Source organism: Anabrus simplex, chromosome X, assembly GCF_040414725.1.
Source record: "Anabrus simplex isolate iqAnaSimp1 chromosome X, ASM4041472v1, whole genome shotgun sequence".
In the NCBI taxonomy this organism is placed as follows: Eukaryota; Metazoa; Arthropoda; class Insecta; order Orthoptera; family Tettigoniidae; genus Anabrus; species Anabrus simplex.
This window is the reverse complement of record NC_090279.1, coordinates 90,783,384-90,855,472: the sequence shown is the minus strand read 5'-3', so window position 1 is coordinate 90,855,472 and position 72,089 is coordinate 90,783,384. Positions and strand designations below refer to the sequence as shown.

The 72,089-nt window shown below is 40.0% G+C and overlaps 1 protein-coding gene across 1 annotated transcript; it reads right to left on the bottom strand.

Moving 5' to 3' along the window:
* Positions 1-16,785: 16,785 nt before the first annotated feature.
* Positions 16,786-63,123, bottom strand: LOC137503312 (uncharacterized). The gene is made up of 5 exons (XM_068230863.1): positions 63,057-63,123; positions 57,288-57,417; positions 54,499-54,594; positions 18,778-18,860; positions 16,786-16,936 (listed from the first exon to the last, which is right to left on the bottom strand). The coding sequence occupies exons 2-5, from the start codon at positions 57,351-57,353 to the stop codon at positions 16,786-16,788; spliced, it is 396 nt and encodes a 131-aa protein (XP_068086964.1). The 5' UTR covers positions 57,354-57,417; positions 63,057-63,123.
* Positions 63,124-72,089: the final 8,966 nt, after the last annotated feature.

Below are 72,089 nucleotides of genomic sequence, written 5' to 3'. Positions count from 1 at the left end.
TAATGCAGAAAAGAGCGTAGCGTTTTTTTTGAGGAGTGGCTGCAAAAGGCATATGTTCCCCATGTCCGGAGCTGCGTTACTACCTTCTGTCATGAGCTCTAAAATGCTTCAAGACAAACCTGCCGAAAAATAATACCGTCACATCATTACAGAAATATCACTCATTGTATGGAAACAAGGTTAATGCAGCCTCTGGAAGGGACGCGCGTTGGCAGGGCCCAGTCAGCATGAAAAGTATGCAAGGGTTACAGTCGCACGGGCTGTGACGGCTAAGTGAGTATCCCCATTCTGTAACACATCGTTGAATTATGGGTGGATGAAGTAGTAAATAAGACACTGCACTTGAGAGAAGGCTTGTAGGCATCTGTGAGGTGCGGGAAAAAATATGGAGTGGAGAAAATTCATCGGAAAAGGGGTGTGGTTACTAAGTCATGTTCAAGAGAAGCCGAACAACAGCTCATGGTGTTGACATTGTCATACCAGCAAAATTTGACGGTTCAGTCTCCGAGGTGCAAAAGTTTTACAATCGCTTGATGTAACTCGTACGCATTGGGGAGAGAAGGAAATTCTAATTTTTCAGCGCAACGCTCCAAAAACTGACGTGCACACGGAAACCAAAGATGCGTTCTGGGCACTGCCTGACAAGAAGACCGCTGACTATCTTATCGCTGCCGAAGGAGCATCTGATGACTTTCGCATTACTGTTGGAGTCCAACGCCTTATCACCACTGCTGTTCATTTTTGTGATGGACAAAATTACCTCAAACCTGTACAGTCCACTACCATGGACACTTCTTTAAGCAAATGATATCATTTTGGCTGAAGAGAATAAGTTTGATCTGCAGCGTCAAATAGAAGACTGGAACAATCGACTACCGCAATAAGCCCCGCGCCTCAACAAGAACAAGACAGAATACATTGCATTACATCGTTGCATGTTGACGTTGAAGATATAGCACGAGTAGGGATATTTAAGTATATTGGCTCCACAATCTATGATGACGGCCGACTTACTGATGAAGTCAACTTAAGGATATACAAAGCCTGACTGAAGTGGAGAATAACAAAAGGCGCCCTTCCGAACTTTGGACAAAGGGCCATCTCTAAACTAAGTTCTACCGAACTGAAATCTGTCCTATCGATATCCATCCTGTCGTTTTCTACGACAACGAATGCTGGCCAGCTCTAGAGGTAGAACGCCAATTAAGCATCATAGATACGAAGTTGCTTAAGTGGAAGCCTGGCATAACTAGACTAGATCACATTTCAAATGATGTTATTAGAAAACGTTTTGGCATTGCCCCGATCCAGAAGGAAATTGGGGAAAGGCGTGTGCGCTGGTTTGGGCATGTGTTGCGTGCAGAGGACGATATATTGGGAAAGTCAGAGTATACAGAGGAAGTCGGTGAAAAAGAGGCGCTACTGACGAACCAGACAGCATAGACTGATAAAGTGCACAACGTCCTGAAAGTTGGAAGATATGGCCCAAGACTGAACTAACTGGAGTCAATGGATCACAACACCGGACCCTGCCACCAGGCAGGACTAACACTAAGGACGCAGAATAACAAGAAGCAGATTGATAAATATTCTGTAATAAAAATGGGATGCAATGGTTATTTTACACATCCTATCATTCAAATTACTTTATTTTATGTTCAAATTTTCTCCCCTAAAGCCTATGTCCGATATCTATAAAGACTCATTTTTCACAAAACAGTGTTTGAACGTTTGAACGCTTCTGGGTTTCGTGTTTAAGTGACTCCTATAAATGCACTGTAAAGAAAAACATATAACTCAACAAAATAAAAAATTTGCGTATATCTGTGTTAAATGGGAGGGACAGTTTGAATATCCGGTGAAATTCTATGAGTACCAACAAGAGGGGAGTCCGTCAGTGTATTCTAGCTAGAATAGAATTTTGCAATTCATATTTCTGCTTACATACGTCATAGACAGCAGACGATCATGTTAATCAGTTTGTTATTTTCACTCCGATCACGTCTATAAATATGAAGATCATGGAGGAGTGGCACAAAGTGGTCAGCTCAGGACCATGTGACACTCAACGCTCTAAGGCTGGAAGGAAGCCTCATAACTAAGTGGTTACTTCAGGACGATGTGTCTCTACACAAACGGAAGTAAGCCTCATCACTAATTATTTAGCTCAGGACGATGTGACTCTCCACAAATCAGCAATAAGGAAATTTTATGAATCTTAAAATCTTTTCTTATGTAATTCAGTACCAAACTGGCATGGCAAATATTTTAGACATAAGGAAGTCATTTAAGTTGCGGCATGATATTTGTAGACTGCTGAAATGAAAGTGAGGAAAAATTGCGCCTGAGGTGAGATATAAAACAAAGTGGGAAGTAGCAGATAAGATCCGGTAGACTGAATCCTTCAGAAGCATCTAAAATCTATGAAGTAAAATGGACAAAGCTACGTAGACAATGGACTGTCCTCTGCCATATATGCCAAAGAAAAAGAAGACACATAAAATGCATGTCGCTTTGCAGGTCCGAGAGTGCCTCTTCATAAAATAAGTTTAGAAAGTAGAAAGCTATTTTAGATTCCATCATACAATAGAAATATGCATTTTGTGTGTGTAAAGCATTCATAAGCAACATTTTTACTGGTGGTCATAATACAAGATTGTTCTCTAACGTAGCCTATTGTGTCCTGTTACTCATGAATTAAAAAGAAACAGCAGGATCTAAACCTTGAAGAATAGACGTATTTGGGCGATCTTCAGTTTTACTCTGAATAAAAAGAGAGTGTGAGGTAGTACTGGGTAGTTCTGAGGACCGACATGAATGTTTCTTGCCACTAGTTGTGAATGTAGAGTAGGAACAAGTCCATGCATCACATGAGAGTTGAGAAGACTCTAACCACACACAAAATCAAATAAACCATTCAGAATTCGTGGTTTCCATCACAAATCTGGTTTGAAGTCAAACCTTAGGCTATGACTAGCCATTGCATGACCTGCCGATACAAGGGCTTGGTTAAGAGCACCAATCTGAGACTATAAATCACTTCCCAGGGATTATCAAAGATAATTTCACACAGCAACCAGCAAAGGTGTGACAGAAAAAAGCGAATTAGCAATGGCACAACAACAGTTCAAAAACACTACTGCATATAATGTTTGAAAACAAGATATACACTTGTGGTACTTTGTGAGGTCAGTGACAATAATTACAATTTTGAAAGAATATTATATAACTACGTTATTTACCTATTATTATTATTATTATTATTATTATTATTATTATTATTATTATTATTAGCATAGGGCAACAAGTTAGATGCATATGTACAAGTATATAATATTTGCAAATATATACAGACAAGAAACATGTTTTATAGCAGTTTTGTCCAGTTGAGTGATCCTCTGTATGGCTTCCTCTGTTGGTTCCAAAAAGTCACTCGGGCTACCTGTGTAGGAACGTCGTGTACATTCACTTACAATATGGGGATCATCTGCCGAGATGCACCAGAGTCGCACTCTGGTGATGAGATATATTTCCACTTATGAAGGGCATCACTGCATCGTCCATGATTTGTTCTCACCCGATTCAGTGTGGTCCAAATCTTACGCGGTAGATGATTTTTACCAGGAAGATGTTCACCAGAAAAGATGTTGTGTAAGGAACTGTCTGTGGCAACTTTCCAGCGACTTCTCCATTTTTCTACAGGGTGAAAATTCCCATCAGCCAATGTGACAGCATCATGCAAAGATGGATGGCGTGACTTGAACCTCGTCATCTTGAGAACAGGAATATCATCCAAAACAGGCTGTTGAGGGTTCATTTCTATCTTCTTGAACTCTCAAATGGGAGCACTGATCTTTTTAAATCAGGCGGCAAAACACCTGTCAGAATTGGGAGACAATAAACGGGGTATGGACTGGATAGTGCCAGGTATTAACCGCATGCTAGCATTCTTGTTGAGTATCAACGTGTCTTTTATATGGGCTATTCAGCCAAACTGGTGCACAGTACTCAGCACACGAGAAAACACGTCCCAAAGCAGATCTTAAAGTCTTTCCTGATGAACCCCAACTTGAGAAAATATTTTTTCTGAAGGATAATATTACGTGTTTTAAGCTTTTTGGACAGATTCATAAGATGTTGTTTGTAAGATAGTGTGCGATCAAGTGTAATCTCCAAATATTTTATTTGGGATAGCTGCTGTGCCGAAGTTCATGATGAAAAAAACGTATTATGACCGTAACACGGTTCTCAGTTAACGTCCCTGATGTATGTGGAGTTATGTTACCCGCCGAATACGCTTCCCCTGCGAGCAGCGGGGAAGTGAGACGTTACAGCTGGAGAACTTGGTCAAGGTTGTATTACGTCAGACGACGGAATGTTCTATTCCTTTCCAGCATTAACGTCTTCTAAACAAATTAAGATATGAATAAATGAACGACATCATAGGGTAGCCTAAATTTTTATAATCACGATTCCCGTGTTTCAAACAAATCTGTTGAAAATTACGGAAGATATTAGCCTTTACAATTTATTGGGGATACCGAATAAATAGGCAGGCACTTCGCTTGTCAAGACAGTTCACCTTGTACCACAGCCTAGATCGGACGGCCGGCGTTTGGGTATTCTGTGGTCACGATGTAAGTCGTCAGTTCGACTCTCTGTGAAAGTTTAAGTCCGCGTATTACGACGCACTGCAAGACTTAGAATATTTTAATTGTCGCGTGTGTGGTGACAGAAAGTGCGTCTTAGATAAGATGTGAACAGTTGAGGAGTGTTATCATTTACGAGAAGAGTGTGATTGAAAGATTTTCTAACCAATACGATGTTACGCTAATATAATCTGATGTTCGTATTTGAATGAGAGTGATTAACTTTACATTGAATACCGAAAGTGTTGAAACGTGATCGTCAGTGAGACGTCAAACTGTCCATGATTTTCCAATAGATCTTGACAAATGATAAACTGTGCTAGTAGCGGAATTAAATCCAATATTTTCAGACTGTTCAGGTTATTGAATTTATGGTAGTGAAGCATCACAGTGCATATTTGTTATACCAGAAGTGTTAGAATATTTTTCAAACTGTACGCTTATGTTACGAACGACTGATATAACTAATCATGTTTAACAGTGATTCTTTTTTTTTTGCTAGGGGCTTTACGTCGCACCGACACAGATAGGTCTTATGGCGACGATGGGATAGGAAAGGTCTAGGAGTTGGAAGGAAGCGGCCGTGGCCTTAATTAAGGTACAGCCCCAGCATTTGCCTGGTGTGAAAATGGGAAACCACGGAAAACCATCTTCAGGGCTGCCGATAGTGGGATTCGAACCTACTATCTCCCGGATGCAAGCTCACAGCCGCGCGCCTCTACGCGCACGGCCAACTCGCCCGGTAACAGTGATTCTTAAGTAAGCATAAACTCAGTACTATATTTAAACGATCTGGTGCATTTAACATTCTTTAATTATCCCGAAAGACTTGTGTCGAACCAAGGACGGTTCCAGGAAGGACAGTGTTTCCTTTTTCCATTTTTGATAGTGAACGGGACTAAATTCACGGAACTTATTCCTTTCATTTGACGTTGTGTGAAGTATTAACGGGATACCTTGTTTTCTACATCGTTATTCGAACAATATTCTCACACTTAACTTTAATAAAGTGACTTTTGTTGTACGTGGTTAATACATCACAAGTTTAATATTGAGTTCAATTTTGACTGTATTCTTCTAACTATTTGGTGAAATTCCACTGTGAAGACAATTAAGAGCAGCTTGTTTGGAAACAAATCAACATGCTTTTTTTGGCAGCTGTCAACCGCCATCTTTAATCAACAGAGCAACGTGCTGCCCTCTTTAGCTACTTACCTTTGAAATGTGGTGGTGGTAAATTGTACGCGCTCTTGTTTGGAAACAAACCGGCTAATTTGTTAGCTGTCATCCGCCATCTTTAATGAACAGAACACCGTGCTGCCCTCTTTAGCTAGATACCTTTGAAATGTGGTGGTAGACAATTCCACGTGACAGCAGCCATCTTTGAGCACAGTGCTGCCCTCTTTGTGGTGGCGGTTAATTCCACGTACTCTACAAACTCACGTGCTCTTTTCTGACAGCTATCATCCGCCATCTTGCATCACAAACCTCAGTGCTGCACTCTTTAGCTAGATACCTTTGAAATGTGGCGGCGGCAATATGAAAAATTCTACATTCTCTTGTTTGGAAACAAACGTATGCGCTGTCATCCACCATCATTAAACCACAGAACACCGTGCTGCCCTCTTGCGTCAGCTGTCATCCGCCATCTTTAAACTACAGAGCGCCGTACCGCACTCTTGCGTCAGCTGTCATCCGCCCAGCAATTCTCTTTCTATATAATAATTTCGTGTGGCTATTTTTAGCTAAGTGCAGTATAAAAAATAAATACTAGTCTTGTTACATCAGGAAGGGTAACTGGCTAAATCCCGGTCTTTCAGCGTCAGGAAGGGCAACCGGCCATACCGTGAAACAATAGTGTATGATGTAAGAGGCTTGATACTGCTTTGAGCATCTAGCTGTAAAACCCCGATTCTCGTGTTAAAAAGAGCAACTAGTTGTAAAACAGATTCTTAATCCCAGTTCTATGACGTCAGGAAGGGCAACCGGTCGAAAACAATAGTGTATGATATAAGAGGCTAGATACTGCTATTTAAAATCCTAGAAGGGCATTCAGTTGTAAAACAGATTCTTGTGACTTAAAATCTCACGTCAGGAAGGGCAACCGACCGTAAAACAATAGTGTATGATGTAAGAGGCTAGATACTGCTATTTAAAATCCTAGAAGGGCATCCTGTTGTAAAACAGATTCTTGTGATTTAAAATCTCGCGTCAGGAAGGGCAACCGGCCGTAAAACAGATACTTGCGATTTAAAATCTCATATTATGGAAGGGGGGTACTCGGCTGTAAAACATATTTTTAATCCCGGTCCTGTTACGTTAGGAACTACATCTAGCTGTAAAACAGGAGCTCCAAACATTTACAGTGCTGAGCTTTAGTAGCATGCTATGGGTTACATTTTTGTTCTACCGCATAGAACACTATCTTTGAAGTTGTATCGGTGCAGTCATTCACAGCGAGGTGCAGAATGCATGTGTTGGCTGAAATTGTACACGCATCTTCCGGCTGCACTAACCTTGAACGGGGACACTGCGTGCTGATAAGTCACTTGTAACTCACAGAACGTCTTCTTAGCTGTGTGTAGCATTCAACTGGTGTAAGCTCCTAACAAAAAATATTATGGTTGTACGGAGAGGTTCAAACACAGTACCAGCATATAGCCTACCCCTATCGAATGAGCCTGCACGGTGCAGGCATATACGTTACTCCTGTTGAAGGAGCCTGTACAAGGTTTAACACCCGCCATCAACAGCCCTTACTTAATGCTGGCTTTTTTGCACGCCCTCGAAACTTCCTAAGAATGTAATATACTACCGTAGGAAGAGGGTAAAACCCAGTGCCGGCACATAGCCTACTCCTACCGAAGAAGCCTGCACACAGCTTAACGCCTCCATCCGACAGATGAATCACCCTCAACATCTTGTACTCACAATCAGTTTCGGGGAAGCCTGCACAAGGTTTAACACCCCCATCAACAGCCCTTACTTAATGCTGGCTTTCTGCACACCCCGCCTCTTAGTTCATACACCATAGTTTTACGACCGGTTACCTTTCCTGACTAGGAATTTAATTCGCAGTATACGCGATAAATTTGTTATAGCGGGTTTTATAACTAGATATAACAGTGCCGGCACATAGCCTACTCCTACCGAAGAAGCCTGCACGCAGCTTAACGCCTCCATCCGACAGATGAATCACCATCAACGTCTTGTACTCACAATCATAATTGAATGAGTCTGCACAAGGTTTAACGCCCCCTATCAACAGCCCATACTTAATGCTGGCTTTTTTGCACACCCCGCCTCTTAGATCATACACCATAGTCTTAGGACCGGTTACCCTTCCTGACTAGGATTTTAAATCGCAGTATACACGACAAATCAGTTGTAGCGGGTTTTATAACTAGATATCCCGATACCGGCACATAGCCTACTCCTACCGAAGAAGCCTACACAAGGCTTATTGCCTCCATCCGACAGATGAATCACCATCAACGTCTTGTACTCACAATCATTTTCGAAGGAGTCTGCACAAGGTTTAACGCCCCCTATCAACAGCCCTTACTTAATGCTGGCTTTTTTGCACACCCCGCCTCTTAGATTATACACCATAGTTTTACGACCGTTTACCCTTCCTGACTAGGATTTTAAATCGCAGTATACGCGACAAATCAGTTGTAGCGGGTTTTATAACTAGATGTCCCGGTACCAGCACATAGCCTACTCCTACCGAAGAAGCCTGCACAAGGCTTATCACCTCCATCCGACAAATGAATCACCCTCAACACTCTTGTAACCGCAATCATTCTCGCTACTTCGGAAGATAGCGGGTTCGAACTCCTACTGTTGGAAGCCGTAAAAAATAGCAAATGCTAGGCGAGGGGCCTGCGCGATCGTCATAACGTGTAATTACATGATCTAGCTAAATGTAGTTTTAGCTCAATACCTTTAAGTGCCTACAGGTAAGGAATACCGCGGATGTAGCTTATTACCCTCCCGTTTAAGTCCAGAGGTCGAGGATCGCGCGCTAACTTTCCAAGGCTCGATCCGCTGCAGAACTCTTAAATTCTGACACCTCGGCATCAACAGCAGTTTCGATTCCGGCTTAAATACGTCAGCCTGCAGAACTCAGCGTAAGACCCTCAGGAGAGCTCTTGTTGCATAAATATTTCGTTCCAACTGTACTGCAGTTGTCAGCGACTTTCACGTCCGCTTGGTAACAAGCAGCATATTTACTCGCCGCAGTCTGCGTGAAGCACTCACAGTTCTCCGTACGCGTTTATTACGTACACATCTCCCGCCTAAGTACTGTCAGCTGTGAATATTATTCTTCAGCCTTTATCTTAAGGTAAGCCAGAACTGTTAGTTACTGTTTGCAAAGCAACATCTACGCTAGGTAATAAACATCTACATTCATATATGGTTGTTCTTTTTAAGGTACCGTTCGAGTTACAGGCTTGAAAGTACGCATTTTATTCATCCGAATAACAGTCTGCAGCACGTGCATTTTTAAGGTATGTTTTCGAACTTTGAGTTGTAAAGATAGCTAGGTTAGCTGATGTACCCTACACTACATTCATATATGATTGTTCTTTTCTTTTTAGGTACGACCAGAATATTATCATTCGAGTTTCAGGCTTGAACGCACGCATTTTATTTATCCGAGTAACAGTCTGCAGCACATGCATTTTTAAGGTATGTGTTCGATCTTTGACTTGTAAAGATAGCTAGGTTAGCTGATGTACCCTACACTATATTCATATATGTTTGTTCTTTTCTTTTAGGTGCGACAAGAATATTATCATTCGAGTTTCAGGCTTGAACGCACGCATTTTATTCATCCGAGTAACAGTTTGCAGCGCGAAGATTTTAAGGTATGTCTGACCTCAACAGGCTGAAACTTGGTTTCTTCTAAAACATCGTAACTTTAGTCTATTGCTAAATAGTCGTTCTCTTCAATCCTCATGCTATAGACGAGGTTAATTTTATAATTTCTAACACATATAGCTATGTCTGACCTCAACAGGCTGAAACTTGGTTTCTTCTAAAACATCGTAACTTTAGTCTATTGATAACTAGTCGTACTCTTCAATCCTCATGCTATAGACGAGGTTAATTTTATAATTTCAAACACACACATAGCTATGTCTGACCTCAACAGGCTGAAACTTGGTTTCTTCTAAAACATCGTAACTTTAGTCTATTGATAAATAGTTATTTTCTTTAATCTGCATGTCACAGAAGAGGTTAATCTTATAATTTCAAACTCACAGCAATGTCCGACCTCTATACGTTGAAACTTGGTTTCTTCCGAAAATCTTAACTTTAAGCTAATCATAAATAGTTGTTCTCTTCAATCCTCATGCTATAGACGAGGTTAATCTTATAATTTCAAACTCACAGTAATGTCCGACCTCTATACATTGAAACTTGGTTTCTTCCGAACATCGTAACTTTAGCCTATTGATAAATAGTCGTTCTCTTCAATCCTCATGCTATAGACGAGGTTAATTTCAAACACACATAGCTATGTCTGACCTCAAAAGGCTGAGACTTGGTTTCTTCTAAAACATCGTAACGTTAGTCTATTCATAAATAGTCGTTATCTTCAATCATCATGCTATAGAACAGGTTAATCTTATAATTTCAAACTCACAGCCATGTCCGACCTCTATACGTTGAAACTTGGTTTCTTCCGAACATCATAACTTTCGCCTAATCTCTATTGGTTGTTCTCTTTTCAGATGTTCCCCTGTTGTGACGAATGTAATGTAACGTTTACAAGGCGAGATAACTTCATGGGCTATATGAAATCAAAACACCCTAGCATAACATCTGGTTTATGTAAAGTTTGTAGTGTGTATTTCGCTAACGTAGAGCGATACGAGGCTCACTTAGTAGAGGTACATCAAATATCTACTTGCCCTCAGGTAGTAGTAGGGAAAAAGCGTGCAGCTACTGATGTAACTGTAGAAAGTACTAGTAGTAAAAAACCTAGGAAAAATGAACTTCAAACTATTCACTGCGAGCACTGTAACACTGATGTACCATCTTCGCATTTTCAGGGACACTTACGGAGTAATGCACATAAAAATAATGCGTGTAGAAGTGGTAGTAACGCAAACATCGAGGAAATTAATACAGCATTTAAAAGTAGGATTGCTAGTTACAGAATTCGCACCAGTCAAAAGTTTCAGAGCACTTCAAACTTTTTAAATTGCGTTCAACCGGATGTACAATAGCTTCTTGCTAAATCTTTGTCCAATCATAATTTATTTACAGTTAATTTTGAACTTTTCGCCTTGTACATTAAAAGCACGGATGAATCCGAATAACGGACATTAAATCATTTAATATGAAGAATTTTGTCATAAGTGAGTCGACTAATTTTGGTGATGTACTTAGGGATGTCTCTAACATTATTTGAACTAAGAGCGAGGAATTTCAGGAAAAGGAATCAGGGTGGGCTTTAGTTGAAATAATGTATCTAGAAGTTAACATCAATAAGTACAATCCTATGCGTGGATCTTCGCACATCGAGCTGCCGACATGGATTCAGCAAAGAAAAGCTAATGTAAACATCCAAAACAATGACGAAGCATGTTTTGCATGGGCGATGATGTCGGCGTTAAATCCTGTGAAACGGAATGTAGCGAATAGAACATCATCGTATCTACACTATTCAACGCAACTAAATTTCGATAGTACATAATTTACTGTGCAGATAAAGGATATTAAGCGTTTTGAGGAACTAAATAACATTAGCATTAATGTGTATGGTGTAGAGAAAAAGTCTGTAGTAGGTCCTCTGTATTATACATGTCATAAGAAGAGTACTCATGTTAACTTACTCTATATTGAAAACAGTGAGAATAGCCACTTTTGCTGGATTAAAAATCTGAGTAGACTTGTTGGTAGTCAGTTGTCCAAACATGATGGTAAAAAGTGGCTATGTGATGGATGCTTGCAGTATTTTAGAACTGAAGATCAGTTAACGAAGCATTCCAAGAATGACTGCAATCATGTACGTACTACGGACAATAATGTTTTAAAATTTACAAATTTTAACTAGCAGATGTGGGTACCGTTCGTGATTTATGCAGACTTTGAAGCCATCCTCACGCCATGCAACACATGCTCACCTAATCCTGACAACTCTTTCACTAATACTACGCACATGCATGTCCCGTATAGCTTCGCGTATTACATCAAGTGTAGTTACGATAGTACGCTTAACAAGTTAGAGCTGTATCGAGGACATGATGCTGCTAAAGTATTTTTAGAAAGACTTGAAAGTGATGCAGTTCGTCTTGGGCGTATTCTAAATAGTAATATTCCTATGAAGCCACTCACCGAAATTCAGTTAAATGATCATGAACGTGCTACAAAGTGTAGCATTTCTGATGGGGAATTTTCCGAAAATGACCCTTAAGTTTTTGATCATGATTATTTAACTGGTTTCTACAGATGTGCCGCTCATTATAGCTGTAATCTTAAGTATAGAGTTCCTTAATTTTCCCTGTAATTTTTCATAACTTATCTGGTTACGACTGTGATTTCACAATTTGGAGCTTCAGATGAAAAAGTAGATATAATCCCTCAGAATAAAGAGCGGTACATTGCGTTTGCAAAGTCTGTAAATGTAGATGCTGAGCATTCTATAAAACTGAGATTCCTTGACTCGTTTCGCTTTATGGCGAGTAGCCTCGATAAACTTTCTAGTCATTTACAGCCTGAACAATTTACAGAAATTCGACGCGTTTTTCCTGAAGAAACGCAGTTTAATTTACTTCGGCGTAAGGGTGTTTTTTGTTATGAACATCTTGACAGCTTAGAACGCCTCGAAGAACGTGCCTTACCGTCGAAACAATCCTTTTACAGCTCGCTGAATTCAGCGGATATTAGTGATGATGACTATTTACATGCACAACATATCTGGGAGCAGTTCCACATTCAAACGCTAGGTGAATACTCCGATTTATATTTAAAGACGAATGTACTTTTGTTAGCTGATGTTTTTGAAAATTTTCGCTGTGTTTGTAAGAAAACCTACAGCCTGGACCCATGCCAGTATTTTACTGCGCCTGGGTTAAGTTGGGACGCGATGTTAAAATACACGCAGGTGAATTTGGAACTGCTAATCGATATTGATATGGTGCACTTTATAAAATCATCTATTCGAGGCGGTCTAATTCAGTGCAGCGGGCGGTATTCCAAGGCAAATAATAAGTACATGCCGAGTTTCGATTCTTTTTTTTTTGCTAGGGGCTTTGCGTCGCACCGACACAGATAGGTCTTATGGCGACGATGGGATAGGAAAGGACAAGGAGTTGGAAGGAAGCGGCCGTGGCCTTAATTAAGGTACAGCCCCAGCATTTGCCTGGTGTGAAAATGGGAAACCACGGAAAACCATTTTCAGGGCTGCCGATAGTGGGATTCGAACCTACTATCTCCCGGATGCAAGCTCACAGCCGCGCGTCTCTACGCGCACGGCCAAAGTTTCGATTCTAGTCAGGAATCTCAGTATATCGTTTATCTCGATGCTAATAATCAGTATGGGTGGGCGATGAGTCAGCATCTACCGGTGAGTGGTTTCCGCTGGCTAACGCAGTGAGAAATTGATGCTTTACAGCTGCACGCCCTAGGCGATGAAGCTGATAAAGGCTATTTCCTCGAAGTTGACTTACAGTATCCTAAAGAGTTACACACTTCTCATAATGACTTACCGTTCTGCCCTGAAAATATGAAGTCCCCGTACATCACATCAACGACGAAAATGCTCATTGCTAATTTGTGTGATAAATCTAAGTATATCATTCATTACCGAAATTTAAAACAGTGTTTGCAGCATGGTTTGAAGTTATCCAAAATTCATCGCGTACTAGAATTTAATCAGTCACCGTGGCTAAAGCCATATATCGATCTGAACAATAATTTAAGAACGAATGCGGTTAACGAGTTTGAAAAAGATTTCTACAAGCTCAAGAATAACAGTGTGTTTGGTAAGACAATGGAAAATGTTGACAAACGCGTTGATGTAAAAATGATTACAAACTGGGAGAATATTAAGAAAAGGTATGGTGCTAACTATTTAATAAGTAAACCAAATTCCACAGCTGCACCATCATACATGAGAATTTAGTTATTATACAGATGAATCGTGTTAAGGTTAAGTATGACAAACCTGCCTACGTCGGCTTTGCAGTACTTGAATTGGCTAAAACACTCATGTATGAATTCCATTACGATTATATGATGAAGAAGTACGCGCATAATGCGCAATTGCTCTACACAGATACCGATTCGTTTATTTATCAAATCAAAACTGATGACTATTACAATGATATAAAGCCAGACTTGGGTAGGTTTGATACAAGTAACTGTCCTGTAAATAATCAATATCATCTACCGCTATTGAACAAAAAGGTTCTAGGTAAAATGAAAGATAAATGTGCTGGGAATATTATCGATTCATTTGTAGGTACTAAATCCAAGTCATATTGCATAAAACTCTTAAATGAATTACAAATAAAGAGATTGAAGGGGGTTAAAAAGAATGTCGTTCAGAATCAGGTAAGTTTTGAAAACTGTAACAATTGCATTAAAAGTAATCCACCTGTTTTGCATAAGCAAATGTCTATCATTAGAAGCAAAAAGCACCAGCTGTACACTCATTTAATTAGTAAGGTAGCCCTTAATAGCGATGATTGCGAACGGTTTGTCATTCCAAATTCTACCAACACTCTAGCCTGGGGGCATAGTAGTATTGATAGGTACTACTTTACATAAAGCAGATGTGTGTGTGTAAACATTATGCTAGAGGTGTGTACTTACGTTACGCTGTCTTACATCACAATTCACTGTACATATTGTAGGGAGAGGTACGCTGAGAGTGTAGTACGGCAAGTTTAAACTTGTACATACAAGAATTCCGTCGAGAAGTACGCAAACATCACTAGGGTAAAATGATTCGAGATAAAACTTGTACATACAAGATGTAAATAAATAATGTAGAATTAGCATATTCTTTTATTTTAGGTTAGGTATTACCTTCCTCCCGCTCCTTATTTGCAAGATAGAGTTTTTGTTTATTACTCAAAGAAGAAAAGCAAGAAAGAAGGTGTTGAGCAGATTCGTAAGTATGTTATTGTCTAGCTCATGTTGAGAAGAGAATTCTTTTTCTTTTTCTAAACAGTGTTTGATTGCAATGCAGTGTTCAACAACATCGAACTATAAACGGTAGTATGTGTTCAAGTCTAAACTTGCAATACTCTTGCTTTTGCAATGCACGTTCGATACAGATGTAGCTTGATAGAGGAAGAAGAGCAGAGGGCAGCACGGTGTTCTGTGGATTAAAGATAGCGGATGACAGCTAACGAAATTGCCGGTTTGTTTCCAAATAAGAGCGCGTACAATTTACCACCACCACATTTCAAAGGTAAGTAGCTAAAGAGGGCAGCACGGTGCTCTGTTGATTAAAGATGGCGGTTGACAGCTGCCAATAAAGCATGTTGATTTGTTTCCAAACAAGAGCACGTGGAATTTGCCGCCACCACATTTCAACTAAAGATTGAGCACTGTTCTCTCTGGATTAAAGATGGCGGATGACAACTGTCAGAAAAGCATATAGGTTTGTAAAGCACGTGGAATTTACCGCCACCACATTTCAAAGGTAAGTAGCTAAAGAGGGCAGCACGGTGCTCAAAGATGGCTGCTGTCAAAAAGCATTTTTCAAATTATCCGCCACCACATTTCAAAGGTAAGTAGCTAAAGAGGGCAGCACTGTGCTCTATAGATTGAAGATGGTGGATGTCAGCTGCACGTGGATTTGTTTATCTCGCGGTAGTGAGGTTAAGTTGGTAGCACTAAGGTTTAGGTCCGCCAAGATGGCAGCACTGCCGATGACAGGTGACGAATTTGCAGCTACTGCGATAAAGAGGGCAGCACAGTGCTCTGTAGTTTAAAGATGGTGGATGACAGCTGTCAAGAAAGCACGTGGCTTTGTTTACTAAGCGCTAGTTAGGTTAAGTTGGTACTACTGAGGTTTAGGCCCGTCAAGATGGCAGTACTGAGGTTAGCGATGCGTTGTTGTCTGTCAAAAAGCACGTGGCTGTCAAAAAACACGTGGCTTTGTTTACCTCGCGCTAGTTAGGTTAAGTTGGTACTACTGAGGTTTAGGGCCGTCAAGATGGCAGTACTGAGGTTAGCGATGCGTTGTTGTCGATGACAGCTGTCAAAAAGCACGTGGCTTTGTTTACAAATTCAAATTTCCCGCGGGTGGTGGGGGAGACCTCTGGGAGGCCTCAGGCTGTGGTGGTGGTGGAGGAGGCATCTGGGAGGCATCTGGCTGTGGTGGTGGTGGAGGAGGCATCTGGGAGGCCTCTGGCTGTGGTGGTGGTGGAGGAGGCCTCTGGGAGCCTGTGGTGGTGGTGGTGGTGGTGGAGGAGGCCTCTGGGAGCCTGTGGTGGTGGTGGTGGTGGAGGAGGCCTCTGGGAGCCTGTGGTGGTGGAGGAGGCCTCTGGGAGCCGTGATGGTGGTGGTGGAGGCCTCTGGGAGCCGGTGGTGGTGGAGGAGGAGGAGGCCTCTGGGAGCCTGTGGTGGTAGTGGTGGAGGAGGCATCTGGGAGCCGGTGGTGGTGGTGGTGGTGGTGGAGGTGGCCTCTGGGAGCCGGAGGAGGTGGTGGCGCCAGAACTGTCCAATTATACTACTGTCGGCAAAAACCCTTGTCAGCCAACTTCTTGCATTCTTCCCTAAATGAATGCGAAATTCTGGATGAATGCCATCAAAACCTGGAGCTTTATTTGGTTTAACGTCTTTGAGAGCAGCATTGATGTCTTGTCCCGTAAGCGGTTGTGAATACCTTGATGTGCGTGGTGTTCTTGATTTCAGAGTTTGGAGCTGGCGCCGTATGTATTTGGTATGTTTCTTATCTGATGGAGTTTGGGAAGTTGTGACGATGTGAGATGCTACTTCATCCGGAATAACTCCAGGCTCTTGCTTCACCAAAGGTGTCCTTCCTCCAAGTTTTCTGAGGAGACTCTAAGCTCTTCTACTGGAACGAGTTAAGTTGATATTCTCCACTGTTTCAATTCACCGTTCTCTCCGGGTAGTGTCCATGCTGGAAAGAGTTCATCAGCTATGTCTTCATCACCAGTCTGCAGATATTCGTTATAGAGCGCATCAGTCCCAACATTCCAACCAGGGATGTATTCTTTTTATGGCCTCCAGGCAAACCCTTCACAGCCGCCATCATAACTGCACCTACGAAACGCTTGTAATTGTTGTGCCTGGGAGCAATCCATCGAACACAGTTATCCAGTTCAGTTGTGAATGGTGACAAATTTGCTTTTCTGAAATTCCACCGAGCATGTGGTATTGACCGTACAACGGGAATTTTGATGCCAATATCTACTACAATGGGGCGATGTTGACTGTGGGGAAAATGTCTTAACACTTTACGATTGGTATGTAAGGGCTGTCCTCCCTCATTGCAGCTAACAAAACACAGGTCAAGATTGGAATCCCTATTCCATGCAGCGGATTGGAAAGTACCAAGATCTTTTGGGTCAAAAATCAGATGGAGATTGTACATTTCTGTCCATTCTACGAGTTTCGTTCGTAACATCTGCCACTCGCACAGCAACACAATGGATGTCTTCGTCAGCGGTTTGAAAGAGCAGTGGGGTATCTTGGATATTATTAAGAACATAAGTAGCTATACCGTGTGCACTGTGATATGTTGCACCAAGAGCTGTGTAACCATTAAATGCGGCCACTTTTCCGAAACTCTTCTTCATTGGCTGTACGGGTTTCCTGTATAGCCACAAAATATATCTTATTATCCAGGATAACTTTGAATAGGTAGTCACATTTTGTTCTGCTGATGCTTTCTACGTTAAGCTGGAAGACACGGATGATAGGTCCAATGTTTCTTGTCTGGTAGCTCTGAGAAGAGCTATTTCCACGAAATATTTTTGTCATTGCTGGGAGATTTTTAAAAAGATAGGTCCAGCAGCCACAATTATTGCTTTCTTAGTAACACTGGGGGTCACGTGTAGGGCACTTTGAGGTTAAACCTACGGACGTGCAGCAATAATGTACCCCCTATTTATCTACTTTTACGAGATAATAAATTCACTTACTTAAAGAATTCTGAATTTTTTAGGCAACCTGCACACATTTAAAACTCCACTTGTAGCTGTCCATTTTATTAGTTTGTACTAACTGTGTATGTCTGCAATCAGCGCACTACACGCACCTGACTGACAATGAACACTAAAATGAATCAGCAAGTGTGACCACAACACTGGAACGAACACAAATTCAATACCACATTTTTTACGCTTTCAACAATGCAGACGTTTTATTTGAAAACTATGATATCGAAGATGTAACATTTCTGATCTGAAGGTTTCATTTCTACAACACATTATCTGCTTTGGCGTCCACAAATGGAGGAATCTGACATAACACACAAGAGGACAGAAATGATAATAAACAAGGAATCTAACCAAATAATTTAAAAATGACATTCTCTGAGTTATCACATTATTGAACTCAGCCATCATTATATTCATTAATTAAACTGATTATGTTAGAAATAATTTTATTGTTTACAAAAGCTTAAGAATTTTGAATTTGTAGATTTAATTTATAATCTAAAAACATCGCTTTCTCTGTGTGTCACTGTTGACATGAACGTATAAAATAACTTGTCAGAATATCTGGAGGCAATAGTTTCAGATGGCATTTCAGATGATAAGAATGTGAGGAACAAATTATGCAGAGACAGCGAAAGACAGAACAATTTTTCCATAGTTGCTTAAAGGTGTTGTAAACAAATATACTTCAAAATATATAGCTTTAACAGAGATTCTTTTTGTAGATATATATTGAATAAAACTACGAGTACATGATGGAACATTAAATATGATCTTAAAGTTCCTGAATATTTTAGATAATTTTAACAAATAGAATATTAAGATATTTTCGTTTAAATGTAATCTTGTAATGAGAGGATTAAACTGATGAAAATGGCCAGTTTTGGGAGATAAACCAACCACTACTGAAGACATATGTAAATAGGTAAAAGATATTCCATATTGTATAGAATTTGTAGTGTACATACTTTGTTTCTTCTTTGATGTATGGCAACAGCTGATCATCAGTTTGTTCCTCTATGAATATTTCCTCCTTAGTATCTTCGGAAGGCTACAAGTTAGAAATAAGAAACGTAGAATAAAGAAGTAAGGAAATAAAAATATATAGGGCTAAACAAGAAACAGCTAAAAATTTAAATTTCATAGTGGCACAATAAGAGTATAATTAATTTATATCCCATTTAAAAAATATGTAATGGAAAGGAACAATCAAATCAAAATCACTTGAAATGCAAGAGAGGTGTCTACCATGGTAGCAAATGGTACATAAAAATACATTAATATCAAGCACTCAATTTAAAAGAACAGAGAAGAAAACAATTTCCTAAAATACAGTATTATACAATTTAAGCTAAATTTTCTATTAAGCTCACAGCTCATCCTTAATAAATGTATATAATTTACAAAATTTTACTCATATCTTCTGTATTACAAACATAATCAACACATATACAACTTGTGCAACTACTTCAAGTAATACTATATAATTTCTATTAGATTGAAATTACATTGCATTTATTTATTTTATTTTTTACCCCTTTTCGGAACCTAACTTGCATTATGACCTGCTGCGTTTTAACGCGAGTCCTTATTGCCACTGCTTTTCAGACAACTGATAAGATAGATAAGAACATGAACAGGAACACACTGTTGGATATCAGTACAAATAGTAGCATACATACGGAGAAACATTTGTAAATATGTAAATTTAAAAATACTTACATATTTGTGAATATTCAGCGGAGTATATGTACATATACATGTGTGGGTGGAGTCACTTCCGTGTATGTGTAGGCCTACATGTACAATTTAAGGAATATTAATAATAATAATAATAATAATAATAATAATAATAATAATAATAATAATATAATAAAATAATAAATACAATCTCCAAATCATAACCCAATACCATTCCTTGCTTCTATTTCTCTTTCTGTTGATTCCTAATTCCACAATGACTAGCTAAATTCTTCATCCTCTTATATTCACATTCGCCTGTTCCCATCCTTCTACACATGACTTGACTTGTCACTTCTTTGTTCATTTCCATGTTCCTATACACTTTCTTTCCGAAAACACTTCACTGTAATATCAAATAATCCCACAGTATTCCCACCACTTTCGCAACAAGTGGACAATGCTTAAATCATAAGCATGGAAATATCCATCATCAATGTCTGTACATCACATTACGACCAAACAACATAAATCAGTCAATGTCCCAATCAATGAATGAATCAATCAATGAAACAACAGCATTTAGGGCTGTTGGTTGTTTATGTAGAAAAAGATTGTGGAAACTTATGAAACAACTCCCATGGTAAATTATTTCAATCACTAAATCATTTTCCTATAAGTGAACATTTGCCAAAATTTGTCCCCATGAATGCCAACTTATCTTCAAGTTGTGACCTTTCCTACACTTAAAGAGCGTGACTTATATGTATTCATCAACTAATGTCATTCCAAGCCATCTCTCCAATGACATCTCATAATATACTGCTTAATCAAACAGCTTGTCTTTCTCCAAGTCTTCCCAGCTGAAACTTTGCAACATCTCTTTGTTAGAAATCACCCGCAAGGCAAGAGCTACTTCTGTAGAATATTTCCTGTTCTCTACTCAAGTAATACTGGTGATGGTCTGATACTTTCGTTGCTGTTTTGCTGGAGATTTATATGCCTTCTCTTTTACAACCCCTAAATAACCTCATAATCATACTATGAGACCTGTAAATTTTATTTTCAATAGGTTTATACGATTACGACAATGAAGATATATCCTTATTATGAATAACTAGGTACTTACAGAGATCCCCATGAAGAACTTTCACCCCATCAACACAATAATTAAACCAGAGAGGAATCTTTCTATTTGTGAAACACAGAACCTGGCTTTTCTCCCTGTTTACCAATGTCCAGTTTACAATATTGTGAAGGTCATTTTGCAGTTACTCACAATCCTGAAACTTATTTATTACACAGAGCCTCATCACTTTTTCAGTTCATTATTCATATTGTTTAATATATCAGGAAATGAAGTTCTCATAATACTGCCCTGTGGGACCCAATCACATAATGTTACAGGATCAAATAAAACTTCACCTACTCTAATGCTCTGAGTTCTATTTTCTAGAAATACACCAGACGTGGCCAAATTTTAATGGTGAGAGGTATATTTCTATCTTTATATGTAAATTATTGAGCCTTATAGCCTAATCCTTGAACATGTTTGGTGGTAAAGTTACCACTTGGGATATCTCTGTCCACACTATTGTATTTTTCATATAGAGGCCACAGTGAGAACCACAATGTAATTTCTTTATTCACATGGTTTTGTGTCACTTTTGTTAGTGAACATGTTCTGTTGTTTATCGTCTAAATCTGCATATTGCTGCTGTAAGGAAGTAAATAATGTGACTTATTGTTAAGACTGTGCATTCTGTAAGTTACATGCATTATTGATACTATTCAGGAGTTCAGTTGATATTTCTTAAGAGTGGATGTAGAGAAGACAGGTACATTGTATGTTCCTCACGGCGTTGCCTAGGGCACAGAGGTTACATAAATTATCCCCGATAAGTTGGAAACGGGTTGGCGACAGGAAGGGCATCCGGCTTTAAAAGTAAATAGCCAAAACCATACAAATATGACAAGTTCTACAAGATTAGACTCGGAAACTGCTAGGACGTGCCCCAGAAGCGACGCGCAAGGATTCCGCCTGCCCTTTGTGAGAAATGAGCGAAGGATACCGGGCCATGGTCGGGCCTGGCTAAAGAAGCAATTTCAAGTGAGAATTGGAACACTGAATGTTGGATCTATGACGGGGAAGGGTAGAGAGGTTGTGGATCTAATGATGAGGAGGAGGATTGGAATTCTGTGTGTTCAAGAAACTAGGTGGAAGGGTAATAAGGCAAGAGTGCTTGGCTGTGGTTTTAAGTTGCTGTACAGTGGAGCAAACAGTGCAGGTAGAAATGGTGTTGGAATTATCCTTTCAAATGACTTTGTAACCTGCCTGGTCAGTGTAAACAGAAGAAATGATAGAATAATGAGTGTGAAGCTGTGCCTTGGGGAAGAGTTCACAATTATAACTGCTTATGCTCCACAAGTTGGTTGTGAAGAGGAAGAAAAGGATGATTTCTGGAGAGACCTGGAAGAAGAACTTTCCAGCATACCAGCAAATGAAAAAGTATTCTTAGGTGGAGATCTGAATGGTCACGTTGGAACCAGTATGGAAGGAGAAACATTGAGAAGAGTGCATGGAGGTTGGGGATTTGATACAAGAAATGAAGAGGGTGAGAGAGTGATAAATTTTGCCTTGGCTTCAGATCTGGCGATTTGTAACACCTTCTTCCAGAAAAGCGAGAGGCATCTATGGACATACAAAAGTGGAGGACGGGAAAGCCGAATAGATTTCCTCTTGTGTAGAAGAATGCATCTGAAGGAGGTAAAGGACTGCAAAGTCATACTAGGGGAAGACGTAGCTCCACAACACAGAGTGCTAGTGCTTGATTATGTATGCACAGGGATGAAGAAGAGAGCAGTAAGGAAAATGACTCCAAGAATCAAATGGTGGAGGTTAGAAGATCCAATTTTGAGAAGTGAATTCAAGAAAAAGGTGATCCAAGAAGCACAGTTAGTAGAAGGTGTTCAGAAATGGTGGACAGTAAACGCTGAAGCTATCAGGAAAGTTGGTATGGAAGTTCTCGGTATGACATCTGGTAAAGGCGCTCCACTTGATAAAGAAACATGGTGGTGGAATGATGAGGTCCAGAATGCGATCAAGATGAAAAAACAAGCCAAGAAAGCCTGGGAAGAATCTGGAATAGCCGAAGATAGAGAACACTACAGACAAGCTAATAAAGCTGCGAAAAGAGCTGTTGGAAGAGCAAAGGCATTGGCATGGAATGAAGTCTACGAAAATTTAGGGACCAAAGAGGGCGAGGCAAAGCTCTTCAGAATTGCTAAGGCACAGGATGTAGCATCAAAAGATCTAACACACATCAAGCAAATGAAGAATGAACAAGGAATGGTAATTCAAGATGAGAACCTAATTAAGAAGAGATGGGAGGAGTATTTTAAAAAGCTTCTTAATGAGGAGAATGAACGGCTTGTGTTTGAAGATGGCATTCCAAATTATAATGTAACCACTGACATATGCAGGATAGAGGTTGAAACTGCTATGAAGAAAATGAAAAGTGGAAAAGCAACGGGCCCCGATGAAATCCCTGTAGAGGTCTGGAAATGCCTGGGAGAAGAGGGAATAAATATGTTGTTAAACCTATTCCAACAAATATTCCAACAGGAAGTAATGCCCAATGAGTGGCGGAAGAGTACCATAATCCCCATTTTTAAAGAAAAGGGGGACATTCAGGATTGTGCAAATTACAGAGGAATAAAACTCATGTCGCACACTATGAAAATCTGGGAAAAAGTCATTGAAAGTAGGCTTAGGCAGGAGACAATAATAGCAGAAGAACAATTTGGATTTATGCCAGGGAAAGGAACCATAGATGCCATTTTTTCTCTAAGACAGCTCATGGAAAGACACAGAGAAAAGAGGAAAGAATTACATATGGTGTTTATTGATTTAGAGAAGGCTTATGATCGTGTGCCCCGCCAAGAAGTATGGAGATGCATGAGATCCAAGGGAGTACCAGAGAAGTATGTGCGCATCATTCAGGACATGTATCATGGGTCAAAGACGCAAGTTAGAAGCAGTGTAGGGCTAACGGAAACCATTCCAGTTGAAGTTGGTCTCCATCAAGGATCTGCGCTGAGTCCTTATATCTTTAATCTGATAATGGATGTTCTCTCTGAAAGTCTTAGAGATCCAGCTCCTTGGTGCATGCTATTTGCAGATGACATCGTACTATGCAGCACTAAGAGAGAACAACTTGAACTTAAACTAGAACACTGGAAAAAAGCACTGGAGGATAGAGGTCTTAAAATCAGCCGGAATAAGACAGAATACTTGTGCCTCGGTGGAAAGGGAAATTATAGTGTGAAAATGGATGGAAATCAACTCCTCGCAAGTAATTGTTTCAAGTACCTTGGATCAACTGTATCTGATGATGGCAATCTAGATCTGGAAATTACACACCGAATTCAGGCTGCCTGGTTAAATTGGAAAAGGCTGTCTGGTGTCCTCTGCGACAGGAGACTAAATGTCCAAGTGAAAGGGAGTGTCTACAAAAGTGCGGTGAGACCTGCCATGATATACGGTGCAGAAACTTGGCCAATAGTACAATCGCAAAATAAGCGGTTGGATGTAGCCGAAATGAAAATGCTACGATGGATGTGTGGTGTTACTAGGAAAGACCATATCAAGAACAGCTTCATACGAGGCAGTGTTAAGGTTACTCAAGCATCACAGAAAGTTCAAGAAAGGCGGTTGCTCTGGTATGGTCACATTAAGCGCAGGGATGAGAACTATGTAGCAAGAAGAGTGCTTGACTTGGAGGTGAAGGGCAGGAGGGAGAGAGGCAGACCTAGAAGAAGATGGATGGACTGTGTGCGAGAAGACTTCGCAGAAAAGCAGTTAAATGAAAACACCATTTGGGACCGAGGAAAATGGAAAAGACTTGTCAAAAACGTCGACCCCGCATGAGCGGGAAAAGACGAAGAAGAAGAAGAAGAAGAAGAGGGGTGACAAAATGAAGAAAGACATTGTCAGGGAGCTACTTGCTTAGAAATGTTATTCACAGCAAGATATAGATTCTAGATTGCAAATAACACTGCAATCTATAAGTAGAATTTTAAAATGTTAAGATAAGACGATGACAATATGTCAACAACGAGACGGAAACTGTGGGCGAAAGAAGAAACTAACCCCAAAGAGGAAGCAAAACTGATTAATTTGTCAGTAAACAACCGCAAGGTTACCAGTTTGGATTTACGTAAGAAATTGTAAGTGTATGGGCCATTGGTACCAGCCAGAACTGTGAGACGAGAGCTGTTTCACGCTAGAATGAGAGCAAGACGACCTCAAAGAAAAGCGACGATTTCTTCTACTATGGCTGCTAAGAGGTTCCACTGGGTCAAGACACTCCAGAATTGGTCATCTGATGAATGGAAACAGGCAAGTCCATGACAATTACTGCAATTCGTAAATTATCATTCATTATTCCATTATAACCCAATCTAATTGATGTAACCGTACAGCACAGTAAATGTATGAAATTCTTCTTTTAAACCTTACAACTTATTGCATTTAATGCTAGGCTTATTTGTTTTATTTATTTCAGGTTTTTTAGTGACGAATCGGTATTTCCTATCGAAGAAGAGACAAGTCAATGTGTCAGAAGAAACGGAGGAGAAGCATTCCATCCAGATTGAGTGAAGCAGAGAGTGAAGTATCCAACTTCTGTGATGGTCTGGATTGTTTTTTCTTGGTACGGATGTGGACGATTATATATTGTAGAAGGAACTATGAGACGTGAACTATATAGTATTAAGAACCCGTTTTATAGCTCAGGTGCAAGAGTGGTTTGGCCAAAGTGAATTTACTTTTATGCAAGATGGGCCTCCTTGCCACAAATCCTAGAAACAGTCCAGACATGAACCCCATAGAACATCCTTGGGCAATAGAAAAGAAAAATCCGACAAACGAATATAACGACAAAAATTGGCTTTACTGTGAAGCTCGTTCAGATCTGGTGTCATGATGACGATTTAAAGAGTCAGTGTAAAATACTGATTGAGGGTATGCCCAGTCTAAGCAAGTCACACATGAAAGCTAAGGGGGTGCATACCAAGTACTAAAGTCGTCAACTTAAAAATGGGTAACATCTTATGTTTTCAATTCTCAATTTTTTTAATGTTTAATAATTTGGCCACGTCTTTATAGTCACCCATTTAGCCACTATTTTATCTATCCCAACCATACTAATTTTTGTCAGTAGTTTACCGAGATCTAACCCATGAAAATCCTTAGATATGTCAATCGTGACACATCTGACCACGTGAATCTAATATATTTGCTATATCCTGCTGGAATCTACAAGATGAGCTTCAGTGTTATAATGTTTCCGAAACCTCAACTACCTTCTACCGAACCAGTTGCTAATTTCGCAAATGTGTATAATATAATCAGAAAGAATTCATTCCAAGAGCTTGCATGCAACACCAGTCAAGACGACTAGTGTGTAGTTATTGGCTTGATGTTTAGCACATTTTCTTTACACAAAGGGTGCTAATACACTAATTATTCATTCATCTGGTATAGCTGCTTCACACATACACTAATCAATAACTCAAAGAATTGACTTTCGTATATGCCCAGAAATTTTACCAATCCCAGCAGAGTTTCTAGTTTTAAAAATTTTGTATATTATTTTAATGCCTTTTTAGAGTAGGACCAGGTGGACATTGCAAAGTAATTTCAAAAGCTAGGATGAAATTGCCAACTGCGTCAGGTGCTGCAAAAGGACACGACCATACATTGGTGACATACCTATGCCTCACGAGCGATGGCTGCGATGCTCATTAGCTGGTGAACGGTGTCTTTTTTTACGTGGTGCAGGACAGCAATCCCCATCGACTAATGTAGTATACACATTTCCATGTTGTGTAATTGCTACTCCATACCTTTCTCAGTCTGTCGAGATTCAACACAGTACACAGCAACACGACGTATTATATTCTGGACTTCAGACGTAGTGTTATCCATCAGTCACAGTGTGTGCCTGTGACTTCCCTTCATCCATCCATGCTGCCTGTATCATAATTCGCACTTCAAGAACTACCCCACTACCAGTCTGTAGGCAAGATCCTAGGTACCTGAAACAATTTGGACGGAGACATTGGATGGTTAAGATGACTCCAAGTATTCACTCTTCCTTTTGTTTATTCTAAGGTTGTATTGTGAAAAACAGGCATTCAATCTTCAACTTGATGCCGCAGTCCCATTCTGGGTCTATCAGCAAGTGCAACACCATCTGCATGTAAGAGAGTCCTACAAACACTCCTTTGCAGGTCCCATGTGGTGGTGTCCATGCTGAGGACAAAGGGCAATGGGAACAGAGTGGAACATTGATGTACACTGAGAAGATCCCCGAGACGTTGACAGCGCAACATACATAACCTCTGGTATTCGTGTGTAGCATCTTGATCCAAATTATAAGCATTCTTGGTACATCATGGTCACGAGTGCAGTCCAGATTACACGGTGTGGAACATGGTCGAAAGTAATTTCAAGATCAAGGAAGGCAATGTACACTGCCTGCTGATGCTATCAGTGCTTTTCAATGAACATTCTGGCAGTGAAAATTGCATGAGTTGTTCCAGCAACCTTAATGAAGATGCACTGGTTAGCAATAATGCCGACGATTTCACCCAGGCAATAATGAATGATACTCTCAAAGATGTTCTCATGTACAATTGGGGGTAATTTGCACATTCTGCTGAATCGTCATTTTGCTTCAAAATAGGGACAAAGATGTGTACAGCCCAATGACTGGGAACTGAGCCAGAATCAACTCCTTCAATGAACAAGCTTGTCAGCCAGTTGATAATGAGTTCTTTAAATTGCTATAATTTCCAGAAGTTTGTTGGAAAGTAATCTCGTCTTGGAGCTTTTTGGTTCTTCACACTCGTAAAGGTACTCTCCACTTCCTTTGATGTGATGCATACGATGGGACTTACCATGAGGTATACGGTGATGTGGTAATTCAACGCATGAAATACCTACAAATTTTGTTGCCAATGTTTGAGGATTTATTGTTTGTCCTGTATCACTGGCCATCTTTGCCTCTAATGTACACAGAGTGCTCAATACTTTTGTCAATTTTGGTCAGATGGAAAATAGTTCTCTTCTCCTTCCTTTGAGTTCAGTGGTGTACAGTGTTTATCAGAACTATACCGACAAATATTCAAGGATGCTCTCGTGTTATGTTAAGAACAATGGTTCAATCAGACTGGCGGGGATAATTATACTTTTTGAGAAAATAGCTTCAAATTTTACTTCCGGGTGCGCGATTCAAATTGACGAGCTGCTGCCGCGTTTCAGGGAAGACAAGGGTAGGGAGGAGTTGTGGAGTGTATGATGCAGACAGAGATAATGCTTGGCGCGCATACGACTTCAGTAGGATTGTCTCTAACAAGCAATATCCACAGTTCATTTATTAAATAGCCGTAACCGCACAATTGTCAGTCAAGGAAAGCACCAGATTGTTTGTCCTCTCGTCTGTTTGTCGCAGTAATATTCTATATTAATTAACAAGCTCGAAGATGCAAAGCTGCCGCATCGCGATTGTGTATTCGTTCACTCACAACAATGTAAATTCAATGAAATACTGAACGAAGGAATCAACGCGCCCAACGGTTTGATTACAGTAGATGTTCTATATGGCCCCCTCCTATTTTGGTGCATAGTTCACAATAGTGCAGTATGTGGCGAACGGTTTTAAAGGCTGCCTGTATTCTTGGCACAAGTATGCCTTCCCTTTCTATGGGGATCACACAGTAGTCAATTTGTGTAGAACAAACTGTACACTGCCTACCGGAGCTCGGAAGCGAATAAGAGAAGTGAACGAGAAACTTGTGCATTCGCACCGAGCATTTCTTATGCCTCCCACTTTTCACTTCCCATCCCTTCCTTATTCTGACGCACAGAAACGGGCAGCGGCTGACTCTCTGGTAAATCAAATATAGTAAATACTTCATTTCCTTAAAAGAAACATTTCCCCGGCAATCCAACTGCACCATCTTCCCCAACAATACACGAAGAGCATCCCTGTATTCTTTGTCAGTTCAGTTCTGATACACCTTGTACACAGGTCATTACAGTGAGTGCTCCTCGATTCAGCGACAGATTTCTTAGCCAATACGTTCGGCAAAGACAATTCTTTCCCTGCGTTCTGGAGCCTTTTGTGAAAGCCAATTTATATACAGCATGTCTTTGTCCTTTTCGACACCTCTTCTTGGACTGGAATCATCCATAAGAACGTTTTATTTTCAATACAGTAGGAACTAGGTTATGTCGTGCCCAAGTTTACTGTGACGGTTGCAGTGAAATATCTGTAGAATGTGTCCGCATGTTGTAAATTGCATTCAGGTCAACGAGAGGAAAATTTATGCTCTCTGCTATGGTCTCCAAGTCTTTAAGCTTCCACCATTTGATCTTCTCGGGTGCATTTATCCCTCCACCTCTACGATGCATAGAGATCCTTAAATCCGCTATGCCCATCGTCTGCAGAGGTGGTACACAAATGACATGACATTCACATCCTTTGTTAGTCGGAGATCACGGTCCTGAACAACGATAAGGTCAATTTGGTTGCTGAAGTCACCACAAGTGAAACCTAAAACATGAGTTCCATCATTATATCAGATACCGAAGGTATTACCACCATGGCAGCTATAAAAATTCTTAGTGTGACCGACATGCGCATTATGATCACCACAGAGAAGTGAATACTCATCTTCAGGACACGCTGCAACATGATATCGTAGCTGCTGCCAAAGCTGTTCCTTACCCCGGCCATCACAGCAAAATTGAGACAGAGAAAACACAAGTTCAAGAGGATGCAATGTCGAGTGTAACAGACATAAGGCTGACTGAAAAGCGCTGAACCTCAGCAACTCAATCTTGCAGGCTTGCGCACACAATGAAGTCAACACAATTCCTGCTGGATGTAACCTGGTAGATAAGTTCACGGATATCTCTGATGTCATGAGATTTCTGGTCTTTCCAAAGCAAGCAAGTTACTATGTAATTAACATAACTACTCTTCAATTCTAAACCCTACTTACATTATCCTAATTACAACATGTTAACAGAAACAATAGAATTAACTAAATTTCTAAGCTGATATCTCCCATACAATGAGAAGATTAAGATATAATAAAGCAAGAATGATATTTACTAATAAACTAACTATTCTACAATAACTCTAAGCCACATTTAGATGGATCCTAATTACAAAACTGAAGAAAAAAAAATCCTAATCTATGAATCTATGGAACTTACGAGAATACAAATTTTTCACTGACTATGTACTGTACATAACATTTAGTTCCCTTGGATTATGACAGAGTTTGAATGTAATTATCAGTCGAAGAACAGTGGCCTGTTAGTCAACACCATTCCTGCTGGATGTAACCTGGTAGATAAGTTCATGGATATCTCTGATGTCATGAGATTTCTGGACTTTGCAAAGCAAGCAACTTACTATGTAATTAACATAACTACTCTTCAATTCTAAACCCTACTTACATTATCCTAATTACAACATGTTAACAGAAACAATAGAATTAACTAAATTTCTAAGCAGATATCTCCCATACAATGAGAATATTAAGATATAATAAAGCAAGAATGATATTTACTAATAAACTAACTATTCTACAATAACTCTAAGCCACATTTAGATGGATCCTAATTACAAAACTGAAGAAAAAAATTCCTAAACTATGAATCTATGGAACTTACGAGAATGTAAATTTTCATTGACTATGTACTGTACATAACATTTAGTTCCCTTGGATTATGACAGAGTTTGAATGTAATTATCAGTCAAAGAACAGTGGCCCGTTATAATCATAAATTTAAGCCTTACTAATGAAAGTTAATTGAACATAACCTACGGCATTTTGTTTATTTTATGGTTTCTACCATTTCTCTTTCACACCGACACAGATAGGCCGTATGGCGCTGATGAGCTAAAAGTGGCTAGGAGTGGGAAGGAACCAAATGTGGCCTTAATTAAGGTACAGTCACACCATTTTTTGCTGTGAAAATGTGAAACCATGGAAAACATGCACTTCCGGACCGTCGACAGTGGGTCCGAACCCAGCATTTCCCAAATGCAGGCCGATAGTAAACGGCCAGTTGCTCAGTACCACAAAGAAGCAATTGCTTGAATTCCTTTCCTTCCAATACTTATTGTGAGAGTAGCTTAACATGAAATTTCAAAGAATACGTTAAAAAGCAAGTCCTTATTTTAAAAATTCGGTGTTTATAGTTCCCCAGGTTTACATGCACATTTGGACATAGGTTTTCATATACATGTCCAAAATTTAACGATACATGGGGACACTTTGGAAAAGTAAAGAGTAAAGTTTAACCCCAAAGAGCATGCTTTCCTCCCTTGAAGTCAAGATAGCCTGCCTACCAATGCTCTTCGGTTCTAGGATTGAGGTAGCCCTTACTTCTTCGCAACTTCTCCGTATGCCTTTCTCCAAGTATCCATTTAGGAGACATATCAAGCATGTCGGCATGGTAATTACGATAAACCATGCTACCAAGTTTATGCTCATATTCTTGCAGCACAGTCCTAAGGAAACCCCACGAAAGAACCCTACTCAGAGAAACTGCCAAAGACATATTCTTGAGGTAATCAAACTAACGCAAGTAGAACCTAACCTAACAGTTAGAGAAAAACACTCAAAAACAATTCACTTCAACTAACATTTGTTGACAATGTGAACATTCAGTATCACACTACACAACAAACAAATTATCCCACTGAGGTACGGAGAAAAAGAGACAACAATCAAGACATGGATTTATCACAATAGTTCTATGAACTTTGACTGTCCTATATCAACACAGATCTATCAATATTAAGAAACAAAGTATATACTTGTTTGAAGATGAACCGACGTCCAGAATTATTCCATGGAATATTTGGAAGCTAACACTCAGAGAAGTGTAAGAAAACACTAGTAAACTGCAGGGTATATGCTGTAAACGGTAATCATGGTTCAAACTATCTGGGCACAGAGAAACGCTCATGGGTCAATTTATCTCCAAAGAGAAGAGATTGCGTTGGATCAAACACGTTTCAAAGACACCGGAGGGAATTATAAGTTAACAAATAGTAAATTTAATGATTATCATTATTTTACTGTTAAACCAATTACAGTATTTAAACTAACAGCGAAAAGGTAGCTGGGCATCTCTGAAAACTGTTAATAATGTAGAATGACACTGCGTATGCACTGTACAAATCTACAGATTTAAAGTTTAAACTTTAAAGTTCTACATAACAATTTAATCTGAAAATGCAATTATCACACCACACATAGGATTTCTACAAAATATAATATTAATTCAACAACGCACCAATATACCAAAATAATACACTTTTAATACTTCTGTATCATTTATACAGTAGTACATACTGTGGAAAGAAATCGTTCATCTACAACATATTTTCTCCGAATATGGCATAATTACAGTTAAAACTGAGATTGCAAAAGCCTAATTTAATTCGGTCAGTGGGCCATTTATAACAGCTATGGTGAAGGCCAGTATCTGATAACCTTAGAGCAAGTCGCCTTTAAGCTCATAGCTGCATGACTGCGTGGCGATCCATTCATTTTCTCGTATTGGTCGGGAGTTTAGCATGCGACAGATATGAACAGTTAACATTTTCAAGGCTAGCACCGTTCAGCTAGTTTTTAGAACTATTCATAAGACCAGTTTCGAACCAAGATTTTAAAGAAGACGTGCAGAAAATTTATGATTGGTTTCCGAATAATTACACCTTTTAGGCTGAGAACTGATAAAGGCAGTGTGTAATCGACGCTCAACTTACTCAGCTCTTACTCTACTGCTTTCACACTGCTCTACTCTAGAGCACAAATTCACTTCGCTTCCCCACTACAATTCTACAAGATATTCTACGACATGCGATGTTTATTAGCCGTGATGTCTTACAAAGGTCACACTTTATTACGTCTTCTGCAAGACATAACCACTACAATATGAATTCCAGAACACGTGTGGTATGCAAAAATCATCTGAACCATCAAGTTAAGTGTCGACTGACATTTAAACAAGCATGGTTGGAGCACGGTACACCTTGCAAGGGATATTCCTTCCGGAAGGTGCTACTCAAAGGGAAGATCTCATCACACCCTAAAGGGTTCTAAAGGGACCAATCGTGAGACGTTGCCAGCCAGGACTGAATCAACTTCCATCATAAAAATATAAGTACCATTTTAAAATATGAATTTCCTTTTCAGAAGGACTTCTTTCTTGAATTAATATTTCCTATTATTTTATGTTGTTACAAATTCTTATTGCTTCTAATCTACTTATTGGTGTTGGTAAATTTTGCGAATGATTGAAATAAACTCATGTCCGTAAAATCCAGAACACCTTGAAAGACAAGAGATAGCCTAAGAAGTTCATATTCACAGGACATGTGCACAAGTATGTTCTGAAGAAATGATTAGCATTTGAATCACATAGACCCTCAGGTTCAAGTTCCAAATCGATATTTCTGCTCAGCACCACCGAGTGATAAATTGTGCCTGCGGCTCTCGTTGTCGCTATAAACGGAATGTAATGATCAGTGTGACTTGAGCAGACGTGCAGGATGCCTCGTAGAAATATGCAAGAATAGTACTGTCACATGAGTGAGTTTCAAAGAGGGCACATTATTAGCATGAGAGAACATGATACATTCATTTGGGAAATTGCTGCTCGTGTGCGAAGAGGTGTGTCGGCATTGCAACGGGTGTGTAAAGAATGTTCACGGAAGACCGTAGAACACAACGAGATGGGTCTGGTCACACCACCCAGACCACCCCACCCCCCACCAACCCCGAGTAGATCGACACCTCAGCCGAATGGAATTCTAGCACAGATCTGCGTCTTCCTCGGCTCTGGCGCAACAGTGGAACAGTGTAATACATCGTACACTACCAGGAGCGACAGTCCATCACTGTTTATTACGATCTGGTAACCGACGCGTCGTCCACTTCTCCGAGTACCTTTGCCTAATGTGCATAAACATGCTAGAATGCAACTGTGCATGGAACGACGTCACTGGGGACAGGAATGGCAGCAGGTATGTTTTCGGACGAAACCAGGTTATGTTCGTTTGTAAATGATGGCCGCATTTTTGTTCTCCGCAGACAGGGGAAGACATCACACTGACTACATTCGCACAAGACATACAGCGCCAACTCAAGGCTTTATGGTGTGCGGTGCTCTTGGGTACAAACACAAATCACAGTTGGTGCGTGTCGAGGTCACTGTCAACAGCTTGACCTACGTGAAAGATATCCTGCGACCCGTAGCCATACCCTTTCTGCACGACACCCCAGACGCCATATTTCAACATGACAATGCGCGACCACATATTGCTGCATGAACACGTGCCTTCTTGTCACAGGATGTCAGACAGTTGCCCTGGCCCACCTGATCACCGGACTTGTCGCTAATCGAAAATGTGTGGGATATGGTGAAAGGATGGGTGTGGCGCTGTGATCCAGTGCCAACCACCAAAGATGAAGTGTGGAACCAGGTGAATGCAGCATGGATGGCTATGCCCCAGGATGCCATTCGCACCTTATACGTGTCGATGCCATCACACATGGAATGAGTTATCAGTGCCCCTCGAGGACCCAGTGCCTACTAGGCAACAGGGCACATGCACAACCTGGGTGACATAAAGGCTAATTGTTTATGCATAACATACTAATGAACATGCCCTGTGAATATGAACTTCTTATCTCTAGTCCTTCAAGGTGTTCTGTTTGTATGAACATGAATGTACTTCTACCAGTTGAAATGTACTGATAATGCTTGTTGTATAAAGGGGCCTAACATCAAGGTCATCGGCACCTAATGGTACGAAATGAGACGAAATGTTATTACGAATGAAAAGTCTAAAATTCTCCACCGACCAGAATTCAAAGCGTGAGAACGAAGAATGAATGATGGACGTGAATTTAAACGATCAATGGAACTGACCCACAGTGCTTCACAAGTACAGGTGCTGGTACAAAACAATAGTATTACTGACCAAGGTACTGCTTCTATAACACGATGGTGAATCAATTATGCTTGTAATCGAACAGATCCAAAATCCAGGTCATCGGCCCCTCATAATGGTACTTACCTATAGGAAAGTAGAACCATGGTATTTGTCATTTGGCGGTAGTAATCAAAAGTACTGTAGATTCACGATATTCCACACATTATGGAACAATTCACAGGGTGTGTAATGCGCACATGTAACACATATCTATGGTGTTGGATTTCTTAAACCCCTGTCACCTTATTGGTCAGCAACCCAGCCAATGAGAAGATATTTAGGGCTCACCTTTCTCGGGTGAAACCAGTATAAATCCCTTGTTCTAGTACATAGGCCACTAAATCTTGGCAGTAAGCAAAGGTTATATTCCTTAGAGTATTGATCTTAAATCATAAAATTAATTAGGTAACTTATTTTGAAATATGGAGGCCTTCTGTCCCGATCGTAAGAAATTCATATCATGTATTGTAATTAGATTTGTACAACCTTCCCCTCCAATAAGGGTTTCTGTTTGTCCATGGCCTGGTGGCCATAACCTAGCCCCGTCTCCTAATCCCGGAAAACAGACACAAACTCATCCTCTACGCAGCCCGCCTCATCACAAAGACTCTCAATCTCCAGCAAACAATCTCTGTCGCCGAACAAATTACTGCTTCAGTGCCCTTTCAGCCAACGGCAGCCATGTCGCAACATCTGGCGAGCGATGCCGGCGTAGGGTAAAGGCCCACTCCACTCGGGTCCAGTCTCCTTCTGAACGGCACGCCGGAGCTCCATCATTTCCAGCAAGGACTGAGGTGCGGTAACACAACCGCCTACCCATCTTGGAGCAGCATTACTATATCTGGTCTGGGGCGACCATCACCACCACTACCCCTCTCAAGGTAGCGGCAGAGGCATATCTGAGGGTACTTGGGGGGACCAGGGGACCCCACCCGGGTATCGGCAGCGTCGGTGGCTATTGATGTCAAACTTGAACTAGGCATCACGGACTTTGACAACTTCTGGAAGACTTCAAGACTGGTTTTCAAAATACTTTTTTCCTAAATTGAACATTCAGCAAAAAATTTTCCATCCGTGAAATTCCAAAATATTTTTTGTTTTGCAAATTTCTACAGTGTCACCGCAGGGAAAGACTATTGGGGGGGGGGTGTAACGGGAGGTACACCTCAACCCCGTGCATTTAAATGAAGCGCCTTGAAGAACGCTATCTATCACATAAAAATTAAAACAACTAGTGTTGGTCAACAGATCTCACTACTAAAGTGCTAGAGAAATGTGTCTTTAGGTTTTCTAAACAGACTGGATTTCACTTTTTGTGTATCACAGTTGGCAAAAGCTATTTCAAGAAGTCTCTATTAAAAACAGATGTAATGCACTCTGACGTAAAGTGGAACAACAAGAAATTTAAAGAAATTTTGTGTTTGTAGGTTTTCTGAACTGAATGGACTTCCTTTGTTTTTGATAGTTCTAGGTTTTCAATATTTCTTACTCATCCCGCCAGCTTTGGAGTCTGGCCAAATGAGGGGGTGTGTCTGGTCTTAGCCCAGAGCCATCTCGAACCTTCCTCTCGGGTATAAAAGCTGACGCTTTTTCGAGTTAACTTGTCTTACTGATCGACGTGCTATTGAGTGTGTGTGCTAAGAGAGGAGAAGGGGGCCTCATCCATCGGCAGGCAGAACATCAGCTAAGGTAATAGCCACCATTTTTCTATCTCAGTAGTTATCTCCGCAAGCTGACTCGAGGGGAAGTTTCCAATCCTTAACTATGTAACAGTCCATTTCCTAAAATGTAAACTTCTGTTTCTTCTTTTGTAAAAGTTCGAGGAAATCAAGTGTACTCAGCTGAAATTCGGGAATAGAGAGTGTGACAGACTCTCGAGTTCCCTATCAACTTGTTTTTGAGGTGACTATATTTTTGTAACCATTTTCTGATGATGATGATCATGGTGCTTGTTGTTTTAAGGGGCCTAACATCTAGGTCATCGGCCCCTGATGGTACGAAATGCAACGACAAAAAAATCCAAAATCCTCCACTGACCGGAATTCAAAGCGTGAGGTCGAAAAATTAACTGATGGATAAGAAGTTAAAACAATCAGTGGAGCCGACCCGCAATGCCTCAGTCTCAGAAACTGACGGAAAACGATAGTAATACTGACCAAGGGACTGCTTCTAGAGCTCAATACTGAATCGATGATGCTTGCAAGCTAAAGGGGTCCAAAATATAGGTCATCGACCTCTCATAATGGTACTTATCGCTTGGAAAGTATAACCATGGTATTAGACATGGTGCGGTACTAACCAAAAGTATCGTAGACTCGCGGTATTCCACACATTATGGTACTACTCTCAGGTAATGAAGTTCGAACATGTAACACAGACCTATGGTGTTTCACACATAGCGGCGCCATTTACAGGCAACGAAAACCTATGGTTTTCATCACATAAGTGTACTAACCACAGGGACTCGTACTATCCCGTGGTGTTCCTTATATAGTGGGTACTAATCATAGGCTAGCCAGAACCCTGGTGTCGCTCATATAGTGCTACTAATCACAGGTACCGTAAAAACCTGACCTGCTCCTGATTGCTACTAATCACAAACCTATTTGGTACCTAACAGAGGTACTGCGCGCAAGTAATAGCGACCCAAGGTGTTCCCCGCGTGGTGGTGTTTCGTGGTTCTAATCCAATCATCACTTGGTCGCCCCTTTTAGTCGCCTCTTACGACAGGCAGGGAATACCGTGGGTGCATTCGTCGTCTGCGTCCCCCACCCACAGGGGTTTGTGTGTTTGGTCCGCTAGAGGTATTTTATTTCCCTCAAATCCGCCGGCAAGCCGGTTAGGACCCCCCTAAATTAATAAAGAAAGAAGATTAATTTATCCTATTTTTCTTTTCACCCCTAAAAAACCTACATTGCCTCCTTCATTTTGGGCCCTCACTTTCAAATTTAAACTCACGCCTTGCGTCCGCCAACTTTGACTACTTCAATCACGACCTGATTTTTTTATATTCAAGAAATAGCGCACTGTGCATACACGTTTTCATTTGTTTCCGATATTGCACTTTTTACCATTTTTTCTATTCACTATTGTTTTTTCACGTCAACTGTTCTAAAAATCTTCAAGATCTTAATTACGTATTCAATGATATCGAATCGTATTATAAGTATATATATATATATATATATATATATATATAGGTACATTTTCGTGAACTAAGTAAATACTTGATCATTAATATATCCTTCAATCTCCGTCAGCGTATGAAACTACAGCACTTGACGTTGTAAACACCGCGCCGATCTTCTGGAGCTTGCAAGTTACTTCGGTTGAGCTGCTCGTCTTTGGCTTCTTCTTGACTTTAGATCTTCATATTTGGATTGTGTTGTGACTTTGTGCCTGACGGTGTATGCAGTCTGGCTCATTTAACTGTTCTCTGCTTTTCGTGAACATTGTGAGACAGTACCAAACATTGCGTGTGCCGTGCTGATGCTCGGAAGATTACGCATTACTTCTTTTAAGTGACTGACATTCCACTTTGAATTTTACAGTGCGTACCCCCGTCATATCGCCTCTTCAACTGATATTGTGTGGACTTGACCGTTTAACTTCTTTCTTACTTATGCATTGTTTTTCGAGTTATAATCGGCTGATGATGACCCAGACTGGGGTCGAAACCGGTACCATTTCCACTTTTAATTAAATAAGAATGTAATCTCTACATCTTTTATTTACTTGTAATGAATAGGTTGAACTACCATATTTATTATTTCAATTTCACTGTAGTAGGTTCGTGGTAACCATTTTTTATCTGTAGTCTAGTAACTTAAATTTCCTCCATCTAGTCACCTCAGTAGTGTGCGACTAGCCTCTGCATCGTCGGGCCACTAGCCCAAGCAGGGTTTTAATCTTTGATTTCAAGGAGTGCAAGTTTCCGTCTCCATACTTTTTGATTTTTGGGCCAGTATTTGAACCTGTTACTTTTCACGAAGGCCCAGCAGAATGGGTACTCGTTACCCCTGTGTAAACTTAAAAATAAATTAATATGGTCTTGTTAAATGTAGGTTGTGCCTAGAGAGGCCCCTAATCACTAAAGGCTGTAAGGTTTTGGGAGCGAAGTCTCCTTGGTAGAATTTTAGAGCATTGAGGCTCTTTGCTTCAGATGTAAATATTACATTTGTGTGATATTGGATGGTGCCTTTGGAGCAAAGTGCTCTTGAAAATTGTGATTTTAAATTTCCTATAAAACAAATTGGGAGATTCGTCTCCTTGCCTATCTAACTAAATGCAACAGTAGTGACGTAGGGACCTTATAAATAGGGAGCTGGAAGCTCGAATTTTGCAATTAACCTTTTCTAGGTTTTTCTGTTTTTCTATTTTGTACAAACTACCTCTGTACGTGAAATCTTGTTGTTTGTTAAAATTTAATATCAGAAAAGAAATATAACATTTATTTTAAAGTTTTAAATTAATCTTTGACTATCGTGGATAGACTCATTCAAACCAGCACCTTCTTTCATCTCTCTGTGATCCACAAAAACTCAGTAACAATAATAATTTGGAGGATCCAACCCACCTCCATACTGAATACTCAACATGCATACCTAATAAGCAAAAAATTAACTGGTGACGGAATTTATCAGACTGTGCCTCTTATATAGGGCTTCTGATAAGTTCACCTGCAAACACCCCAGCGTCAGTGGGTAGGGTCTGACACATCCCACTCTCATGAGTCTAGTGTCATACCTAAGACGAAACGCTGGTTAATAGAGCAAACGCTGGAAAAGCCTTACATCTGATCTGTTTTCGACATGCTCTATTGGTGGAAAATATCTAATTCCCTCTTTGGGAACTTAGGATTTCCATTCGGAATGGCTAGGCGGGCAATAATTCCATTGTGGAGTTTTGTCTCCCATATGCATTTTTCAGACTGTGCCTCTTATATAGGGCTTCTGATAAGTTCAACTGCAAACGCCCCAACGTCAGTGGGTAGGGTCTGACACATTCCACTCTGATGAGTCTAGTGTCATACCTAAGACGAAACGCTGGTTAATAGAGCAAACGCTGGAAAAGCCCTACATCTGATCTGTTTTTTGACTCAGCGCTTCGGAAAGTGTAATCTTGTGAACTTGTGACATGCAGCTTGATACTACGATTTTAACCAAGGACATTCTAATCATTTTACGATTTGTAAGAATAATCAGGATCCTGATTATTCACCTTACAGGTTGGAGTTTGAGGCTGATGATGTCCTTAATACGGGCGAAACATATCCGTTGTAACTTTTTACGATAAGATTTAATTCTTAATTTTCTAGATCTCTTTGTATTGAATAAGTGGGTATTAAAAATAACACGTGTAACATACTTTGTATTTCCCTGTTTCCCAGATATGAAAACCAGTTTTTTCCCTAACACACAATGACAAAAAATAAAATTATAATGGAAGTTTCCAGCTATGATAGTAATATTAAAATACATTTTGAAAGCTTATTATACAAAAAATAAATGAGCAATTAATGTGCATATTAAGTTTCAAAACTTGGAAGTTTAATTTAGTCTAATTAAATTCAGTTTAAGATTTTTAAGAAAATTGATTACGATTACTGCTGCAGCGAAGACATTTCTTTGTCTATAGACACCAACGACTGTCGAGCTTCTGCCATCACCCTCCACTTTTGTTCTTCTAATTCTTTCAGCAACAAAGCAGCCTTAATACCCTGGCCGGAAACACAAATTGTCCTCTGCCTACCACAGCTACGACAATGAACTATATCACATATGACTCCCCTGCTGCTGCTGCTTCTTCTTCTATTAAGGAAGGTACACCAGAGGCGAGATGTCTACAGAATTAACTTTCAAGAGAGCAAGTAACCAAAGCTGAGATTATATGGTGCATGCATACTTTCATACAACACTATTATTTACGAGCCAGTGAAGCTAGTGTACGTTCGTTCCCAGTAATATTTCAAGACTCTGAAATCGCTTCAAAAATTCAACTGCACAAAACGAAAGTTGCATACAATATCACTCATGGTTTGGCTCCCTATTTTCATAAACAAGTTCTTGAGATGTGTAGTAAGTGCATATATTTCACCATTGGTTTTGACGAGTCACTGAATAAAGTTTCTCAGATGGGTCAAATGGATCTTGTAGTTCGTTGTTTCAATCCTGATACGAATGAGGTATGCACTTCTTACTTTGATTCCGTGTTTCTTGGTCACTCTACCTCCTAGGATTGGTTAAATGGTTTTTTGCAAGCACTGCAATGACTCAATCTAAAAAGCTCTAACAAATTTCAATGGATGGTCCAAATGTTAATAAAAAACTCCTTCAGGATATCGGTAATTTATTAAATGATGATCCAGATGCTCCTATTTTGGTGAACATTGGACCTTGTAGCTTGCATACTGTGCACTGTCCATATAAAATGCCAGTAAAAGAAACCCAGTGGAATATTGCAGAGTTTCTTCGTGCTCTTCACTTCTTGTTTTGCTACGTTCCTGCAAGACATTATTCAGGTTCAAATGTATTTCCTTTGAAATACTGTGCTAGAAGACGGCTTGAAAATTCAAAAGTCATTGAACGTGCTATAGATAACCTACCTAATGTTGACAATTATGTGGAAGGGAAAAACAGAGGCAAGAAAATCCCAAACTGTAACAGCTTCAAAATAGTATCTACCTCAGTATCAATAAGAAAGTGTATGCACTTTCTAACAATATCTGCCACTAAAATAAGAATACGTACATTATTATTAAGAATAAAAGAAATAAATTATTTGTGGCTAATGGCTGGCATAGGAAGGATGTTTTGGCTGATTGAGACCATGGTGCCAATTTTTGCAGCGTCACATTCTTGTCACTTGTCTTTCATGAACTATACTGAGGTATGGTACACAGACGAACTATACACTAACCAACACAGTGATGTAAATAATATGACATCTACAATGAAGACTCAAACGCAGAGCCGGGTAATTTAACCACGTGGCTCTCAATTGGTGATGTATTATACACAATACAGTGGGCAGCCAGGTTTCGTGATTGCACTCAATCCATATAAATCGATATGAATGGCAGCTTGGGATTGGCTGAATCAAGACCAAATACATAGAATCAAACTTCACAAACTCAAAAACTCCAAACCAACAAACCACTTTCATCTTATAATGTGATGTCACTTTACTTTAAATCTTGTTCCCTATTCACAAAATTACACGTAATATTACGAGCTACTAGTCGTGCCTCAAGCTTCTGAATACCTTGCATGAAAGATAGATAGATAGATAGATAGATAGATAGATAGATAGATAGATAGATAGATAGATAGATATGGTTTATTTTAACTGGAAAAGTTAGGGACATGTGTCCCCGTCTTACACTTAACCAATGAAATACATAAATTAAATTAAATAAAAATATTTGAATAATGAATTATAAAAAGGGACAAACAAATTACTATGCTACTGTGCTATCCTACTGTACATAAAATATATATTATAAAACACAAAATAAATTAACATTTCATTTCCTAAGTATAATAATAAAATATCTGCAAAAAATAAACACAACGAATTGCAATAATAATAATAATAATAATAACTTAGACAAACCTAATATATACAAATTAATTTGTCCGATTACAGAAATATATCACACTAACAAATGTTACAATTTTCGTGTTTTTATTGTCGGCGAAAAATATTACAAAATGGTGATCGGGATAAGGTGAACTATGCAGGGAACCACAGCTGAGTACTCTCTAACACTACTGATGAATCATATAATAATAATAATAATAAGAAAGGCCAGGATGAGAAGAAGAAGAAGAAGAAGAAAAATAAATCTGTCGCACTACGAGCTCATTTCATAGAGATATTTTGAGCACATACTTTTAAATCTTCCATGGTTTGATATCCCTCTGACCTCCTGCGGAGGGAAGTTCCATTCGGGGCTGGCCACAACTGTAAAGGAATCGTTGTAGGTTGAGGATTTATGCTTAGGAATAGCGAGAGCAATGTCGAGCTCAGTGCTCTGGTGTTTTTATCATGGTGTTTAGAAGGGCTATGAAATCGTCCATACGGGTAAGATGGGGATTATAAGGTAAAGATTCGGTGCAATGAAGTCAGAGCATGCAGCTTGCGTCTGCCTTCAAGGCGTAGCCATCCGAGGTCGACGTAAGACTGGGTAACATGATCTGAAAATTTCAGATTACATATACAGTAAATCTTACACAAGCATTCTGTGTGGGGTAGATGACCTTCGATGTCAGGCCCCTTAAAACAACAAGCATCAAGCAGCATTCTGTGCAAGTTGTAGTTTATCTCGAAGCTCGGTTTTCGCACCTTTGTAAACTACGTCACAATATATATAAAATAACAGTTTTGTCTGTACATTGCTCAGAATTTAAAAAGGATGGTATTTCTGTATCGGCTATTTTTTTCAAGGTCCGATCAGTCGCGACAGTCAAACGCCCGCGAATATATGATGAACCGCTGCGCAGATGTGTTGCGCAACATCTCTGAAATGACCGTTATGCGCCTCACCTCAGTCCCATCTGTAGTGAACGTGCAGCGCGCTAGTAAACATGGCTACAACGATCGCTTCACCAGCCAAGTGCGAAGTGCGCGGTGTAATTCGATTTCTTCAGGCTGAGGGGTGCAATGCAGCCGAAATTCATCGCCGAATAAGTCGTGTGTATGGTGAAACGTGCATGAGCGACAGCAAAGTGCGACAACTGTGCAGGAACTTTACAGCAGGGCGTACAGACGTCCATGATGCAGGCAGCCAGGGAAGGAAGCGTGTGTCAACCGATGATCTTGTTCAGCGTGTGGATCAGGCAATTCGAGAAAATCGTCGGTTCACAATTTCTGTGTTGAGTGCTTCGTTGCCTGAAATTTCCAGGTCAGCTCTCTACACAATTGTGAATGAGACACTTCAGTACCGCAAACTTTGTGCGAGATGGGTTCCGAAGATGCTGTCTGACCGTCACAAAATACAGCGAATGGGCGCCGCTTTAGCGTTTCTCCAGCGCTACCATGATGAAGGACCGGATTTTTTGAACAAAATAGTCACAGGGGACGAGACATGGGTTCAATTTGAAACGGAAGAAACAAAAGAGCAATCCAAACAGTGGGTGCATTCGCACTCCCCGAGTAAGCCAAAGAAATTAGACGAACATTCTCCAACAGAAAGTGTATGGCTACTGTGTTCTGGGGCCGGAAAGGAGTTCTGTTGGTGGAATTCATGGAACGTGGTTCCACCATCACTGCAGCCGCATAGTGTGCGACTATTCAACGTCTACGACGGGCAATTCAAAATAAGCGGAGAGGGATGTTGTCATCAGGCATTGTCCTCCTCCATGACAATGCTCGGCCGCACACTGCAGCTGCCACCAAGAACCTCCTGCAGCGTTTCCAGTGGGACGTTTTCGATCACCCAGCATACAGTCCGGACCTGGTTCCATCAGATTTTCACCTCTTTGCTCACATGAAACGCTGGCTAGGAGGACAGCGTTTTGACACCGACGAGGCGCTGCAGACCGGCGTACAAAGATGGTTACAGGCGCAGGCGGCGACGTTCTATCAAGAGGGCATTGACAAGTTGGTACCACGCTACGACAAATGTCTCAATCTGCGAGGCGACTATGTTGAAAAATAGCTGTGATGTATCAGTAAGTGTTACTAATAGAAAAGTGTCAAATTTGTACAGCTGTTTCATTTCGTGACCAATCGGACCTTGAAAAACAAAAAGCAGCAAGAAAAAGCACTTTTTAATTTTCCGCAATTTCTCTCTGTCTGTATGTACACGCAACACGAGAAAACGGCTGAACAGAATTTAATGAAAATCGGTACGTAAAGTTCGGGAATAATTCGCTACAATCAAGGCCATAAATAATCTTATTCACGCTGAAAGAAATGGTAGTTTAGGGGAAGCATAGACATTAATTCTCAATTTTTTTGTTATTAGTGGTCCTATCTGAATAAAAATCAGTATACAAAGTTGGGAAGTAACTCACTACAACCTAGGCCATAAATAGGTTCATTCACGCGGAGTGGAATGGTAATTTAGGGGAAGGCCTAAAATCGAATTCTCAAATATTTGTATTATTAGTGGTCGTATTGACAAATACTACATTACTTAAGTTATATAGTATTAAATATCCGATCATTTATATCTTATACATTTTTATCGTACTGGCTATGCTAATAGACATATTCATGAATTTGGATTTTTGTTGCTAAGTCCATATCAACGCTAAGTCACAAGAAAGTAGGTAAACAGAATTTAATGAAAATCAGTATGTAAAGTTGGGGATTAAGGAACTACAGTGTACGCTATAAATAATTTCGGAAGACGCCCTAATATCACAGAGTCGAAAGAAAACTAAATGTGAAGGCCTACAATACAGAAAGCTCATAATATTCAACAACAATAATATTACATAGACCATTGTTTGTTGTGATGTGCTTTGTGTCTTCTGTTGCCAGTGATGTCCGATAGAATGGGATCACTGATGTTTACCGAGTTTTTTTTTGTTTAACTTGCTTTACGTCGCACCGACACAGATAGGTATTATGGCGACAATGGGATAGGAAATGGCTACGAGTGGAAAGGAAGCGGCCATGGTGTTAATTACGGTACAGCCCCAGAATTTGCCTGGCATGAAAATGGGAGACCACGGAAAACCATCTTCAGGGCTGTCGACAGTGGGTTTCGAACCCACTACCTCCCGGATGCAAGGTCACAGCTGCGCGCCCCTGACCGGACGGCGAGCTCGCCTGGTTGTACAGAGTATAACAGCCTCCCTGAATACTGGCGGGAAGTAGCTGGGGGGTTAGATAACTTTCTTCCTTAGCATTCCATTCCTCTGGCTCAAATTTTCTGATACTACTGGTATGTAACGCACTGGTTCATCATAGAATTCAAGCTATTCAATCCCTACTCTGAGGCACTCACTGGAATGAGCACTGTGTATATTTAACGGAATAATGGCTGAGGGGTGTGCTCACGGCTGTCTGCGGCTTAGTCACTCCAGCACTGGAACTTTGGAATGTTAGATCGGCACTGTAGTACTGTTCGTTAAAAGTGAGAAAATGTGCGGTTTTTCATTTGAGCGAGTATTTTATGTGATAACATTGCTTTTAATTCCTACATTCCTTCTGACATTTTTGTAATGGCCTAAGTTAACTGCAGTTAGCAAAACCACACAGACAGTCTTTCTGAGAATCCCATAGCGAAGCACGGGTATATCAACTAGTAATTGAATATTGAAAGAACGAGGGTTTCAACTAGTTTCTTCTTTAAACTGAATGGGCAAGTAAATTTTAAATTGTTTAATATGTGCAGCATCGCAAAAACTTGTCTGCTCACAGATATTGTCTGATCCGTCCACGAGAAGTGGTGGTCAATGACCACTCCGAGATTTTTTACGCTCTTGCAAAAGGGTAAAGCTTGGTTTTGAAGTCGTACGTCAGGGATGGACATGCAGAAATTACTGGAAATAAGTCCTGGGTGGGCAACTGTTATGGTTTGGAATTTTTTGCGGTTTAAAATAAGTCCATGCTGGGAAGACCATTTGCTTATGTCCCCTAGATCCATGTTAATTTGCTCGACTGCTTTTAAAACGTCTGTTGGTTTTGTATGGATGTACAATTGTACGTCGTCAGCATAAATGTGACATTTACAATGCGTCAGCTGTTTAGCTAAGTAATTCATATAGACAAAAATATCAAGGGAGCTAGGTTGACCCTTGTGGGACACCTGTTTTCACATATTGCCACGAAAGAAAGGTACCTTGATTAACGACACGTTGTTGACGTTTGTGTAAATACGCTCCCATCCATCTCAGAGAATCCTAGGCGATAAAGTTTGGATAGGAGCAACAAATGGTCTCCAGAGTCAAATGCTTTGCTGAAGTCCAATAATACTACAATTGTCAGTTTTTGCTCATCAATAGCCTGCCTTATATCGTCAGTCACGCTTAGTAAGGTAGTACACGTACTGTGATTTCGTCGGAAACCTGACTGGTGTGGGTCTAGTATGTCGTGGTCGTTGAGATAGTTGGTGATTTGATTATGCACAATATGTTCAAGAGTCCCTTGGCTGTTATAGACAGTTTATTAATTAATAGGTTTGTAGTCGCTGTTTAGTCTAAGATATTTTGTTTATGGTAAAGGATTTACAAGGGCCATTTTCCAAACTTTTGGAAATACACTGTTTTGAAGAGGGAAGTTGTATATGAATGTCAATACTGGAATAATAGTGTAGATAATTATCTTTAGCATTATAATACATATATTGTCCACCCCTATGGATTTAGTTTTAATTCGTAAGATAGCCGCTTTCACTTGCAGGGGTTAGACAAAACTACAATAAAATTTGTCTCTGCCTATGGGTGGTGTGTTGTAATTTTCCTTCAAAATATTTTCTTTTGCTTCTTCGATTAATTGAACATGGGAGGATACGAAGTGATTATTCAATTCATAAAGAGAAATCTCCAAATCGTCTACCTTGTCCTGTGACTTCCATAAGGTAGCGGGTCTTACGTCAGGTTTTATAAGGTCATGGGCGAACCATAGTCGAGCGTTTCTTACTGTCTGAGTCGTTTTATTACGTAGCGGTTTGTAATAGATAAAGTTTTCCTCTGTCGGGTAATGTTTATATTTCCTATGAGCTGCATCCTGCTTAGCCATCATTGCTCTAATATCATCATTCAGCCAAAGGGTAAAGTCTTTTACAGGTGTGTGCTGTTCGTAGAGGGGTGTGTTTTACAAGTTGTCCATTTCCTGATGTTTCACTTTCAACCAACTTTCACTGCATAAGATTATGTCAAAGGACAGTGGCATGAAAGTCGCTTTTAGTTCACCCATACGAGTTTGAGAAACTAAACTCTCGGCATTAAGGTGACATGTGAAGTGCGCTTTTTTGTCTATTTAGCGCTGACTGGAAAATGTGTGTTGTAGCTTCAAGGAGGAGGGGGGTTCGGTTCAATGGACTAGCAGGTAGACAGGTTGAAGTGATGGGTAGGGAAGGGGAAGTGTGACAAGGGAAGGTATTGCTATGGTCAGAGGGATTAAGGCTGTTTGTGGTATGCATTGCCAATTGCTAAACTGAAACAAACTAGAACACAGCATGCGACTACATCCTATGAATGGTCAGCAATTAACGTATTTTAGATAATTAAATTGTCAGTAAAAATAAAAATAATAATAATAATAATAATAATAGTGATAACATGCAACAGCAGATTAGGCATACAGAATACTCAAGTAGGAGCTTATTCTACGTAGTGTTGATATTAGATCTATGTAGACGTAATACGGAGGCCTGACTTAAAATAGAAAAGGTTAGGAAAATTTTATTAAAGAGTGAGTAGATTGACAAGTGGTAGGTTAAGAAGACCCATAAGCGAATAGGTATTTAGACATAGACAAATAAATATGGTAAGTGGATGGATACGTAGATAGATGATAGATAGATATATGAAGTTATTTGAAAAAAAAAAAAAAAAAAAAGCTAGCTTCTCAGCTGTGACTTACAGTAAAGGATGGGAGTGGACTCACACTGTCAAGTGATAAGGCAGCACTGCAACAGAAGCTTATGCCATGGGAAGTTCCTTTAACTTGCACACTCTTAATTTCATCCCGTCGCCCTTCGTGATTACGATGTCTCCTGAGTCAGCCCAAGTGTTTGTAAGACCAAAACACTGGATTGCTGACTTCAAGATATACATTCTGATAGCCATAAAATCTTCACGGATTGTTGTGGATGAGCCTTTCAATTTCCTTTTCCTAGTGATGAATTCCTGCCATGAGTGCTAAGACACAAATTTCACTAGGATAGGTCTTGTTTTCCCTGGTGATGGAGGTCCTACTGTGTGACACCTATCAATGTCATTAAGTCTAATATCTGCACCTACTGCTTTGCACACGCTGAGCACTAGTTCATCACAGTTTTGTTCGAACATTCGGGGATGCCAAAAATTATTACATTATTTCTCCTGCTGTATTGCTCCAACGAATCGCACTTGGCATCCATATCCTCCTTCAGTTTGCGGATTTCTGCCTCCTTCTTATCAAGTTTATCAGTTAACTCTGAAAATGCTTCGATATTAAATTTTAAACTTTTTTCAACTTCTTTTATAACCACTTCTGTTATGCAGGTCGATATGGGCTGACAATTTTTTCAATGAAGCTGTCTGAGTTAATGAAGTCATCCAGCGCACACTTCACGAGGCAGTCTACGTTGGCAGCATTGGTAGTGGCTGGGCTTCCTACTCCATTGTTTCAGCGGCCCATTTTCTTTACAATGCAAATTTGGAAGAAAATGAAAATCAATACAGACAAAACGTATGGGTATATCGATTCGTAAATACAAACGTAACACGTCCACAAGTTTTTATCACTTCTACTCCTGTATAATACCTTCAAATCACTTGATTACTGTGGAGCCTCACTGACTCACATCCATCACCAACCATTTCATCAGATAGGGTGGAAAGTCAACATGGCGCGGCCCGAACGGTGTCACGATGCATTACACATTTACATAATGTTTACCTACATCAGCAAAATGTAATAATTGTAATAATAATAATAAGAAGAAGAATAATAATAATAATAATAATAATAATAATAACTTGAAAGAGTATTAAGTTTAAGTGAATTTCACACTTTCATGCATTCAGTCAGTGTTTCTTGTCACTTTTTACATTTTATGAGGTAGTGACTATAGCACACATCATTACATAGTAAACAAGCACAGTCATCCATTGGGTTGTGCAATTTTGTGTATAAGCATATTTTGCTGTGGAAGCCATATATTTAAGCGATTAGGAAACTGAGAACACAACATAGGACTCACCATTCCCCAACAACACAGAATATACAATAGTAAGTAGATCAAAACATTGAAAAATCAATCAATCAATCGATCAATCATAGGCGCTATTGCTTGCCATGGGCTATGCATATAGCTATTGAAATTATTGGTTACTTCACATTTGAGATCACGCCTGCTTTTGTTAATATTTATTCAGTTTTCTTTACAATTTATTCTTGGCATAAAAGACATGCCCAAGGTTAATGTTATAAAAATTGAAAAATGTGCTTCTATGAACAGATAAATATTGTATGTCTATTTTATCTGGCTGAAGAACAAATTTCCAGATTATTTTCTGAATTCCCTGACATTTCCTCATTTTTCCACTATTTATCGAATTCCCTGACATTCCCCGGTTTCTGGTTTTCCATACGGGTGGACACACTGTTAAACCCGTATTTCTACGGCTAGAAGTTAAAAAAAGGTTCACGACTGTGTGTTGCCGATATATGTCTTTACTAGCTGATGTGATAACCTCCTCTTGTCCTATTAGTCAAATGGGGACGCTAGTGCTTGAAGTTGGCTATGGTTTCAATGTTGAAATCGACTATTGAGGGATGTGTGGTGAACAATCTGTAACGAGAGGAGGGTAGAAGGATTTTTAGGATTAGAGAAAAAAGGGTTAAATTTGATGAAAAACACTCTGTATACATTTACTTACCCCGTCGACGTTTCTGGTGTGAACTAGTTGCCTTTGCAGCATGAGAACGAATGACACTTGCATTTCTTGTATTGTATCTATGTGGTATTGAGGGAAGGGTGTGTGGCGGACGAGAGGAGATGGGTGGAGCATTGAGCTTATGCGCTGTTGGCTGTAGGCTTCTCACAACCTAATAATTATTAGACACAGTGAGAGCAGTTTGCATGACCAGGGATCAGAACCAACAGTAACAACTACCAACTCAGATCCCGAGTAAAGTTGTCGCAATGTGTGGAAGCCTGGACTCACGAGGCCAGGTGAAACAATTAAAATTTTATTTTATTGATCCTTGACTGAAATAATAATATTATACTGATTTCAAGGAGAAAACACTTCAATTAAAATAAATTAGTAGTAATACTTCTGACAATGCTCAACAGCTTAAGAACAAAAAATCATTAATTGAACTAATTCAGATATCAACAATTAGAGATCAGTAAGAGGGGGAAATATAACAAACACCTATGCTAACATACTAAGGAGGTTAACCAATAACCAATAACTTCCCTTTTGAAGTATTCACCAAGTTTTTGTTTTAAAGTAGAAATTAAATGTAATTAAATTTGCATTAATAGCAGTCTCTGTCTTTGAGAACTTCTAATTAGGATATTAAATAGAAAACAATTTCTAAATGACTAGTTCGGGTCGTAGGTAAGTAAAAACGCAAGGAAACACAATCAGTTTACAATGTCCCATTAAAAAATACCAAAAGATGATAATCAAGGATAAGCCAGAAAACATCCACAAGAAAATAATTCGGGCCCAAATAAGATTAAATATCAGTACTTTTAGAGCCCTGATAAACCAAGCTGATCAGCACCGATCAGATCAAACATCCATACACCAGAAGAAAAAAATTATCATCACCATAGACGAAAGTCAATTGTTCATAATAACAAGCAATCATCACTCAAATATCAAACTCAACAGAGTACACGCCCGCCTACAGTTTACACGAGGCTACCATAGCAACGAATCACGTGACATACATAAGAAAATGGCAGCCAAAAACAATCCCAGTAGTCACTAGAAAAAGTTTTCACTTTACCAGCTAATCCCCGAGTATGGTGGTTACGAGATGGAACACTTAATTTTCATAATTCCAATAAGCTAAACAATGATACATTTAAACTGCCAGATAGGGTCTTATAGCAATTACATATTAATTAATAATGGCCTGTAAGAGCTCCTACTGTATAGATCAGATTAAATCTAGTGTATGAACCATTTGAATTACCTGAAGATGAATATCCAATGGTATTACACATTTACAATTTCTTTGAAACCCCAGCATAACAAACAATGGACTACACTGTAATGATTATGACCTGAATTACCTCATATCTGTTAAATATAATCTCTTGGAATTTAAATAAATAATTATATCTCATGGTCCTTATACCAAATCTATTTCCCATTGCTCCTCAAAAGTACGTCTTGTTGTTGTGTACATCAATCAGTTCAGACCCGAACTAACAATCTGAACTGTGAATCAGTGATACAAATACTCACAAATGTTGGGAGGAAAGCAAAACAAACCAAACATTTCTGACCTAATCGCCCGGGGAAGGGGGGGGAGGAGGGATATCTTATTCGGGATCCAAGCCAAGCAACATCTCTTCCAGTTTTCTATTGGTTGCCGTACAATACAATGTTCACCAGCAAAACGTCAGGCGAGAAGCATCCAGGTGGCAAGAGCGCACAAGCGGAGCAGTCAGGCTAGTACAACACTCGTGGCCTGGAGGCACATATTAGCGAGCACAGAATGTGGTAATACATTTTAAGAAGGCTCAGTCCACTCAATGGAGTTCAAATCTCGTAAATACATTAGACTGAACTGCTAATTACTTCATGAGCCGCATCAAATAATTTAAAACACATTATAGCCTGAACATTTAGAGTGATAATTGCACGAACTTCTTCGGAACAGCTAAAGAAATCAAGGCCTTTCTGCAAAACAACTCTCAGAAAACCAACTCTTCACACAACTGCAGGCATGGGAATGATATGGCATTTCATCCCTCCTGCAGCACCACACTTTGGTGGAATCTGGGAAGCAGCTTTCAAGAGTCTGATATATCACCTCAGAAGAGCGATGGATCCTTATTGCTTTACCAACAAAGAATGGACAACTCTTATAACACATACTCACATCCTTTCACCAAACATTTTTTAGACGTGTCTTAATTGTGAAAATTTTCGTTTGTGAACTTACAAGTTTGCTCATTTTTATAACACATGTTCTTCTAAGTAACACTTTGACTAGAGTAATCAGGTTCCCGATTTTTTTTTTTTCCCTTAGACATGAGAACACGGCTGATGATGCCCATGCAATGGGCGAAACATGTCCCCTTAAATTAGTATGACAAAATGTAAATGTAAATTTCAATAAACTTTTGTAACATTGTTGAATTAATGCTCATTTCAATACGGACCAGTCATGAGATTTGTAACATATAATTATCTGAGTTTGTCGTAAACAACCCACGGAGTGAAATTAAAGTCCACTGTTGATATCGGAGTTGAACCCTGTACACGAATGTTAGATTAATGTTGCGTAGGAAACTATCGACTCATATAAAGACTATAAATCCAATCATAGATCAAGAAGGCCATCTTCTTCTCGGTGGAAGACTGCACAATACTTCAATACTAGTGGAGTGGAAACATTAGAAATTCTGTATCATCTCAAAAATATAATTATGATGGCGGAACACCTTCGACAACTTCATCCTGGCACTCAACTCTCTGAGACAAGTTTAGGATCTCATCAGCCTCCTACACATCTCAAGTGTTCTAAGTTGAATGCAGATACCTCAGAAGAATTAATGCGAAATACACAAAGGGTGCATGTAACTCCAACATACCAATTCCTTAAAAATGGCATAGGCTATGCTGGCCCAGGTCTCATAAAAAATGGTGTGAGATCGAACAAGACCAGACTGCCTAGCTACCAAGGCTGTCCACACAGACCTGATAAACGATCTCACCACAACAACATTTCTCTCCGCACGTTATCGACTTAGTTCTCACAGAGGTCAACCCCTGTATATCTACAGCAATAACAGCACAAACTTCGGAGTAGGTACAGAAATCAAGGCCTTTCTGCAAAACAACCCTCAGAAAACCGACTTTTCACACAACTGCAGGCATGGGACTGATGTGGCATTACATCCCTTTTGCAGCACCACACTTCGGTGGAATCCGGGAAGCAGCTGTCAATAGTCTGATATAACACCTCAGATGAGTGATGGATTCGTATCGCTTGACCAACAAAGAATGGACCATTTTTATAACACACTCACATCCTCTCACCAAAGCTAAATGATGACCCTTTTGACACTTCTTACCTAACTACATCTCATTTCCGTATAGGAGAGCCAATTACTACACTCCCTGATCATGATTGTAGTTCCTTTCTCATCAAAACCTTGCCCACATGGCCATATTTTCAGCAGCTAACCCAGAATTCCTGGAAGGGATGGTGAAATGATTATCTCAATAAATGGGCGATGAAATACCCTATAGCAACATAGTCATATTGAAAGATGATACGCATGCTATGAAGTGGATGATGACAGTGATCAAATGTGTATGCTAGTAATGACGAATTCATTCATGTAACGAATGTTCAGGTGAGTAACAGTGAACTTACAAGGCCTATTCATAAACACAATCCCTTACGAAGTATGAAACAGAAAGGCAAGATAACTCCTGAATGGCTTGTTTATTCCATTGCATGTTTCAGTAATATTATAAAGTCACAATGGACAAGTAACACCACAGACAACATTAGGAAAAATAAGAATATTTATCACTTGCCATAAGATGGCTACAATGTGTGTAGTATATAAGCGAAAGCTCACAGTAAACAAGCATATCACCTGCAACTTGTATCAACAAATTACTGTATTATCTAGAAATCAGTAATTAATATAATCAATAACATAACAAAGGTGTTTCATTTGGAAGCAACTAGTAAAATATCCTGAAACAGTAACAAAACAATGTATCTTATAACTACTTTGTCTTCAAAACTATTTACGAATTTAAAAGTACTAGTAGGATTGATACCAGATCCCAAATGATATAGAGTAGAAGTCTTTGGAATAATCCTAACTGCAGCACAACTCATAATGCAAGATTGTGGAACAACTTGAAGGAAAAGTGAAAATTAGGTTAGTCGACAGTCAATCTCATAAATAATGCATATTTTCTCTAGGACTATCAATCATGTGCACTGAAATAAGGATCAAACCCTGGTATCTGTTGAGCCATTTTCTAACCATATCCATTACCTGACGATGGCTTATAAAATTTTATACATTACCTGAAGAGGGTTTTCCTGCATCGATCCTGGCTCTGTTAACTCTGATTTAACTTCTTCTTTCAGAGCTATCACTTCTGATAGATGTTCCATACTTTCCTGTGGAAAATAACATATATTAGGTATGCTCATAACACACATCTACAAATATAGCCACCAACAAATGAGCATATTAATTCATTAATTTCAAGTATTATAGTTGCTTTCAGAATTTCACTAATGTTTAAGGAAGATTTCTACCAGCAGAGGATTGTTATAACCAAAGGCTGTACTGAGAATGGTGTTACTATTCTTGCTCACTCCTTATGTCAGAGAAAGGATGAGACTGAGAATAAAATATAAAATGAGAAATATTTTCTAGCCGTACCAGAAGATATACTACCACGGATGGAATTGGGGCGATCTCGCACAGAATTTGGAAGGAAACAGCCACAGGCATAAACACTAAATTGTATGAACTGTTTTCATATGTACAATCATATCAATCAAATATTAAAAGTTGTTTGAACCGGTCAGAAGTGTTACAACGGTTCTAAATAATTTTTTGTTCTCAGCATAGAGTTTGTTTATAGACAGATTAAAAAAAACTTGAAATGATGAAATCACATTCTCCACTCTGATTTTGCTGAGATCACGGGGGCTACATAAAGCAATATGACAGTTCTGTTTGAAACAGCTTATTTCAATGCTTCTAAGTGTAAAATAAAAAAATAAAAACATGAAAGAAGCAGGCTTAGCACAGTCTTATACCAGCGAAAGATTGATGTAGCCCAAACACAAAGCAACTACAAATGAAATATTTTACTACTACAAGCATGTTATATAGCGTTCTGTGAAGAACTCCAGTGATGAGGACACTGTCAGTGGAGAGTCAGCAGTGTTGGAGTTTACATCGGCAGTTTCAGAAAATCTTTTATGATCTACTACGAGACATTTAAATTTCACAATTAAGTGTTTATTATTTTCCACATAGTCGACACAATGATTGCTTAAGGCAATTTAATGTTTAAAAGTGGTACATGTTTCGTACATTATCAACATCTTCAGCCACATAACACTGTTTAGATGAAAAAATTATATAAATTGACAAAGTAATGCCTAAGAGGAAGTGTCCTTAAAATTAACATAAGATTGACAACATTAAAACAAACAAAAAACTCGAGAGAAAATATATAAATTATTTCTACAATTGAAAGCATTTGTCAAGGAAAGACTTGTGCAATATTCCACAGAGAAAATGTCCTAAATGAATATTCTTTTCTTAATAATTCATGAAAAAAGGTCAATTTATAAATTAAAAATTATACAATTTATAAGTAATTGTCGAAATGAAGAAATCCAGATATCACAATGTGGCTCTTATTATTAATGCAGATGAAAATATAAATAATTCCTAGTTGTCAAATCTTATTAAGCCTGCTTTCCATTGGAACAGTAACTCCTGTCATTCTTTCACAGTCTTGTGTCTGGTGTAATATTGATGATGTGTTCTTCATTGCTCTTGCACCTGAGGAGGTGGAGGAGCAGGGGATATAGGTGTGTCAAGAACCTCCTTGCTGTCACCTATAGCTTCAACTGAGGAGGAATAAGTTGTAGGGCTATCTGTAGGTGGAGAAATTCCACTTCTTTTTTCGTGATCTTTCTCAAGCATTTTCAAATATACTAGAATTTGATAATACGTATAAAGGATTCTTATATTCTACAGCCTCATTAAGGTTATCATTGTTCTGATTTTATGTAAACATTTCGATTTCTCGCTTGGATGAATAAAACCTTGTCGGCAATAAATGGGCGGGAGGGACTGTGGTCAAAAGCTTATGTTCTAATATAAGTTAACTAATTATAAAAGTGTATTAAAGTATCAAGTTCTAGAATATACCGACTTAACCCATTCAGTATAGAAGAGAACAGTAGCTGAACTAAGAAATTGATGAAAAGGATGCACAAAAATGGCAGGGAAATTGAGTCCTTAAAGTGTCAGAGCCCAATAAGAAGGGGGCATATTAAAGAAAATTTTCTCAGAAATCATGCATTCTAGAGCCCTTAGACATGGTCATCTCTATGTATATACATAGCCTCACCTGTATTTGAGGAATAAAATGAGCTAATCACTATTCTGCCTTTCTAAATGAATGCAACATCTGAACAAAATACTTATTTTGAGAGAACGTACATTCAGATTTTGAGCTATTTCATCCCTCTTATGCCATAGGCAAATCTGCTCTTTTCATAACACACATATCTTCCAGCACATTGTGGATGTGAGGGTAACCCAGAATAATCACACCTGTGTACACATTTTGTTTAGCAGACTGGTGTATCCAGTCTCAAAAACACTAAGGAAAGATTTGTGATGTAACTCCTTCTACACGAAGTACAATAGGAGTAATTATTTTTTACAAGTGGTGCATTTGGTAGTGCAGTAGTGTTGGAAGATATTAGTTTTAAAAAAAAGTATAATGGGCCAACCATCCTCTATTATAATTAGAGGGGAAAATACAAGAGGTGCAACCCCTAAACCAAAGTAATTTTGATACTGACAGTAAAAAGTACAGACTAATCCAACCCCTACCTTAAGTTCCTAAGAGTTGGCAGCTTTGTGTAGTGCTTAATGGTGTATTCCCAGAAAAAGAAACAAAAGAGTCGTAATACGCCTAGATGCTCATGCAGCACATGGTGACTGCTGGTGTTAATATTGAGAAAGCACATAGAAAATTATGCCCCTGCCAAACTTATTCAGTTATTAAGTGTTAATTTCTGACCTCTATAAAGTTATCTGGAATGAGACTTACAAGTGATGCAGTTGTAGTTCCTTCAAGCCAGGCTGTTTCCTCTTTCACCTTTAATTCCAGATCCATTTTGCACTGCAACTGAAGTAGTTAGAAGGTACTGGGATACTTGCTTACTTCCAATGACCTTACACTGAAACATAAGCCAGAAAAATATATTACCTTATTGCTGTCATTGCAACTTATGTTGTTTGTCAACAGTTTAAGCAACAAGCTTGTAATTTTACATGACCGTCAATTTTATGATCATACCAAAAAACTTGAAATTTTACATGACTGTTGACCTCAAATTTTCTATGACTGATACTTCCATCAAAGCTAAGGACCTGCAGTTTTACATGACTTCCAAAACAGTGATCACTTTGATAGGAAATATAGGTTAACAGATCTGTCGATATCAAGATCACAGTCAAATGACCCTTAGTATTATATGACACCTTATATCGTATTAATAGTCATATAACGTACAGTTTTATATGGAACGACAACCACAACAAGATGACCTTTCTTGCTAAAAATCCAACGTACATCTCTTGTGATCGAAATGTATAAAATATCTTTAAGATTCACTGACTAATCCGTCTGCATATCACTCTGATCACCTGAATCCATATCTTGGAATCTTCCTACCATTTTTAACCTTTGCAATTAGGGTATAAGTCCAGGATCCGCCGGCACGGGTGAGCACGGGCCCCGCGGCCGCTGCTTGCGCGTCTATATGACGTCATATATGACGTGTTTGGCGAGTTGATGTTTGCAAACATGGTGGATAATTCGAAGGGACGTGTAGCGGCCGCTAAATGTATGAATTAACGGTCTGTTATATTTAGCTGTTTGAGACTGCGTAACACAAGTTACAGGCACTGGATTAGGTTACAACTTGACTATTTGGTTCGTGAAATAGGTATTAACGGTACGATATGATGGGGCTCACTTGATGTCGCGAAAACTTTACGAGTATCAAGTACGTCCGGCAAGTACGAAAAGCACTGGTCTGGTTTGGTTAGGTCCGGCCATTGGGCAAACCATCGGTCTGGGGACAAGCAAAGGGGGTCTGGGGGCGTAAGCCCCCAGGTTAGAACAGCGAAGCGGCATCCCTTACAAAAACAATTGTGTTTCACCAAAAACCACTGATAGTGACAGGTTAGGCTGTGATCCACCGAAAGCCACTGACAGTGACAGGTTAGGTTGTGATCCACCCAAAACCACCGGTAGTGACATGTTAGGTTAGGTTTGGTTAGGTGCGACGGCATTGCTAACTGAAAGGGGTGATCCACCAAAAACCACTGATAGTGACAGGTTAGGTTGTGATCCACCAAAAACCACTGGTAGTAACACGTTAGGTTAGGTTCGGTTAGGTGCGACAGCATTGTTAGCTGAACGGGGTGATCCACCAAAAACCACTGATAGTGACAGGTTAAGTTGTGATCCACCAAAAACCACTGACAGTGACAGGTTAGGTTGTGATCCACAGAAAACCACTGGTAGTGACACGTTAGGTTAGGTTTGGTTAGGTGCAACAGCATTGCTAACTGACGGGGTGATCCACCAAAAACCACTGATAGTGACAGGTTAAGTTGTGATCCACCGACAACCACCGATAGTGACAGGTTAGGCTGTAATCAACCGAAAACCACTGGTAGTGACACGTTGAGTTAGGTTCGGTTAGGTGCGACAGCATTGCTAATTCAGCGACCGTTGTTGGAAGTACACTTTTGGTGATCACATCATGAATGGGAAGGCAACACTATACAATACGAGTATACAGCAATCACTGAGACAGGATATGAATATATGGGTACTCACCATAAGTTGACAGAGGAGTGGATAGAAGATGGACTTCTTGTGTTTACATAGATGTACTCCCTCTTAAAGTAATAATTACTAGTATGGATACAGCACCGAAGAGGTGTTTCAATTGCTTTGGTTAGTTGTACTTCGTCTTAAAACAATAATCACGACTATTACAGAGCTGGACACACGACTCGATTGTTTCTGTCTAGTAATACTTCCTCTTCAAACAATAATCACGACTATGACACACAACTCAATTGGTTTCGTCTAGTTGTACGCCTACTTCCTCTTAAGACAGTAATCACGACTATAACATAGCTGGAGACACGACACATGACTGGTTTGTATTCGTCTGTTATTTAGTTGCACTCCCTCTTCAAACAATAATCACACTGCCGGTAATGAAAGTAGTGATTTGAGTTTGATGTATTTTTGTTCCTCGTAGAAGTTGGCAACAGTTGAGAGAGAGACAACAGAGTCATCTTTTGGGGTAAATATTAATTACTTCGCAATGCCATCTCTATTACTGCTAGTGTACTATATGTATCTATATATACATCGTTTACACCTCAAATCAAGTAACATGTCAGCTGAGTGGATAAGCTGATGGACTACGGAGTTGTAGATCGCTGGTTCAATACTATCTATCGCCAGGAATTTATAACAGGTAAGTAAAATTAGTATAGTATGCGAATATGTAATTGGATTAAGTACGTATAAATTAGGCGGGAGTTGAAAGAAGATGAAGAGATAGTAATAATAATAATAATAATGTTATTTGCTTTACATCCCACTAACTACTTTTTAAGGTCTTCGGAGACGCCGAGGTGCCGGAATTTAGTCCCGCAGGAGTTCTTTAACGTGCCAGTAAATCTACCGACACGGGGCTGTCGTATTTGAGCACCTTCAAATACCACCGGACTGAGCCAGGATCGAACCTTCCAAGTTGGGGTTAGAAGGCCAGCGCCTTAACCGTCTGAGGCACTCAGCCCGGCGTGAAGAGATAGAAAGTAGGGGCGAAATTTCTTCAGTATGTTTTAATTTCTCTCCACCCGAAACCCCTCCTACCCAGGAGGTCCCGTTAGTACGTCGTCATAGCTGTGCTGGCGAATTCTGGCCTTGTTCCGCAATTAGCTTCAAAACTGAACAAGTTCACAGTTCCTTGAGATTTCTTCTATCAAAATTTTCCTTCCCAGGATCAAATTCTCCCAAACCATTCTCCTCTCATCCAGCTGATTCACTATCTCCCTATTTGAGACATGTTCTATCAATATGATCTTCAAGAACTTCTGATAACATGACATTTCGAAGGCTTCAACTTTTTTTTTCTCAGCACCACTTATTATCAACGTTTCACTTCCATACGGTGTCATACTCCATGCTCAGTGTAAAAATTATTTTTAAATTTTTCAATCCGCTGAACCTAAGGAACGTGATGGAGAACAGATGGGAATTTTGGCAGGATAGAGTGATGACATTTATCGATACTGAGGAGTCATATGGCAGTGTACCATGGCAAGTGGTCTCGGACGCATTGATAGAAAAGAAGTCAGGGAGAGGAGAAGAACCAATTATAAAAGCCATGAACAAAAAGTGAATAAGTAGTATGAATACTATGATAGGACAAACAAACTGGTTCAAAGTAGAAACAGGAATTCCAAAAGGATGTGTTTTATCCCCTTCAACCTTCATTACAGCCATGGATGAAATCCACAACAGTATACAACAAAAAATGGGAACCAAGGAGGCAAAGGCTTTACTCTTTGCAGATGACAAAGTAATACGTGGAGAAGATAAAATGGAAGCACAAGAACAGGATACTGTATGGAATCAGGAGATAGAGTAATATGGAATGAAAATAAATGTGGAAAAGTGTCCGATAGTAGTGGTGATGAAAGGTAATAGAGAAGAAAGTGGGAATATGAAGGAAATGGAAGACCATTAGAAGTTGCGGAATGCTTCAAGTATTCGGGAAGAATAATTGCAGAAGATGGGAAAATAAATTAAATAGGAAAGAGAATTGAACAAGCCAATGAGTTTTACCAATGTGTATAACCTGTAACTGGGACGTCCCAAAGGGATGCAAGAAAATTTTGCACACAATGCATTACACACCAATTTTAACATACGCAGCAGGCACATGAACAACAACAAAACACGATGAAAACAGAATCCAAGATGCCAAGATGAAATTTCTTAGAGTAATGATAGGTTATATATGAAGTGATATATTCAGAAACATAGAAATCAGGGAGAGAATTCGATTCCCTGACCTGCAAGGCAAGATGGGAACCAGTAAGCTGAAATGGTATGAACAGATGATGAGAATGGAAGAGGATAGAGTTCCAAAGTGAGTATTTACAGAGAAAGTCATAGGAAAAAGACATGGGGGAATGCCCAGAAAGGGGTGAATGGATACAGTAAAGAGAGTAAGATAAGAGTAGAATAAAAGTAGAAAAAATATATGAGGGAGGGAGTGGTGGAGAGAGAAAAAGTGAGGAGGTTCTTGATTCACATTTCAATCCAGAAGACTGGAAATGGAAGATGAAGAAAATTCTACTGAAATGAAGACAAAAAGTTATACAATACTGCTATCAGCTCATTTCATCGAACAATGCCACCAAACTTTACTTATGTGCAGGTCATGTCTAATCACCAGAGCGCCCCTTGTAGGAAGTTCCTTGTCAAACAATTGGTTTAAATGTTTAGCAGTTTTTATTAATCCCCAGGTGGTACGAATCTTACCTGCATCGAATACCTTGAGCAGTGCCTCAGATAATTTATTTCACTCAATAGCAGTGTTCGTTAGTCACTTCATGATATTTTACTGTAAATGTAAACATGCTGCACTAACAATGAATACTGCAATTTCTCCTACAGGTAATACAAGCTTTGTTCCTGTGGCTAACTGAGTCAATTCTTACACATTGCCAGGGAATAGATTTCTATATAAACACATATCTATTGAGGAAACTATGCTCATTCGTATTTCGTGTATTTCAATGTAGGGGACAATACTGAAGTGTGCCGTGTTTACTTGTTCTGGCCATCACAGGGTATTCTATTAATATGTTACTGGCTTTACTGTCAAGCAACCACCTTTTACAGTTTCCACAGCCAGAATTTATTCATGAAGATTGTTCTTCCATTCCTGCCAGCAGTTTATTGTTGCCCTAACAACTCCAAGGGAAAGGGACAAGATTAGGTATGCAGCTGCAGTAATTAAGGTTAATGAATGATAAAATGGGGAAACCACGTAAACTTTTTCAGGGCTGCCGATCCTAGGATTCGACCCCATGCAAACTCACCACCACTCGCCCCTAAAAATCTTTTACACACAAATAAATCAGAGAGGCAGGCACTGTTTCCTAAATCATCACGAATAAATACCGGATATAGCTGCTGTGGGGTAATGATGTGATACAGAAGAATCTACATAACAACACTGATATAATAAGATACAGATATCCTAAATGGAAACCTCTCAAGATTTCGAACTTTTTTTTTTTTTTTTTGCTAGTTGCTTTACATCGCACCGACACAGACAGGTAGATTTCGAACCCTACTACAATATGTCGCAGCATACAGTGTAAAGAACAACTGAACATTCACAGCGTCACTATAAAATTGCACACAGAGGCAAATAACACAGCAAAACAATAATTAAAATTCATCTGCGTTGCTCTTCAGAAAAAAAATCCTCATTCCACTAAATTTAGATATACGATATTTTGCTTCTACACATAACGTGCCGGCACTTGCAATGCAAAGGCTTGGAGTTTCTATAAAGCAAGTTAGTTATATACGTATTCATTTTTAATACTTAATTAAAAAAAAATTTAAGAAAATTAACAGCATTAAATAACTTATTAAAAATATGTAGAACGCTGAAACTGAGAAAGATCAGTATTAACTTCTAATATTTTCAATTGAGATGTACACAATTCGCAAAGGTAAATTATTGAACTTGAACATTACCGACAATATGTTGTGGATACAGTGTAAAATGATAGAAATCACAATTCCTCAATGAAGAAAATCCGTTAATCACTTAACGGAATAAGCTGTAGAATTGGCTAATACGCGCCTTATATAACAACATACCAGCCATTTCGAACCAAAACCAAATATTTGAATGTTGTTTATTCACTTAAACCAACGCTTGAAGAACAAATTTGATTTGTATCAGTCAGTTGAACAGGCTGAATTCAGGAAACGATGAATTACCAGTGACAACTACAGAGTATGCGACACTTACCGGTACTGAAAAGAGCACTGGCGGCCTTCGATCATATATCTATTAATGCTCTAAGCTGGCGGTTCTGTTCTGTTCTGTTCTGTTCGTGAAGTTGATTTGGGCTCGTTATTTCACCCAGACACAATACCGTATTATATTTGATCAATGCTTTACTTCTCGCAGCCCAGCACTCGCTACATTCAGCTGCGCGCGGAACGACTGTCGTTTGTTTACACGCTCGCGGCCTTCTCGGGAAGGATGTTGTGAAGCTATGCTCAGAGCTGCCAACCTCTGTACGGAGGAACTAATGAGGTGCTTCGATAGCTAGTGGCAAGACGATTAGTCTGGACGGTTAGGATTCTTGCCGTGGACAAGACGATTGGTCTGGACGGTTAGGATTCTTGCCGTGGACAAGACCATTGGTCTGGACGGTTAGAAGCCGCGAAGCGGCCTTAGGCCCCTAGTTTCATGTGAAAACACGATTGGTCTGGACGGTTAGGATTCTTGCCGTGGACAAGACGATTGGTCTGGACGGTTAGGATTCTTGCCGTGGACAAGACCATTGGTCTGGACGGTTAGAAGCCGCGAAGCGGCCTTAGGCCCCTAGTTTCATGTGGAAACACGATTTGTTTGGACGGTTAGGATTCTTGCCGTGGACAAAACGATTGGTCTTGGACGGTTAGGATTCTTGCCGTGGACAAGGGCATTGGTCTGGACGGTTAGAAGCCGCGAAGCGGCCCTACGCCTCTAGTTTCATGTGGAAACACGATTGGTCTGGACTGGTTCTTGCCGTGCGGACGGTTAGGATAAGACCTGGACAAGACCATTGGTCCGGACGGTTAAAGACGCATTGTAATTTTACATGGTGTTTTTTTTTGTTTGTGCTTTTATTCAGCCGGGGTTGGTAACGCAATGTATTTATCAGCATTGATGGCAATGACGTCACATTCCGTTCACCATGACCAATGAGAATGCAAGAAACTACTTGAGCCATGGACGATGGCGGCTACTGTTCTTTATTAGGTTATAAAAGTAAATGTATTTCTCGGGGCGGGCTGGTGGGTTCCTAGACATGGCAATGAACACATCTCTCCTCTAAAAGGAATTCCAAGTAAGATTTACATTATTTTCACTTCCCTATAATGTTATAAACGTTGGGCTGCGAGACGTAAAGTTTTACCTATATTTGTACTAGTTCAACACACGCACACAATTTCAATAAAGTAGTACACTCTAAGCTGGCGGCACTGCGTGCATTGTACCGGTACGTATGGCACACCGCCGCCTCGATCCTCCTATACTGCCTGCTCTATGCAAGCCTTTTTGCGACTACGATGCGACAAACTTTCTCCGCTAGATGGCAGACATAGATGCACAATGTTCTAAACTTCTTCTAATGACGACAGCATACAAAACACTATGCAGTGTGGTCATATGTTCACTGAAGCTCGTAAATTACATCAGGAATATTAAATATCGGCAATATTACCTGTATGAAGACGCAGTTGGCCTCTTCATGAATAATTTAAAGATTTTTTTGGACGAAGGCTTGGAGTGGTACCGTACCGTACTTTTTGTGTTCTTGCCAACGCAATATCAAAAAAGGTCTTACGAAATTGGTAAAGATGATATCACTAACTGTTTGCTGATGTTCTTTGACCTCACACTGTAACAAAACATATTCTGAAGGTTTTTTTGCTATTTGTTTTACGTCGCACCGGCACAGATAGGTCTATTGCTATTTGTTTGGCGATGATGGGATAGGAGAGGCCTAGGAATGGGAAGGAAGCAGCCATGGCCTTAATTAAGGTACAGCCCCAGAATTTGCCTGGTGTGAAATGGGAATGCACGGAAAACCATCTTCAGGGCTGCCGACAGTGGGGTTCGAACCCACTATTTCCCGGATGCAAGCTCATGGCTGCGCGCTCCTAACCGCACGGCCAACTCGCCCGGTATTCTGAAAAGGAAGACGTCGCAGGTCCTCGTATTACGCTCGTACGTTTGAAGGACTTCGACAATAGGGCACAGCAGCTTAAACGAACTCCTGCAGATGCTTCACCAAAGCAACAAAACTAGGTTTTGGGTATCGAACTCCTCCTCTGTCCTGATGCATAAACAATTCCATTTAGCGGTGTCGAAGCTCTAGGCAGTGAGATGTTGCTGAGATATATGTCACACTCCATCCTCTCTTCAACGACACGAACCTAGTACCCGCAAATTAGGATTTGATTTCCTGTTTCTAGTTTGATCGGAATATTATCGTTTGGATATCTGAGGTTGTCCAAAATGTCTAAACATGAAGACGTTTTGTGATTATCCGTCACAATTCTTATCACAAGGAATCCACTATCCTCCACGGCTTCAATCACTTTCTGGAAAAATCCGCAGCCTGTTTCCAGTCATTCGATCGGGTCAGGGATGGAATGAATGAAGCCCCCATCTAGCAGCGAGGATAGGAATCGTGCCGTCTGCCGAAGCCTGTCGCACCCTTCCGGGGCAATGATTAATGAATGACAGATGAAATGAAATGATATTCGAGAGTGGAATGAAATATGACAGGGACAACCGGAGTATCCGGAGAAAAACCTGTCCCGCCTCCGCTTTGTCCAGCACCAATCTCACATGGAGTGAGCGGGATTTGAACCATGGAACCCAAGCGGTGAGAGTCCGGCGTGCTGCCGCCTGAGCCGCGGAGGTTCCGTCACCCTCTGAAATAAGGTGTAAAGGCACAGATGCGAGAGTAATCTGAGGATATCCAGTTACTTCCTTTATTAGGCCCTTGCCTAGATAAAGCCGACAGCCGCTTTTCTCTTAATGCCCTTTTAGACAGTATTTCATGGAGTCGTATCTTTTCCGGCTGCGAACAACCTGCCGAGATTGGCAAAATTGTACATAACAGTTGAATATTTCGGGGAAAGAATCTGAAGTTTCAGTTCTACGAAAAATATACCTTGCACGAACGGAAAGGAACAAGTAGGCTATCAACACCTTAAAATCACTTTTGAAATATCTATAAGCATAATATTATTATTTCATTTCACAGTTCTATACAAAAGATATCTTGTACGGACGGAAGTGACTAGACACGTGTACTCATTGTACGAAATAACTCAGGTTTTCACACACATTCATGCACGAATAACACAGTGCTACACCCACACTGACAGCGAAGATTGTGCGTCTACTGCTGCACTCTTACGGCGTATTGGAGAAATATTGGTAGTCGCGCCTTCCTGTGTTAATCTAGTGGCATAGAGCAGGCCGTAAAAGAGGATCGAGCCGGCGGTGGTATGGCACAAAGAGGATATATATATATATAAGGCAGAAGGAACCTCTCCGGGTGAAATAAAGAATACGAAAGCAGGTACATAAATCTTAACCGTCTCAATCTCTATATACTGCCTGCTCTGTGCTGCGAGAATTGCGTTTACGGCGGCATTACAGATGGCAGCACTTACCGCACCCAGAGCACATGAGAGTTGGTCCGTACCACCAATATACACTGACTGACAGAGACAAGGCAACACCAAGGAGGAGTGGTTCGAAAGGGATGAAAGTTGGGGGAAAAACAGAGACGGCACGGATGAATAATTGATGTTTACTTCAAACCGATATGCAGGTTACACAATGCGCACGGCATCGACTCAGTAGGATGTAGGACCACCGCGAGCGGCGATGTACGCAGAAACACGTCGAGGTACAGAGTCAATAAGAGTGCGGATGGTGTCCTGAGGGATGGTTCTCCATTCTCTGTCAACCATTTGCCACAGTTGGTCGTCCGTACGAGGCTGGGGCAGAGTTTGCAAACGGCGTCCAATGAGATCCCACACGTGTTCGATTGGTGAGAGATCCGGAGAGTACTCTGGCCACGGAAGCATCTGTACACCTCGTAGAGCCTGTTGGGAGATGCAAGCAGTGTGTGGGCGGGCATTATCCTGCTGAAACAGAGCATTGGGCAGCCCCTGAAGGTACGGGAGTGCCACCGGCCGCAGCACATGCTGCACGTAGCGGTGGGCATTTAACGTGCCTTGAATACGCACTAGAGGTGACGTGGAATCATACGCAATAGCACCCCAAACCATGATGCCGCGTTGTCGAGCGGTAGGGCGCTCCACAGTTACTGCCGGATTTGACCTTTCTCCACGCCGACGCCATACTAGTCTGCGGTGACTATCACTGACAGAACAGAAGCGTGACTCATCGGAGAACACGACGTTCCGCCATTCCCTCATCCAAGTCGCTCTAGCACGGCACCATGCCAGGCGTGCACGTCTATGCTGTGGAGTCAATGGTAGTCTTCTGAGCGGACGCCGGAAGTGCAGGCCTCCTTCAACCAATCGAAGGGAAATTGTTCTGGTCGATATTGGAACAGCCAGGGTGTCTTGCACATGCTGAAGAATGACGGTTGACGTGGCGTGCGGGGCTGCCACCGCTTGGCGGCGGATGCGCCGATCCTCGCGTGCTGACGTCACTCGGGCTGCGCCTGGACCCCTCGCACGTGCCACATGTCCCTGCGCCAACCATCTTCGCCACAGGCGCTGCACCGTGGACACATCCCTTACCATGTTACTAATTGAGAAGATAATGCACATACAGGAACTAACATTTCACATTTGAGCTTGGCTTAAGATATAGTAACGTAAAATATATAAAATCATACCAGTTACAGTAGATATACACTGACTGACAGAGCAAATGCAACACCAAGAAGGAGTGGTCAGAACTTTATGCCAATTGCAGGGTAGACTGACATCACTGAGGTATGCTCATGATGTGAAATGCGCCGCTGTGCTGCGCACGTAGCGAACGATAAATGGGACACGGCGTTGGCGAATGGCCCACTTCGTACCGTGATTTCTCAGCCGACAGTCATTGTAGAACGTGTTGTCGTGTGCCACAGGACACGTGTATAGCTAAGAATGCCAGGCCGCCGTCAACGGAGGCATTTCTAGCAGCCAGACGACTTTACGAGGGGTATGGTGATCGGGCTGAGAAGGGCAGGTTGGTCGCTTCGTCAAATCGCAGCCGATACCCATAGGGATGTGTCCTCTAGCTGTGGTGGTGGTGGAGGTGGCCTCTGGGAGCCCGGTGGCGGTGGCGGCGCCAGAACCATCCAATTATACTACTTTCAGCTGCTAGGTTAATCACGTGTCAAATGCAACCTATAACGGTAATACCTGGCTGAACTTCCTACAGTACTACTGAAACCCCATTTTTTTATCCTATCGAACATGAGCATTATCGAAGCACACAGTTTTCAGTTGGTATGTTATGAGAATTCAGCTGTTAGAATGTAACAACAATAGGATACAACTTGGCATTCGCATCATTGCTTCCATCAGTTGCCAAAGAAAATGGACCGTTCTGAATGCACTTAAACTTTTTGCCATTTTATTTACAATGCATGTCGTTTTCGTGCGACCACAGCTGTATTTCCTTTCAACTTCTGATGTGGGAAGCATTTTAAATAAAGCACCAGCATGATAACCGCACTTAAAGGAACATTGTATTCCACCAAAAAGGAAGTAAAAAGACACTGGACCCTAATTACGTCACTGTCAACGTCTCCAGACTTGGCAAAAAATGTGTTGATTTTCTTGTTATCTCCCTTAGATTTAACGTAACGTAGGTGTTTACCGCACTTCACATCATTACTTAAATCGTTTCTTCCAGTATGTCCACTATTCATATCACACCCACATACAGTGCAAAAGGCAAATTTTCTCCCTTTCTTGATTTTCGTATGCACTGAAAATCAACAGAATATGATTCTTGAAATGTATCGATAATAATAATAATAATAATAATAATAATAATAATAATAATAATAATAATAATAATAATAATAATAATAATAATAATAATAATAATCGTATGGCCTAAGCTACCGCCGTCAATTTCGACGTTCCGTTTTACTGTAGGCCCACTAGATGGCTGACCTAGTAAACCGAAACTCTCTATGGCTGAGATTTAATGTGTCATGCAACGTGCTCCCCTATCTCTACGATTCTACCTTTTCAACTGGTCTACTGCGGCGTGTGTTCCAGCTCTGTGCTTCACTACTGCTCTCCCTCCGTCCCCTCCCCTCTGCACGCTGCTTGTGTCGTCACCATGCGCTCTGCTCCTTCTGGACTCTTCTTTTACGATATAAATAGGCCTACTCTAGCCTCGAGCAGCGAGTCCGACTTTGTGCAACAAACTGTGTAGAGGGCGGACTCCTTTTATACGCATTTACGGCTGGCCCGTATGCGATGTTTACTTCGTCTACTGCTCAAGATGCGAACTCAAGACCGCTGGCTGGGTGAGCGAGTTTTAATCTCTTTCCGCTTCCTACTTCGTATTTTCACATGAAACTATTTTCCTTTTCCAGTATGCCCTTCTGGCTGGAAATGTAACTTTATACTTGCTCTGGTTGCAAGACAAAGCTGTAGACTTTCGTGTTCTATCTCAAGATCACACTTGGATTTTCTAAATTTTATTCCCCAATTAGCACTGAAAGGAAGAAAAGTGAACCAGAAAGCATAAACATTTCTCTGAACAGACGCAAGAAATAGACTGTATTATCTGTGACTTTTTCGAATCTCTCATTTACGCCTAGTTTTTGGTGCGAGCTCACTATTTAAAAAAAATATTTGCAGGCTGTACTTTTCTTTTCCCTTTGCCAGCCCTAGGATACTATTTTCTCCTCCCTTCATCCGTTGTGTTTCCTTTCATCCTAACCTGCAGGTTTCTTTTTTGATATTGTACAGTGGCCTTGGTATCTTTAAAATCCTTTTAAAAATTTGTGGTAATATATCGCTACGATTCTTGTTGTTAAATTCTAGTCAATCTTTTGGTATCTAATCCCTTATTTTCTGTCAAACTACTTAATATTGATAATCTATTTGGTTTTCATAATCAATTTGTTGCCCTATTTTATGGTGATACCGTTCATAGTTCGATTGTTTTCTGCTGAATATAGTCATTCATTTCAATTAATTATTTTACCTTGTTTTCGTGTGACCACTTTTGTTGTCATTACAATACATGTCTATTATGAAAATACGGTTGGTTCTGGTTCCCTGATTACAGTTTCGCCTATTCCAATACTCCTTCCCAAGCTGTACTTACCACGCACCCCTTTGGAAATGGTCTCAGCAAAAAGCTTCTTCGCGCACTCTGCTTACTTGCTTCCACCTTGTATTTGAAAAGTGAACTTTGGTTATAGCGGGGCACGCCTATTTTGGTGAAGGACAGTAATCCTTTTCACTGTGTGCCATACCTCGCTTCGCTCGCATTTGTTTACGCTACCACACTGGTCAGACCAGTGTCACACTATACTACATACTTTTCTATACTACGTGCCGTATTGATGCTTGGTTACAATGAATGTTCTACAATCTTAGTTTTATTTTTATATGTTCGTCATCAATCTATTTATTCACCATTGCCGTCCCACACATAATAATTCAATGTGCAACTTACGTCACAGTCACCAGAGATCTTTTACATGCCGACATCGTACGACATGGAGTGTCGAATGGACTTATATGAACACGACGCCATCCGCGTGAACGAAGAATATGCACATGGTAAAAAGCATGCACACGTGGAACAAATGTAATTATTCTTCTTCTTTATAATTTAACGGGCTGTGCTAATAGCGGTATATCCAATCACTGGAGCGAATGTAATTAGTCAACGAATATAGGAAACTGCGAAGCACTAAGTTATAACACAAAAACTCGAACACTTCATTAAAATATGTCTTAACAGTAAAAGGCCAACAAACAACAACAATCACGTGGTCAAAGTATATAGATTAAATCACAACAAGCGAACGGAGCGGAACAAAGAATTTGCGGATCAGAGTCTGTCGACACCTAACATTCACACGGGAGAACTGTTAACACGGCTTTAAATTCAATTCCATTACCGACACAAACATCACATTGTTAAAATTACTAATCATATCAAAGAATGAGTTATCGGCAATCATGGATATGCCTTCGACCAAGACCGAGCGTGCTTCGACCCACGCAAACAATCGATTGTCGGTAGTGGAGTGATTATCGAATGTTAACGTTTCAAATTTTTGTCCTCGAAGTCGTTAAATTACACCGTCCATCCGTAAAACCGTAAAATGCTGCAATTTCCGTAAATTCTACGGGTAAACAGTAAATGTTGGCAGGTATGGAAACGTTACTCGCCGCAAGAGATAGCTTCTATATTGCAAATATCACAGCAGTCTTTTAGTGGAATTTTAAAATGTGAAGACAAGGGGAAGACAAAATGTCAACGTCGTACCGAAAATTGCGGGCAAAGAAGATACTAACCCAAAGGAGTACGCAAAACTGATTAATTTGCCAGTAAACAATCGCAAGGTTACTAGTTCGGATTTATGTAAGAAACTAGAAGAGTATGGGTCACTGATACCAGCCAGGACTGTGAGGCGAGAGTTGTTTTATGCTGGAATGAGAGCAAGACGACATCAAAGAAAAGCGAGGATTACTCGTGCTATGGCTGCAAAGAGGTTAAGTGGGCCAAGACGCTCCACAATTGATCATCTGGTGATTGGAAACAGGCAAGTCCATAAAAATTACTGTAATTCCAAAATTATCATTCATTATTCCATTTTTTACCCATTTTAACTCATGTAACCGTACAGCACAGTACAAGTATTATTTTTTCTTTGAAACGGTACAGCTTATTGCATTGAATGCTATGCTTATTTGTTTTATTTACTTCCGGTTTGTTTTAGTTACGAATCGGAATTCCTCTTGAAGAAGAGACAA

Bases quoted from the DNA above. Each gene is read 5' to 3' on its own strand.
- LOC137503312 (XM_068230863.1), bottom strand. From the start codon at position 57,353: ATGGATCTGGAATTAAAGGTGAAAGAGGAAACAGCCTGGCTTGAAGGA. The intron at 18,861-54,498 runs GTAATGTATAAA...TCTAACTTGTAG, and splicing joins TGCAGGAAAACCCTCTTCAG to CCTTCCGAAGATACTAAGGA. The intron at 16,937-18,777 runs GTATGTACACTA...GATTGCTCCCAG, and splicing joins TACATCAAAGAAGAAACAAA to GCACAACAATTACAAGCGTT.